Source organism: Ipomoea nil, unplaced genomic scaffold, assembly GCF_001879475.1.
Source record: "Ipomoea nil cultivar Tokyo-kokei standard unplaced genomic scaffold, Asagao_1.1 scaffold0803, whole genome shotgun sequence".
In the NCBI taxonomy this organism is placed as follows: Eukaryota; Viridiplantae; Streptophyta; class Magnoliopsida; order Solanales; family Convolvulaceae; genus Ipomoea; species Ipomoea nil.
Window position 1 is genome coordinate 239,392 of NW_017617231.1, and position 72,089 is coordinate 311,480.

Genomic DNA, 72,089 nt, shown 5'->3' on the forward strand with positions numbered 1-72,089 from the left:
TGTAACGTTAAAAAAAAAAGTGTGTAGTGACAAAAGTGTAAAATAAATTAAATACTTTAAAAAATGCTACACTTGTGTCTACAAGGTGTAGCGATTTCTTTAAATAACGGGATTACTTTTTGCAACACCCGCCATCTAGGGGTGTTGCAGTAAGTCCTCAAAATTTTTTAAAATAACTAAAATAATATACACACTCTTTGTGACACCCGCCACCTAGAGATGTCGCGGAAAGTGAAATAAATTTTTAAAAAATAAGCATACTTTCCGCGACACCCACCACCTAGAGGTGGCCAAAGTCCGGACCTAGGCCGATTCCGGGCCGATCCTGGGCCTAGACTAGCACGGACTGGGACCGGCCCTGAATTACTTGGGTCGGTCCCGTGTCGGGCTTACCCCGGGCCTGGGCTCGTGCCTCTCGTGGGCCGATCATGGGCTAGGCCCGGAATTTTTATTATTATTTTTTTTATATAAAATAATTAATTTTTTTAAAAAAAAAAAGGAGAAAGATTTGACTTATTAACATTATCGTTAAAAACCAATGTTATATCTAATTGATGGCACTTCATTCAATAATGCTAATATATATATATATATATATATATATATATATATATATATATATATATATATATGTATGTATGTATGTATGTATGTATGTATGTATGTATGTATGTATGTATGTATGTATGTATGTATGTATGTATATATATATATATATATATATATATATATATATATATATATTCAATTAAGATTCATACGTATCATTATCAATAATTTAGAGGAATCAAAACTCACATAGTTGTAATTATGCTAGCGTCACTTGTTTGATTATTATTATACAAAGAAGTTATTTCCTCATGATATAGAGCAATTTTCACATAAAAATTTACATATAAAATTTCAATGAGTGGGTGTATTTAAACCATGTACACACACTATTTTAAAATTAATTTTTTTCTATTATATCTAAGTCATTTAGTAAATTTTCTAATTAGTTCAACAAAATTACTCAAACTATGATCAATTTGATGTCCTTATCAAACACATAAATTTAGAACATGAGTATAATAATTGACCATTAACAAGTAAATGTAAGGTTTCAATTAATGCTCTATAGATCTTGTATTGAAAGAAGCATTATCTAAAAAAAAATTAAAAACACTTTATTTATCAATTCAAACTCATCCGTGCCAAAGTCCGGGCCAGCGTCCGGGCCTAATATGTGCCTGGACGCGATCCTGGACCGATTCGAGCTAAGCCCCGGGCTTTTTTTTAATAGGATCTGAACCGGCCTTTTACTAGTCGGTCCTGGTCCGGGCTAGGCCCAAATTAAGCTCGGTGAAACCCAGGTCCAACTTATTCCGAGCCGATTCAGGACTGGTTCGGTTATGAACCGGCTCGTGGCCACCTCTAGCGCCACCTGGAGGTGTCACGGAAAGAAAAATAATTTTTAAAAAAAAAATATATGAGTTTTCAAAGTGATTTTATTTTTAAAAAATCACCTAGATAGCCCGCCTCTTTTTTCTCTCTTCATTTCACATTCCTTTTTCTTTCTTCTTTCTCGCTTCTTTTTCATTTCTCCGGTGCTCTTCTGTTTCCGCCACTCCTCATAGCCCTAATCGGAGAGTTTTCAAGCATGAAGAAGCTAGAGAAGAAGTGGAGGCAGAACAGGCCAATCCCCTATTTGGATCCGCATGCGCACCGACAGTACTATTCGCTAAGCGTCACTATTGGCGCCGCACCAAGCTCAGAGGTTTCTGTCAATTTATTGTACACATAATTATTTATTTATTTTCACTAATAATTTAAATTTCAAAATTTAAACAACAAGTCAATAATGTATAATGTATAATATAAATATACATATACATACACACACACACACACACACACACACACACACCATGTCTTAACGTGTGGTCGGTGCAGACGCATCATTAGTTATGTAAAAACGCACCAATATGTTTTAAAAAAAATACATGCACAATAATAAAATGCACCAATACACCACAAAACGCATCACACACTCAAAAAATGCACCATACCTCCCCACACTTAATTGTGCGTTTTTGAATACGTGCATAATGATGCGTTTTATGGTGATGCGTACCTAATGGTGCGTTTTTTGGTGCATTTTTTATTGTGTAATTTTTAACACTATTGGTACATGTTTGCTAACTAATGGTGCGTCCGCACGGACCGTACGTTAATGCCTGACCACACGGGAAATATGCCCTATATATATATTATGGCTTTAAAAAGCATCAGCACTGCACTAACAAATACTATCCAACTTTGAAAAATTAAACTCAAAATATTCAAGTCTTCTACACAGACTCAGTTGCTACTAGGGGTGGAAATAGGCCGAGCCGAGCCGAGCTTTGGAAAATTAGGCCTGGGCCTGTTATGAAAATCTAAAGCCTAGGCCTGGGCCTGAGCCTGTATGTAGGCTTTTTGTTAGGCTCAAGCCTGAACCTGCAATTAGCCTGGCCTGGTCTGAAGCCTTTTTAAAAGCCTGTTTAATATTTAGGTCATTAAAAATGCTTAAAGTAAGTCCTACCTTGAGCCTATTAAAGCTTATTTGTTAAGACTTTTTAAAAACTTTAGTATATCTAAATAATATAAGAAATGTATCTAATACAAAACTAATACATAATTACATAAGTATATCATTACAATGCAAACATAATAGCAAATAAATATAAAATAAAATAAAACAAGTCACGACTTCAACATGCTCATTAACTTGTTTAGAAATAAATTCAATTGTATTATTGTTTGTTATCCTATATAATATCATAAATAATTAACAATCAACCCACATAATTAAGTTGCGACATTTCATTAAATATTATGATAGTAAGGACAGTTAATAAAAAAATTACACAATAAGAACACTTATAGCAGGATTAACAGCAATGTTTATAGTTGAATCATAATTTAGAATGAGATTTTGGAGGTAGAGGGTTAAGGTTTGGTAATTATATATACTTGGGGTTATATATGTAACTATACTTGGGGTAAATATATATATATATATATATATATATATATATATATATATATATATAGGCCAGGCCTATAGGCCTGAAGGCCGAGCCTGGTATATATAGGCCTGGCCTGTTTAGTTTAATAGGCTTTGAAATTGACTCAAGCCTGACATTTTTACTAAACGAGCTAGGCCTAACTAGGCTTTAATTAGGCCAGAACATAGGCCCCTACAAGGGGCCTGGCCTATTCCCACCCCTAGTTGCTACAGAGGGTCATTTCATCATAGAATTTTTATTGTCAAACGTGGAACCAGAAAAAATACCACTGCACTTACAAATACTCAATAAACCCAACATATTTGAATAACTCAATATTTGAATGTCTCCCTTCACAAAGCTATAAGCTTTATCCTCCCCTTCCCCAAACCCACATCTAGGCAACAACAGATCTAATATCTACACCCAAATCTTGATCTCTCCCTTTCTGGTAATAAAGGTTAGTCAACAGCTATAATTCTTACATCATACATTGCATGCTGTGATCTATATATGCCCCCAAAGGCCTGACCTTGAATTACAGCTTCTTAGCTTGCCAGAAATCCCTTGTTGAACTAGAAGTCTAGAATAGGGCATTCCAGAGAGTTTCTTCACCCTCGCCACACTTTTCATGCACAAACTTTATCTTCTCTACTGATTTGCAAATTCCACTGCAGCTCCAGTCGAAGGAAGCTACACATACATTGCCTGCCTGGGCCTTCCACTCACAGTCTGCAATGAACCAGCAAAAAGGGTATATAAATCCAGCCATAATAAAGGGAGGACATAAAGAAAGGTCAGAAGAAAAGAATGAGGCTGTGGAGGTGAGTTTGTGATTTCTGTAAGGGTGGTTGCTCCCTCTCTCTCTCTCTCTCTCTCTGCTAGCCAATGCTTTAAAAAAAAAAAAAAAAAAAAAAAAAAAAAACAAGAATTTTGTTCTGAGTAAATATAATCTGCCAAAAGAGTGCTGCTCATTGCCAATCAGCACCATGCGGAGTTTTCATAGTGGATATGATCCAAATGGTTTTTTTTTTTTTTTTTTTTGGATGTAGCCCAAGGTTTCCACCGTCGGACACAGTGGCTAATCCCCTCGCTGAATTGTAGGCACCTCTATTGGGTGGGATAGCTGGCCTGGAGATTTAAAGCTGCTCCATACCCAAAGCCAAGGATCGAACCCTTGACCTTTGGTTAAGGATGGATGGAGTCTCTTTCCACTCAACCACACCCCCCGGGTTATATGATCCAAATGGTGATCATTTGTTTGGTTGGTAAGAGAATAATACTAAAGGGTGAATTTTGCAGAAACTTCATTTGAAAAATTCCAATAAGATTCATCGGTATTGCAATTACACATTCTTGATTCTTCAGGTTTGGGTTTCATGCCTTCTAATTTGAAATCACTCTACATTCCACATTTGAGCAAAACAATTCAAGTCTTCAATTGAATGCAACTTTTACTAATGTTAAATGTCAGTATAAGAGAAATACCTGGTGGAGTTCCACAACACATGGTTCGTTCATCAATATGGTCAACTTCAAGACCAATGAACCAAGCACCCAGGGAAACATCTTCATTAGCATACTTGTGCAAGATTGGCCTACACTCGCAGTTATAAAAGCTTAAAATTTACAAGAATATTCAAGCAAACCACAGAAACAACTTATTCAAGAATTCTGGTATCATATTGTTTGGCAAGCTTTCAAGTTTTAAACATATATTTAAGACGTAATGACAATCAGATGAAAATTTTTGCTCCAATAGCCATTTTGAGAAATTTAATTATATGTTTAAAGAATCCAGCCATCAATTTGGATCTTTAAAAAAATTAATGAAATGAAAAGCTCACTGGTTGATTGAAATGTATGTAGCTAAATCCTTTGAAATGGCATAAATTTGCCCAGTAGCATGTCGAAAGTATTTGTTCCCTTCTTCTCCAAATTTCCAAGACTCTGGTTCATGGTATTTGACATTCCTGACGAAGATAATCAAAGTTAATATATATATCCTGAATGAATTACAGGAAAAGAAGTTAAAGAACATTACGAAGTGAAAGAAAAACGCCAAATTACTTTTGGGAAAGAACAGGTCCAGATTTCATACACCCAATGTAAACTCTGGGCTTCGACCGGTGGCGGCCAAGAGTTGCAGCGAGCATACCTGTAAGAATCACCCAATAAGATACAACCTATATTTCCATTATGCCAAATCATAGGACTGTACAGAATTAAAATATATAAGCAGTGTAATGTGTGTACCCAAATTGACATGGACATCATCATCAACCTTGACATAGAAATCGGCATCCCACTTTGCAACAGCAGTAGAAAAGAATATCTTGGTTTTTGCAGAAAGTTCGTGATATCCCTCAACGTGCTCCTGAAATATTTTGTGCATTGGCATGCAAATTTGTAATTATTCCAAAAATATAATCTTCCATAAGCAACATCCATTTGGTATGCAATTTACCAGCCTGAGAAAGTCTTTATGTTGAGCTTCTTCAGAATCAATAGCACGGTCCAGAATGCTATTAGATGTTGCACTGTGTTCATCAAAATAGATACTTTGTCAATTCCTTCACATCCATCTAAGACCCCATTGAGAATATAATTTAGAATGCAAATCAGAAATTCCCAATAAGTTGAATATTTAGTTGAATGAGTCATACCATTTTCATACAATAATAAAACTGACAAGGGGACAAGGGAGAGGCAGAGATAGAGAATGCAAAACCATATCTTTGCACAGATCATCAAGAATGTGAAGTGAATTCCCTTTGGTAAATTTTATGAAAAACAATGAGCATTTTACTGGCATTCCCTGCTTAAAACCATAGACTTGTAATTGATTACTGCAGTAATTTTCAAATACTTTATGCCTTTACTGAAACATGAAATCAATTTCAGAAACTGAAGCTGTTGAGTTACTCAATCAGAAAACTTCTGGAGGACAATAGCAAGATATCAAATTCATTTTTCCTCATGGCACATTAACACTTTACCAAGTATTTTTTGTGACAGGTAAAATCTCAGGCCTTGAAAGTGCTTGAATTGGCAAAGAGAAGTATTGACCAGTTGCTTCTTGATATGTGTACAAGATTGGAATATGACACTAGGGACACTAGGTACACTAGTGGTAAGCCAGAAAATGTTGGACTTGGCAAAGGTAGAACAACAATTTGAACAGACTTGAATATTCTACAGGGAGCACTGTTAACTGGTAGACTAACTAGGGGAAGATAGTTAGGAATCGAAGGAGCTTGTAGGTTGGGGCCATAAGGCTATGAGGCAGGAGGGTTTAAAGAGAGGACTAGTAGCCCTAATATTTTGAAGTAATGAACTGTAAGACAGATAAGGTAATTGTTTGGTGAAAAGTAGAAAGATTATTTCATGTTTGCAAGGTACCAAAGAAGGTTGACCTGGTAAGCCCTATAGTTTTCCCAAGAGATTTAATGGTTCAGGATTATAATGTAAGAAATTTTCTATCAAGTAGGGTGATGAACAGTTCAAGAGAAATGTTTGTAGTCCGACAAAGAACAAAAAGGTGCAAGAAAGTTGGGGATACTGATTATTTATCCCTTTTATTCCAGCTATTGTTTAATGCACAAGAACCAGATCTGTCATCTGACTCTTTGTCCAAGCCAAGGAAGCTTCAATAACAATTGTGAGGTGGTGCAGTAACGTTTAAATGTTTCAGTTTGGTTTCCCCTTGAAAATCATAGGAGTAATTATTTCAATTTAATATTTAATAATTGTAGATAAATGGAAATATATGTGATGAACTGATGATAAAACTCTACTGATTTGTACAGGGATGAATAACAATCAAAGTGGAACAGCTTTACTAACAGAGAATGCAAAGGTATAGGCTCAAAGCCTTTAAATTTTTTGCAATTTAGACATCAGCAACCTGCCTAAACAAATTAACTGCAAAAAATACAATATACTGCTGAAGAGACTGACCACATGCCATATGGTGAAAAATTTTAGAAAAGCAAAATACCTATGCCCAATCGTGAATCTGATAACAATCCCCTTCTCTTGCTCCAACTTGAGAAGCTTTTCCCCTAATCAGACCACCAGAAACAACACTTTTTCAAAACAAAGCAAGACCATATCCAAGATCTGTATTGAACATATTGAAATAAGTGAAATAACAAAACGTGGCCATCAAAAGCAATTAATACCTTGAGGCATCCACGTTTCTCTCACAGAATCCCGCCTCTTCCTACTACTGAAAGCAGTATTAATCCCAATAACAACAAATACTTTCTTCCTTGGAGGCCCATCTTCTGATTGAGGAGACTCATCAGACCCATCAGATTTCTTCATCTCCTGAGTACTCCTAGTAGCTGCTAACTCCATCTGAAGCATTGAAATTGACTTGTCCAGAGATCTAAACACCACTCACACCCACAATAAAATAAAAAGGAAAAAGAAACAGCCATTTAAATAAATAAATAAATAAATAAGAGCACAAGCATTTATTGCAGGTCAGAAAAGAGGAAGCATATACTGCTAGGAATTCAAGACTCACTGAATTGCTTCGTGGGTTTTGTACACCTCTTGCATCACATCCTTTTCTTGCCCAGGTTTCTAGTACACAGAATATTGAAAGATTCATATTAAGGCATGTACACAAAACTAAAATCTACTATCAACTTCAACTCCAAAAAGATAGTAATAAACAAAAAAAAACAAGAATCTAAAACTCAATTCAAAATTCAGAAAGTAAAATATTCAAAAAATAAGAACTAGATTCAAAACATACCTTCATAGTCGTGCAGTCCTCAGAAATCACTTGCAATTCTTGGTCACGTCTGTGCTGAGCAATGAGCTGATTGGTGGATTCCGGTGGGGCCCATATCCTGTTCGAAAAGCAGATCCATCAACAACACAATCAAAACGCAAAAGCTCGAAACAAATTCAAAATTCAAAAAGACAAAAATCAATCAGAGTTGTGCAGCCAAAACAAATCCGAAATTGAACCAAAAAACAGGTAAAAAATATTTTTTTTTAAAAAAAAGAAGAAGAAGAAGAAGAAGATAGAAGCCATTGAGCTATGGTCAGACCTGTTTGTGTAAAGCATACCAAGGAAGAAGAAAGCAATGGAGAAAAGGGGTATCCATTTCGCAGAAACTTTAGCGTTGTGCCTACTTCTCATCATTGCTTTCTTCTTCCTTCCGCGCCTATATACACACAAGACAAACGATATGTATATACGTATCTACGTGTACGTCTTGTGTGTATATAGGTCTTGACCCAGCAGAGAAACTACACAGAGAGATCAAGAGAGGAAGGTGAAGCCTGGTGGGGTGGGGAAGAGGAGGAGAAGGACGACAACGACGACGTGCAATAGGACGGTGATGGATTTGGAAATCTGGAAATTTGATTTATATACTAGTCTTTTCTCACTTTGTTTTCTTATATTTATTATTTTAATTTTAATAAACTAAAAATTTTAATATAAACAATATTTTAAATATATAGTTTTTTATATTTTATATAGTTGTTTTAAAAAAAAAACCATAACTCAAAATGTTAAAAGCAAGGCAAAAAATTGTATGAGAATGTTTTACGAATTCATATCCATGAGAAAATCAGATCAAAATAAAATACAATACTTATAAAATGTAATATTAATAATAAATAAAATATTTATTACTTATATGATAAAATGTAATATTTTTACATTTTGATTTAAAAACATTATATTTTTTCTTATAAATAACAAATACTTGCCAACATTACTTATAAAAAGAAAATAGAATATTTTTCCACATCTTCTGTCGGGTCGGAGTGTGGGGCCTCTTAGGGTTGAAAATTTAGCCTTTTGGGGTAAGAAAATAGAATAATTTTGATAAAAATACTTTTATATTAAAATGTAAAAATATTACGTTATCCTCAAAAGTAACAAACAGTTTCTTCTGAATTAGTATTAGGTTTTTATATTGAATGATCCATCACACGAATAAGGATTCGTGAGACGGTCATACACGAGCGTGACCATAATTTAAATTATAAAGAGTATTATATTTCTCTCAAAATAACTTATCATTAATTTTTTTTTTCTCTTTTTTTTTTGGCTACTAAATATAGATCATATGATACAAATATATATTCTGGATTGCTAAGAATAATTTTCGAATTTAAAAGAAAACCTCTTAAAACAAAAGAGCAGCAAATATTGGAATAAACAAAGAAAAGATACAGAGAATGCTAATGTGGTTTGGTTGTCTGATGGCACGGTGGAATTTTTTAATAAATTTCTCTCTTTTTATTTTTTTGTTAAAAGTATTATTTAGAAGTAATTTCACTAGACCCCAATAATATGAAAATATTCACATTGTACCCCTTATGCTTATATATTAGAACACTTGTTTTTTGTTTTTTTTTTTTTTTATAAGGAAAAGGATAAAATAAGACATTGAACTTTACTCAAAAAGTCACTTTCAAAAGTTGCAATTAAACCTATAAACATGTTATTTGGAAGTATTGAATTCCAGAAACCGGTTGGTAACCTATAATTATAGGTTACATAGGGTTCCGGCGACCTTTCCTACACTTTCCGGCAATAATCACTTGGTCGTCTTCTCAGGCAAAGGAGAAGGTAGACCAGTTGGTCGCCTTCTTGACGATTGGAGAAAGCAGACCAACTATTGTCGGAAAGTGTAGGAAAAGTCGTCGGAACCCTAGGTAACCTGTAATTACAGGTTACTAACTGTTTTTTGGGCTTCAATGCATCCAAATAACATATTATATTCATGGGTTTAATTGCAATTTTTGAAAACTTAAGGGTAGAATTGACTTTTTGAATAAAGTTCAAGGGTCTATTTGACACTTTTTCCTTTTTAATATAAATTTTAAGACTTTACATTCTTACCGAATTAAATAAAAAAAATATTGAGATTGGAGTTCAAACTTTATTTATGAATAGGGGTGTTAGCGAACAGAACTTTCAGTAAACTACTCGTGTTCGTGCTCGGTAAGCGTTCGTTTATTAAGGTAAACGAACATTAACAAACAAAATTTAGAGCTTGGTTTATAAACGAACAAAGTTTGAACAGTTGTAAGCTCGTTTGCTAAGAGATCGTGAACAAGCTCGTTTGTGTTCGTTTAATAATGTTCGCGAACAAGCTCGTTTGTGTTCGTTTAATATTTGTTTGTATTCTCTTTGTAGTTGTGTTACGTGTTTGGTTATTTTTCGTGAACATAAATTATTTATTGTTCACGAACGAATTGTGATCATGAACATGTTCATATGTTTGGTTATTAAGCATTCAAAAACGTGTTTATGAACGCAAACAATACATGTTCGTGAACGTGCTTGTTAACAAACATGTTTGTGAACATGTTCGCGAACGTTAACAAACACTAATGAACGCTTAACAAACGAACACAAACAGGATTTTCAAAAACCTTAACAAATGAACACGTACAACCTCCGTTCGTTTATGTTCGGTTCGTTAATAACCCTATTTATGAAGTTAGTAAAATATTTTAATGTTGTTATTTATGACTACTTTAATCTCTTATTTATTAAGAAGCTGTAATTATTTATTTAATAGGATATATTAATTGATAAATCAGTTAGTAGATTTTTACTTACTCTATCTAAAAATGTAATTAAATCCATGAATTGTGGAGTACTGACTCAAATTATAGGGGCAAAGTGATAATAATATAATTCTTTTTCCTTTTTTTTTTTTTTTTTTTTTTTTTTTTTTTTTTCCTTATAGCATTTGGTAGAGTATAAATGAGAAATGTCTAGATACAGGGATTTTATAGAAAACAATGTTAGGCAGGAATGTTTGGTAAAATGTAAAGTACGAAGCAAGTCAAGTGTTTCCATATAAGAGTCAAAATTGTAGGTTTGACGTCAACTACGAGGATTTTAGGACAATCCCCAGTTGAATTATGCCTGTGTTATGGGTACATAGGAATTTCCTGAAAAGCTATAGACCCGTTTATTAAGGGAAACTATTTTTTGGTTTTTATTTTTTAATTTTTTTCATTCTTTATTTTCTGTTTAGTAAAATTAACATTTTTTTTTAAATTAACGTAAATTAACACAAATTTAATTTTGAGTGTTTTTAGATTTTATATTAAAAATATTTTGAGATATATTTGATTTAAATAGAATAAATATAGTTTTTACTTTTATATCGAATATATGTATTTTTTTTTTATATTTAATATCGGAACCAAATATATATATATATATATATATATATATATATATATAACATAACTAAAAATATATCAGAACCAATAACCAATATTAAGTTCACCCAAAATTTAGTTTAGATAATATTAATATTTTTTAGTTAATATTTAAAATATTTTTGGATATATTTGATCATTTGAATAACATGTATATAAAATATATACTTTTTACTTTTGAATTATAATATAGTAATATACTAGTAATTGACCCGTGGGGTATTTACAATTTGTTGAAGAAGCACTATATTTGGTCTTTTGATATGATTTTTTTTTTTCTTTGGTCTTATATTCTTTCTCAAACCAATGGGGTATTTTTGTCAAATTGTGGCTACCCCTCCTGCTTCACCTTCTTTGTAAACTATCCTTGTGTGTCGAGACTCGCTTTAAGACCTAGTTGTTTCTTCAATTCCCATTTGGTCCATGTGTTTTTGTAATTAGAAATGTCTTCTAATGGCCATACAAACCTTTATCACTAGGCTGAGGCTTTGGTAGAAGGGTTTGGAGCCCATTTCTCTTAGGGTTCTTAAGGGTTTAACGGGAAATATGGTCTACTTCTATATTTAACATTTTGAATTATAATGTACATTTTTTCTCTCATAAAATTAAAGTTTAAAAGAGTAAAATATTATCATCTTAATGCCATAGACTCACAGTAGCAAGATAGTAAATCTATAGTTATATCCATTAATGTCAGACAAAATATACATGTTTTAATTAAGAAAGTAAAATTTTCATCACTGTTGCATATAAATGCTATTCATTTTTGTTTGCAAAACAAAAGGCTTATTCTGATTGAGGTGGATGTTGGGTATGAGCCAGAGGACCAAAACAAGCTGCGTTGTTGGGCCAGGAGTAGAGGGGTTCTCTAGGCCGGGTAAGGTGCCACGTCGCCAGGCCGGCCGGCCGACACTAGCCGCCGGCGACGTGGCCGACAGGACCGTCGACTGGGACGTTGGCCCCAGGCGGCGATGGCGCGGCCAGCGTGCGGCTGGGCGTGGTCCCAGCGCCCCCATCGCAGGGGCAGGGTGCCGCGGCTGGGCGTGGCCTCGGCGCCACCATCGCGGGGGCGGGGTGCCACGCCGCCGGACTGGCCGGCGAAGACATTGCCAGCGCGCGGCCCCGGCGCCCCATCGTGGGGGCGGGGTGCCACGCCGCTGGCCTGGCCGGCGCGCCCAGCATGCGGCCGTGCGCGGGCTCGGCGCCCCCATTGCGGGGGTGGTCGCCGCACGGTGTGGGGGGTGCACGTGTGTGCGGGGTGTGCGTAGGAGAGCGGGAGTTGAGGAGGTGTGGTGAACGTGCGGGGAGATATACTGGAAAAGGGGGAGTGGGATTTGAGTAACGTGGGGCACGTGGAAGTCTGAAGGGGGGGAGGGGGAGCAAGCTATAAACATGGGTCCTGGACTCCTGGCAAATGGCAACTCAGACACAACAGGAACTACGGTCTAGTGGTCTTGATCTCATATTCTCAATCCAGTCACTTGGGTTCGATTCCTATCCGTAGCGTAGTCAGCTATAGCCCATCCTCTGGGCCTTGTTCCTTGTATTTGGGCCGTCATTCTAGACCTGTACCTCGGGCTTTTGTACGCATTATTTGGGCCTAACGCCCTACCCCTGTTCTGTACCCGGTTTATGGGGGACCCTATCCCAATAAAACCATCTGAAATTGATATGACTAGCTACTTTCACGATGAGTAAGAACTAAACTCATAACTTTCAAATATAAGAATTATATTCCGATCCACTTACTCATAACTTTCAAATATAAGAATTATATTCAGAAAATTGTTCTCTGTTTTCTAATTTTTCAGTTTTCACTTAAAATTTAGTTTAGATAATATTAATATTTTTGAGCTAATATTTAAAATATTTTTTTTGGATATATTCATTTGAATGACATGTATATGAATATATAACTTTCACTTTGAATTCTAATATATGTGAGATTTCAATATCCGATATCTGGACCGAACTTGTATTATGATATAACATAATTAAAAATAGTTGAACTAATAATTTATTGAGTTCAATCAAAATCTAAAACATTATATAGAATTTAATTCTTAATTTTGATAATGTAAATAATGTCTAACTTTAAAGTATAAGCAAATACATTATGTTTAAATAAGTAAAGTAAGTAGAAAAGATAGAAGATGGTGATAAGTAAAATAAGATGATAATGAATGTAACCATAGTAATGTGGTTATAGTGACATATAACTAAATAGATAATAGATGATTCTGTTTTCCATTTCGAAAACAGTTTTTAAGTGTTTCAGTTTTTCAAAAATTTCCAGAAATTATTTTCAGTTTTCAAAATGGAAACTGTGTTAGTAAACATGTTTTCTGTTTTCAATTTTCTAGTTTCTGGAAATTTCCAGAAATTTCCAGTTAGTAAACGGTCCCCTAGTCTTTTCTATGCGTGATGCGCAAAATTAAGTGCCCAACATTAGTATTCAATGTTAAAATCATAGTTATATATAGTTTAGGCTTACAATAATATTCAAGTCTAATATCCAAAAACATAAATTATGAGTCCAATATAAATTAGCATTAAAAAATACATATCAGGCTTGATATAAACTATAAAGACTGATATTAGGTTTGCACTTAGTAGCCCATAACCTGAACCCATTAGCCCAAATATATATTAGGAAAACCAAACACTAAGACAATAACGCCAGACGATTCGTCTTCCTTGCTCTGTGATGCGCTCCTGCTTCTCTCTAAACCCCTTTCTCTCTGTGCTGCGATCCGGATTCATGAAATGAAATCGTAGATCGCGTATATAGATCTTAAGGCCTCGTTATCCAAGTAATCCATGGCTTTGTGAAATTCACGGTTCTATTAGTGTTTTATACTTTGCAATTTGTGAAATCATTTTTCCTAAATTAAAATAATTTTATACTTTTTTATTTTAGAGTCTCTGAACGTATTAAATTAAATCTTAATTATTTTACACAATTAGACAATAAATTTAACAATATTTATCTCGTGCATCGCGTGGGTACTATACTGATAATATCAATAAATACACAACATAATCTCATAATTAGTATTATTTTAACATACGAATCTTTATCTTTATCTTTATCTTTATATATAATAAAGCAGAATCCTATGGCCACAATTTTTTGGCTCCAATTCCCGCCAAGTAAATACGATGACGTTTTGGTTGTTAAGAATTTGGCTGCGTTTATGAGACTTATTGTATTAAAAATGTGGCAGACTTTTTGAGAATTGTTCAATCAGTTTAGGTTTCTAAATTCAATCGCTGGGAGTCTCTTTGTTATCTGAAATGATAACATTAAATAATAGCTATAAACACTACTTTCATTCGACCTATAAACACTACTTTTGTTCTACCTATAAACACTGCTTTCATTCTAACTATAAATACAGATTGAAGTATAAATCTCGGATAACAATTACAGATTTTAGAGATTGATTAGAATACAAATACATTTCTAAGACCTATCTTCAGCTGACTTGTGGTATAAAAGGCTTTGTCATATATCTAAAGAAAGGATATTTAGACTTATTAAGGTTGGAGTTTTGTCTCAATTAGATTTTACTGACGGGAATGATGCATGCGTCGATTGCATAAAGGTAAAAACAAGTCAGTCATGTATCAGTACACTCAGCCACAAGAAGCTCAAGATTACGTGATTTAACACATACAGATATCTGTGGTTCCTTTTTTGATGTTCCATCTTGGGACGGTGATAAATACTTTATTACCTTTATTGATGATCATTCTGGGTACTGTTACATCTATTTACTGCGTGAAAGATCTCAGTTTGTGGATGACCTAGAGACATTAATATTTGAAGTTGAGAGTCAGTTAAATAGAAAGGTAAAGACAATTAGATCATATAAAGGTGATGTGTATTATGGGAAAACATCAAAAGTTGGACAAATTCCTGGTCCATTTAAGAAATTCCTCGAATTTAAGGGCATTTGTGAGCAATACACAATGCCAAGCACACAATAACAAAATGGTGTGGCAGAAAGGCGAAATTGTACTCTAAGGTAAATGGTTAGGAGTATGGTCAATAAATGTACATTGTCTATTTCATTGTGGATATATGCATTAAGGACAACAACATACTTACTCAATAGGGTTCCTAGTAAGGCTGTTTCTAAAACACCTTATGAACTGTGGACAAGAAGGAAATCTAGTTTGAGGCATCTTCACAGTTGAGGCTATCAAGCTGAAGTGAGGATATATATCATCCAAATGAAAATAAATTGGATTCCAAAACCATTAACGGTTATTTCATTGGATATCTAGAAAGGTCTAAAGGGTACATGTTTATTGTCTTAATCATAAGTACGCGGATTGTTGAGTCTGGTGATGCTCGCTTCATTTAAAATGGCGAAGTCCGTGGGAGTGTGGGAGCTCGTAATGTTGAGATTAAGGAGTCATTGATGGATTCAGATGCATCAAGTGATCCTTTTTCCATGATGTAGTTCCTATTGCTGCAGTGCAGCCTTATGGAAAATACTTTGGAACAACAGCATCTAGACGCTCCCATTCCACATGAGGAAGCTATTATAAATGAAGATGAGGTTGAAGCTCAAGCTGATGATCAAGTGCAACTTCAACAGGAAGAGGCATTAAGGAGATCTACTAGACAGAAAAGATTAGACATTCCTGATAACTACATTGTTTGTGCACTTGAGCATGAAAGTGACTTGAGCATTGATAATTATCTAGCTCTTTTAACCAAGCCATACATGATAATAATTCTCCTTGAGAATTATTTTGGCTTTGGTGGCTCATTCTGTTCTTGAGCTCTGCCAAATGGTTGTTAAAATTGCATTTCTGAATGATAAATTAAAAGAGGAAGTATACATGGATTAGCCGCGAGGCTTCATGGCCACAGGAAAGGAAAATCTGGTATGTAGATTGAAGAAGTCGATCTATGGATTAAAACATGCTTCTAGACAATGGTACTTGAAATTGTCATTTGGTTTTGTAGAGATCACTGTTGATCAGTGTATCTACATAAAGGTTTAATGGAAGCAAGTTTGTAATCCTAGTATTACATGTTGACGACATTCTTCTTGCTGCTAATAATAAAGGGATGTTGCGTGATGTTAAGGAATATCTTTCTAAGAACTTTGAAATGAAGGATATGAGTGAGACTTCATATGTGATTGGAATAAGAAATATTCCGTGATAGATCACATGGGATTTTAGGTTCATCCTAAAAGACTCACATTAACAAAGTTTTAGAAATATATAAACTGGAAAACTGCAAAGAGGGTCATGTGATACTTACAAGGCACTAAGGACCACATACTCACCTATAAAAGGAACGAATAAACATGGAGGTTATAGGTTATTCGGATTCAGACTATGCCGGATGTTTGGATACCTGAAAATTCACATTCGGATATATTTTTCCACTTGCTCATGGAGCAATATCTTGGATGAGTGTGAAGGAGCCTGTCATTGCGACTTCCACTATAAAGGCAGAATTTGTAGCATGCTTTGAGGCTACAATTCAATGATCATGGCTAGGCATGACCACGGTTCGAACCGAACCGTGTACTGTTGAACCGGAACCAGAACCGAGTCGTCCGTACGGTTCCGGTTAAGGTTCGAGAAGAAAAGGAACAGGAACCGGCGGTTCTAGTTCCAAACTGGAAAAAAATATAAATTATAGGCTTTTTTTTAAATATTTTTTTGAAATAAATCTGGTTAGAACCGGAACCGGAACCTTACTATAAGGTTCCGGTTCCAGTTTGTCTATTTGCGGAACCGGAACCAGAACTGCGGTCACCCCTACATGGCTGCGTAATTTCATTTATGGTTTGAGCATTGTTGACACTATAGCCAAACCATTGAGGATTCATTGTGATAATATGACAACTATGTTCTTTTCAAAGAACGACAGTATACTAGAGGTGCCAAGCACATGGATTTGAAATTTCTGTCTGTTAAGAAGAAGGTACAAAATCAAAGAGTATCAATCGTGCATATTGGCACTGATCTTATGATCATGGATCCGTTGATTAAGGAATTGGACGCTCATGACCTTCATTGAGCATGTTGGAAAGATGGGCATACTGGTAAAGTCCTTGTATAACGGTTAACTCTGCCATACATGTATGGATTTATGTTTGATTGGCACATCAAGTTGATGATACTCTAAGATATATATTCAGATTTTGATTTTGTTATGGTTGATGTTGATCACTTATTTATGCATAATTCAGAAGTGATAACAATGGTCATGTTTAAGACATAAGGAATAAGGTACTTTTGGATTTTACCTTATTATTGTGGTTCAAATTTTTATTAACTGTGATACATGGAAGGGAGCGAGACGTTATGTCAGGCCTGTAACCGCCATGATTCGGTTAATAAAGTTCGATAAGGTTGTGGCTTTTATATTTTCATATTAAGTGAGCTCAAATTAAGGATTGAAAATTGTAAAGTCACGCTTATATGAATCAAGTGGGAGATTGTCAGAAATAATTTATTCCTAACGTTGATTCATATAATAAAGGTGTTATGCTTATATGAATCAAGTGGGAGACGGTTAGAAATAATTATTTCCTAACACTGTTTTATATAATAAATGTTGTAATTCCATAAGGTACTAACGTTGATGATTAGTGATGTGTAAAGGCGGAATTACAGGTGAAATTCCCTCCCTCTCATTCTGTTAAAATTTAAGTTTATAAGGATTACTAGTTTTTTTACGCGCTTTGCGCGAATGGGATAATGCCCAATTATTATTTTTAATAAGTATTTCAAAGTATATCAACGCAATATTATATCGGAGATGTTCATGCATATGTAAATCAATATTGAATTTGTTTATTTAAATCGGTAATTCAAAATATATAAATGCAAGATAATATTTATTGAATTTTCTAATCAATATTTGGTAGTGGTAGTTTTCCCCTACATGTTTCATGCATTGTGAGATGTGTGTCGTAGGTTATCATGTGAAAGTATTGAACAAAATATTAATATTTATTATATTTGTATAAAATACTTGGTAAATAAATATATATAATGTATTTTGTATTATAACTTTGATATTTTTTTTTTTTTTTGAAGGATAACTTTGATATTTAATTACAAGATAATGTAAAAAGAAGACAATGGACAATGCCGTGAATATAATAAATTAATAAATTTGAAGGTAATGAATCTTTGAATTGTAGAAAATAAAGATAATATAACTAATGAAATTATATCTATTTTTAATTTTTTTATAATGAAGATTTTTTTTTTTTAAATAAAGGCATTATAGACATCTAATTCTAAATTAATTAAATGCATATGTATTATTTTTTGTTGTAGCTACTACTTTATTTTAGTTTAATAAGAGTAATAAAGTGACATACATACTTTTCATCAACAATAACGCAATTGTTGATTTTTTTTTTTTTAGTTTACATTCGTTGTTGAGACAAATTGTTTTGAGAGTGTGTCAATGACAATTGTTACAATTCCTGTCAATATAGGATATAATAAATAATTTAAAATATATAGTTACAATTGATATTGTTATAATAATATAGTAAAAATTAACTTACAAATTTCTTTAGAAGTTTTCATGCATTGATAAAATTCTGATGTCTAAACTTGTTCAATTAGAGCCAGCGGGATGTCAGCATTGTCATTCGTTAGAAAATGATCCTACCATTTTAGAGTCCAGGTGTAATTGTATTTATGATCAACAATTTTGTAGTTAGGTCGTGCAGGCCTAACAATGATGTAAGAACAATTTTGTTCGATAAAAAAATAATAGTATAATATTTGTAAAGTAATATACAATAATTGTACCATTATAAAAATACATACTAAAAATATGAATACCATAACGACCTAAATCATACCAATAATGCAAAAATATAATTCAAATATTAAATTTTTTTCTAATCTAAATAATCAAAAGAAGATTAATTAAATCAAAAAAAAAAAAAAAAAAAAAAAACTTAACCTAAATATGTTTTTCTTTTAAATGCATAAAAATCAAATGATTTTTAAAATTCTTGATTTATAATCTTTAATTTGATGCTTAACTTTGAATGCTATGTATTTAGTCAGACTAATTATTTGAACAAAGTTTATGTTAAATTTTATATTATATATATTTTAAATATATTTTAACATATTCGTAGTATATGTTTAACAATTATGCCAACTCTAATTGGGATGTGGTTCGAAACTAAGACTTTTCTTATAGAAATTAATGTGTAAGTTAAAATAATAAATAGTTAACGGAATATTCCGTTACTAAAGTTTATGCTAACGGAATTTAAGTTATTTAAGGGAAGAAAATAATATAATAGAGGGTAAATAAGGAAAATCAATAAAAAAATACTAAAATAAAAATAATATGAACCATTCATTTTAAGAAACAATAGTATAATATGAACCATTCATTTTAATCATTTTAAGAAACAATAGGACCGACATTTTTTTGTTCCAGTTAAGGGCCTAACAATATTCGCTCTTATTAAAATTGTAGAACCATTCATTTTAAGAAACAATAGTATAATATGAACCATTCATTTTAATCATTTTAAGAAACAATAGGACCGACATTTTTTTGTTCCAGTTAAGGGCCTAACAATATTCGCTCTTATTAAAATTGTAGATGTAGATGTAGATGTAGATGTAGATGTAGATTGTAGATGTAGAAGATTGTAGATAAAAGATGTATAATGGAAAAAGGTTATGGGTTTCCTAAAAGGAGGTTTTACATTCCTACAAGGATTTCTATTCCTACAAGGAAGTTACCCATTCCTCTTCAAGGAGGGTTTCTCATCACATCTATAAATACCCAGAAAACTCTAAGTTTTCAAGTCTCTAAGTTTTTAGTCTCCATATCGTGATTAAGGTATACGGATCAGAGAGGTGAATCATTATATTCTTGATTCAATCAATTTAAAGATTACATTTCCAATGGAACCAAGTATGTTCTATCTTTTCTATTTAATTAAAAATCCATAATCATGAACATTGTTTAGTTGATTGATTTGATTTACATGCGATTCATTGTTAATTGTGCTTCCGCATTCAAGTTATAGTGCATAAAGGTTTATTTAACAAATGTATCTCAGTATTCAATACCCACGAAAGATTTAATTTTTCCAAGATATATGAAGCCCTACAAACTCAAGACTTTTAAGGTTAGACATATTTGTGATATTGGATAAAATATTATGAAATATATAAAGAAAGTTTACCTATAAATAGTTGAATCCGAGATTTTGTACTGATAACGTGTTGTGAATAATGATGATGATTATGATGATAATAATAATAATAACAGTAGAATGGAACTGGAAGAGAAGAATTCTTATTTCTATTGCATTATTCAGATGAATTGTACAAAGAGGATGAAGGGTATTTATAGTGTTAGCATGAGAATAAACAAATACGGAGTATTATTTATGCAAAAGATGAATAATTGTTGGGGTTAGCCTAGTTGGTTAATTAGATGTGTTTATAGCTTAGCCCCTTGCCCATCAATACATACTGCTTATAATAAATATGATCTATTCTTCTCTCAAATATTACCTATTATTGAGCTAAGCTTATGCGGACAAATATTAGTTACATTATTCCTCGTTTTGTCTATTCCTCCAAATCACCCATATATATAAATTTCCCTTTTTCCGGCTCAACCTGTCAAACAACTGATCTCAATCTCTCCGACCTCTCTGTTACTCTTCTTCCTGAAGGTACATCCCAACCTTTTCTTTTCTCCGATTACGCATATACAATCAGCCTGTTTATTTTATTTATTAGATCATAAATAATTTTGGGTACTTTTAGATCTTCTCTGTTTATCGTTGGATTGATTCTGGTGATCAGTTTTATTGCTATTCTGTGCAGTTGTGGTTGGGTATTTCCTTTGCCTCTTTTCCTAGGAGAAAACCATTGCGATCTATTGCTGTGATATAAAAACTCAATGGTGTTCCGCTTCTATGTTGCAGATCTAGATTTTGCAGAGAAACGTTGTGGGGCACGTTGCCAAACTTGTTTATTCATATTATTTTTAGGCAAAAACTTGTTTGAGACCGTCTCGCAGATCTTTGTTTGTGCTGTGAAACGGGTCGGTCAAGTTGAAAATGTAATACTTATACTAAAAATATAATACTAATCAAGAGTAAAGTGTTTTTTACTTATAAGAGAAAGTGTAATATTTTTGAAGGAAAATGTAATACTTTTACATTTTGATTTAAAAGTATTACATTTTCTTTTTATAAGTAATAAACACTTCATTCTTGATCAGTATTACATTTTTATTCTAGATAAAGATGTGTGAGAAGGTCTCACAGGAGCGTCACTCATATTTTTAATGTCAGACATAGTACTTGTTTGGTCATTGTTGTTTTAAATGTGTGACATAGTACTTTCTAAGTAGTATTGCATTGTGTTTCTATATATGTGTATCAGTGTATGTGAATATATGATGAGTATTTAAATTAATTGGATATATGTTTAGTTTTAGCTGTGTTTGCCAATCCTCGATCTTCTTGTTGGCTTAGATATTCCAAGTGAACTGTACAGACTAGAGCCCTTATGTTTTGGGTGTTCTTTGGCCAAAAATTTAGTGCCCATACATCTGGTCTTTATTTGTTCTTGGGAATTCTTCAAGAGGATCACGAATGATTGAGAAATTAGTTATAGTTGTCATATAACTATAGAGAACTATATGGGTGTCAATTTTGATTTCTTTATTTTAAATGCTTCTTGTTTGGGTCCTTTTAACTTGTTGTTGTTGCTATACTTCAGCATTCTGGCAGTTGGGCTGCATATTATTAGCAATTAGCAAAAGTGGAGGGTGTAAATTTTGAAACGCCTTTTATGTCTGAACGGACCTCTCTATTTCTCTCGTCTATTGGGCTATTTGGAGAGTATTGTCCTACGTCGAGAATAAAGGATAGAAATCTCTTGCAAAAGGTTGGCTGCATGCATCTTGAGCTCTTGCAGGGACATAGTTCTGACTGTGAGTATTGCCAGTTTATACTGCCTGCCCCGTCTTTAAATCCTTTTTGATATTTTGATCAATCTGACAAGATCGATCTGAGCTTATCTTCTTGAGAACGAAATGGATTTGCAAAACATTGGTGCTGGGAACAAAGATGATGCCTTCTATAGGTATAAGATGCCCAGAATGATTACGAAGATTGAAGGGCGTGGGAATGGCATCAAGACCAATGTGGTGAACATGGTAGACATTGCAAAGGCCTTGAGCAGACCAGCGTCTTATACTACCAAATTTTTCGGTTGTGAGCTTGGCGCCCAATCCAAATTCGACGAGAAGACGGGGACGTCTCATGTCAATGGGGCCCACGACACTGCAAAACTCGCCTCGCTCCTCGAAATCTTCATCAAGAAGTATGTGCAGTGTTATGGTTGTGGAAATCCCGAAACTGAGATTTTATTCACCAAGTCGCAAATGATCCAACTCAAGTGCGCCGCCTGTGGGTTTATCTCGGATGTTGACATGAGGGACAAGCTCACGACTTTTATTCTTAAGAACCCTCCCGAACAAAAGAAGGGATCCAAGGACAAGAAGGCGATGAGGAGGGCCGAGAAAGAAAGGCTTAAGGAAGGAGAAATGGCAGATGAGGAACGGAAGAAACATAAGAAAGAGGCCACTGCAAAGAAGAAGGGCTCCTCTAACAATTTAAAGAACGGTGCTTCGAAGATATCAAAGAAGAAAGCCAATGTCTCCGATGAAGAGCGCTCGCCATCTGGTAGCCAAGCAGATGAAAATGAACCCGAAGCTGAGAATGGCAGTGATGACGATGTACAGTGGCAGACCGATACTTCCATGGCGGCTGCTCAACAAAGGATCGAGGAGCAGCTTAATTCCGTTACTGCTGGCATGGTAATGCTTTCGACTAGTGAAGAGAAACCCAAGTCTGAAATCAAAGAGAGGCCCGAGTCGAATGGGTACGAATCTAACAACTCTCGTGATACTCTGGTCAATGAAATCAAAGAAGGCTTGAAGAGGAGCTCATCATCTGGTCAGGTTAAATCTTTATTGGGCTCTCTTTCTGGGTCTAACGACGAGATTTTTGATGCTTTCTTCGAAGCTCTCTTTGATGGAGTCGGAAAAGGTTTCTCCAAGGAGGTGATTAAGAAGAAGAATTACCTCGCTGCTCTCACACACGAAGAAGAGGGTACACAGCCATCTTTGCTTCACGCCATCGAGTCATTCTGTGGTAGAGCCAGCCCCGAAGCTGTTAAGGAGGTGGCTTTGGTTCTCAAAGCTCTTTACGACAATGATATACTGGAAGAAGAGTTTATTCTCGAGTGGTACAAGAAGGGATCGAACAGTCACAATACAGGCTCCCAAATTTGGAAAAACGTCAAGCCATTTGTGGAATGGCTGCAGAGTGCTGAATCTGAAACCGAGTAACGGGTTTCACTTTCCCTTCCCTATTAGCTATCTATATACTTCAATGCTGGTTTGCTTATGCATTTACTTGTCTGCGTGTTGTCAATATGAATAATGCTGTCCGGATATATTTCAGTTTGTTCTACAAACCGGAAAGCCATCGTTTGTGTTTCATGGTTAAACTTAACAGTGTTGTAAGCTTGTGTTATTGGAGTCTGGAAGTTTGTTTCTCCTGATCTGGATGATGGTTTTGTTCATATCAAGTCTTTGATTGGTTTGTGTTTGCATTTGATTATATATTTCCAATTTCTGTTAGTTATAACTTATAATGTATAGTTGGCAACCTAACAAATTGATAATTAGTAATCAGATATTGAAAAATCCAAATTGGGGAAACTAGGAAGGGCAGGATTTTGATTTGAACCTTGATTTAAAAGAAGAAAGAATGAAAGAAATATGTTGGTGGTGTAGTAAAATCAATTTTACCTTTTCAGTACCAGTTTTAGCTCTAACTATATCGAATATGCAACTCAAGTCAGATATCTCATAAAAGAATTTTCAGTTTATCTCATAAAAGCTTTTCAAAAGTGGCACAGAAATCAAGTCATAATAGAATGAGGTATCATTCCAATATGTTTTAAACACCTTTTGATACTGAATGACAGTGTTTAGCATAATGTATGTGTTGTTCTATCTTGTTGGAACATCAAGATATAATGCAAATTTGATTTCAAAACAAATCAAATCAGGAAGGTCTCTAATTTTTTCCAGCCTTACTGATGAGTTCCTAACCCACCTAACTACATCCCTAACTCTCTTAACAACACTATCAAGAAACTTAAAACCATCATGCGCCACTAAATTCAGAATATTGGCTATGCAGCACATGCATAGGCGGACACACAATGGCTATACATACTTCATCGTATCCAAATTAATTTAGAATAATTTATAATTGATCTAATTAAAAGAAAATTAAAATAAGTATTTATGAATATAATGTCTTTTCTATTCAAACTATTTTATCTAATCGATTATGTTTTATATTTTGTCATAAATATTTTTATAACATTTCAAAGTGTTTAAAATTTCACCCTACCCTAGTATAGTTTTGGCTCCGCCCTTAACTATCTTATAGTCTAGCTATCATAAATATTATATTATAATTTATAATGTATTTGAACCATATTATAGATGTTTGATATTTTTATTGACAATTCTAAAGTCGTGGCGAATTCTTCATACAAAATTGTGGAAGATACATTTTTTTCTTAGAAGCTAAGTGAGATATCGAGTTAAGTACGCCCCCACTCACATTATTTCCTAGATCCGTCACTGCACATGTGTATGTATTGACACCTAACATAACTTGTACCCCAAGTCCCCAAGACAACAACTCTTGCTTTTAAAAAACCTCAAAGCAATATCATTAGATGAGGCATTATCAACAATAACAGTAAAGACATTTTTAATACCACATTCAAGCAAACGACTCTCTAAGGTCTTTGCTACATGCTCTCCCTTATGAGAATAAACATGGACAAAGAAAATTATATTCTTATTTAGTTTCTATTGATCATCAATGAAGTGTGCAATAATGCACATGTAATTTATCCTCTGAATAGAGGTTCAAGTATTAGTGATTAAGTTTATCATAAATAGCTTCTTAAGACTCATCATTAGTGTAGACTTAGAGTCGTCTGATGGGTAAATACGTACAGAAGATTGATCCGTACAGCCGGTCCGTCAAGAAGTCATCCTGACAGGACTAAATCACTTGTGGTCAACCGTACCGTTCGTACCGATATGCCTCGTGACAAGAGAAGATACTCTCGGATCACCCTTGGAATCGCCCCGACGGAAAGTCACCCGATCGGTCTACGGTAGGGTGACCGGTCGACCTGCAAGATGACGTAGTTTGCAGAGCCAAAAACGTAACTTGCACGACAAGTCTTGGGATACAACTTGCACTTGCAGGGCGGCGATGGATAGCTTGCAAGTAGGACGGCTCCGCCTCATCGATCAGTCAACCTACGCATAGCTGCAGAGCGACCGCCTGACTGAGCCAACGAGAAGACGCCACGTCGATCCACTTGCAGCAGGCGCATTAAATGCGTAGACCGATTCGGACAGTATAAATAGGAGGACCTCCTCCTCATATCTCATCTTCATCTCATCATAACAACTACTACTTACTACTTGTACCCTTCACCCTGTAATAGCAACCCGCTTGTAACCTATTACTTACTAGTTGCAATACTACTTAGCCTCGGACCGCTCAGTCGTCGCCCGGTAGTCCGACCGACCGACCGGCTGACCGTCGAGCGCTTCATTCTACTCGTTCACAAACATACGTATTCGTAGTGTAACCGTAACCCCCGGTTCAATTTACGCTATCATTGGCGCCGTCTGTGGGGAATGAAACGAGTCACTCTCTGTCCCGTTACCATTTTTCCACATCTACCTCGCTTGATCGAAATGGAAAACAGCAGGAGGAGCCAGAGCCAGAGTCACATGCAGAGGGAAGGATCAACCCGCCAGGTTGGACGTCACCCCGACAATACGGCTGAAACACTCCCCGAAGATGATCTACGAAGACAGTTGGACCGATCACGAGGACTGATGAACGAGCTCACCTCCAACCACGGAGGACATGATACACAACCCACCCATCCGGTCGGACAGAATACCGACCAGCAGCCTGGAAGCACGACCGTCCACCCGACCATCCCAGTACCTTGGAATGGCGTAGTCAATCCCAATCTCACGATGCCAATAACGTACACCATGTTACCTCCGACAGGTCAGATGTTGCCACCAACGCCGGGTGCACTTGGAGAAAACCCCATACAAGGGACACCGCAACAGGGATTCACTCAGGTTTACCAACCGTGGTCTGGAACGCCGGGGTACTACGTTATGGCGCCAACCCCGCAAATGATGATGACCCCCCCAAATTCCAGTCGTGGAGCAGCATCAACCAGTTGCTCAACCACCCCAAGAACGCCAGCACTCGCAACCCCAAGATCGTGAGCCTGAAGAAATCCAGTCAGCAGATCGGTCACGAAGATCTAACCAAGAAGAGCGCCAAGATAATCATCAGCCCGACGCCCCTCAGCGTGGGAGTGCCCTCGATCGTATTCGGAAAAGTGTAAGGTCTCGGTTGGGACCCCAAGGCGACCAGGATCGACCAAGATAAAAATCCCGAGGGACCACGGAGACAGAAGGAAGCAGCACCGGAAGCGCGTCACGATTCAAAGAAGGAGGCAGGACTAGCCGGCTAGCCGGACGGGTCGGCGACCGACCGGTCAGAAGAGAGAGACACCCGAGCAGAGAAGATAGTCCTCGCCGTCAGCTGGCCAGGATGCAAGAGAGGATAGACCGTCTACAACAAGAGCTCCGTGAAAAAAACGACGCAAGTAAAGAGCCACCCACTCCGCTATTCTCAACTCCTTTCACCGACGACGTCATGAACACGCATTACTCGCAAGATCTCAGGATCCCGATGATGCGAACATATATCGGGCGTTCTGACCCTCAAGAACACATCGATATGTATTACGGCAACATGTTGATGTTAGGGGTGAGCGACGCAGTCATATGCAGAGCCTTTTTCGCCAGATTGGCTGGAAAAGCGGCCGAGTGGTTTAGAAAGTTGGAGCCATGGTCGGTTGGAAATTTCAGCCAGCTAGCTGACAAATTTGTGAGACGATTTGCAGTCAACAGATTGAAGAAGAAGCCATACACCTATCTTAATCTAGTCAAGCAGGGTGTGGGAGAAGCCTTGTCCGTTTTCTTACAAAGGTGGGATCGTGAGGTCGAACAGGTAGAGCCAATGGAAGATCAGGCGGCAATCCAAGCCTTCCTGACGTCACTTCGCTCCGGGGCACTCTATTACGACCTCATCGTCAATCCCCCCAAGACCTACGAGGAAGCAATCACCCGGGCCAGACACCATGCCGACGCGACAGAGGCTAATTTGGCCAAGAGACGGGATGAGCATCCAGTCAGTCGGGATAGAAATCATGACCCAAGGAGGGACCGACAACGTTTCAAGCAACGTGGTCGACCGGAAGACGGACCGCGATTCACTTCGTTAACCAGACCCCTAGTGGAAGTTTTGCAGTATGCCGAACAGTGCAACCTGGTCCACCCGCCCGAACCAATACCTGAAGGAACAGACAAGAACAAGTATTGTGCTTTCCACAAGACCAAAGGCCATGATACGGCGAAATGCATAGCCCTACGCCTGGTGATTGAACAACTCATTCAGAATGGAGAGTTGGATCAGTTCGTGAAAAAGCACGAACGAGACGAGGAGAAGTTCAAGAAAAACGTGTGGAAAAGGAACCCCAAAGAGCAATCTAAGGCGCCCGGTCCGCATGGGTCATCTGATGATAAGGCGACCGGAAAGAAACCTGTAATCAACGTCATCTATGGAGGCCCAGAAGGCGGAGACTCTTCACGTCAAAGGAAGCAATGGGCAAGAAATTTGTATGTCGGGTCGGTCCACTCGGAACCCCGAGAGAAAAAGAAGCGTGTAGAGCCAATTTTCTTCACAGATGAAGATCTTCCTTTGCATGGGGAAGCCCATAGTGACTCACTTGTCATCACGATGGACATCAATGGGACGGATGTCCAGCGAGTGCTAGTTGACACAGGAAGTTCGGTGAACATCTTGTACTTCGACGTTTTCACCCGGTTGGGTCTGACGACCGACCAGCTGACTCCTATTTGGACCCCGCTATCAGGTTTCACCGGGGACTCCATAAAGGCAGAGGGAGTCATCAGTTTGAATGTGGAATTAGGCATCCAACCAAATATCTTGAGGACTATCATGGAATTTGTGGTGGTCAAATTAAAATGTGTTCACAACGCAATACTCGGTTGACCGGGTATCTCCCAAGCGGCCGCCATCATATCAATGAACCACCTATGCATGAAATTCCACACGCCAAACGGGATCGGAGTGGTTCGTGGAGACCAGCGAGCTTCCCGTCAGTGCTACGTACAAGCAGTCAAGCAGTCCGACCGCGAAGATGCTAGGATCCATACCATATCCCAGCAAGTTGATGGAGGTGAAGAAAGGGAAAGGCCACAACCAGCTTCAGAGATAGAAGAGATCACGCTTGACCCCAGCCGGCCGGAGCGAGTAGTCAGGATTGGTCGGAACCTACCGGTCGGTCTACGGGAAGACATCATTGGAGTATTGCAGAAATTCAAAAATGTCTTTGCTTGGGGACCGGAGGACATGCCTGGTGTCGACCGGTCAGTCATATGTCATCGGTTATCCATCCAACCAGGCTTCAAGCCAGTCAAGCAGAAGAAGAGACATCTATCAAGTGAAAGAAGAGAATTCGTGAAGAAGGAAACCGCCACTCTCCTGTCGGTAGGACACATCCGAGAAGTGCTCTACCCGGAATGGCTAGCAAATGTAGTACTCGCGCCCAAACCCCCTACGTGGAGGATGTGCGTAGACTACACTGATCTAAACAAAGCTTGCCCGAAAGATCCATACCCACTACCGAATCCCGACCAGATGGTTGACGAAACGGCCGGGTGTGAGCTGCTAAGTTTTATGGACGCCTTCAAAGGGTACCATCAAATTTTCATGTGCAAGGAAGATGAAGAGAAGACTGCGTTCATAACCCCTGACGGAGTGTACTGCTACGTGGTAATGGCGTTCGGTCTACGAAACTCTTGGGCCACCTACCAACGAATGGTAAACAAGTTGTTCAAGGGGTTGCTCGGGTCGACCATGGAGGCATACGTTTGACGATATGCTCGTCAAAAGCCGATCGAAGGAGAGCCACCCAGCCGACCTGACTCATGCATTCAAAGTGATGGAGACTTTCAACTTACGCCTGAACCCAAATAAGTGTGCTTTCGCCGTCCAGACGGGAAAATTTTTGGGGTTCATGATGACAGGACGAGGGATCGAGCCGAAACCCGAGAAGGTCAGAGCCATAATAGAGATGCAACCCCCCCGGTTGGTTAAAGACGTTCAACGACTGACCGATCGACTAGCAGCACTCAGTCGTTTCTTGTCTAAATCAGCTGAGAAATCTCTACCTTTCTTCCAAATATTGAAGAAATCCAATGGATTCGAATGGACACCAGCATGTCAGTCGGCCTTTGAAGACCTGAAGACCTACTTGAGCTCCTCACCAGTCCTTTCCAAGCCGGAGAAAGAAGAAACTTTGTTCATCTACTTGGCGGTGTCCGATCGGGCGGTCAGCTCAGTGCTCGTTCGAGAAGAAACCAAAGGAGTCCAAAAACCAATCTATTACGTCAGCAAAGCCCTCCAGGGAGCAGAATTGAGATACACCAAGTTTAAGAAGACCGCATTTGCGCTCTGGGTGACCGCCAGGAAACTTGCAGCTTACTTCCAAGCTCACCCGGTGGTAGTTTTGACCGACCAGCAGCTCGGAACGATTCTCAGGAACCCAACATCGTCGGGGCGATTGATCAAGTGGGCTATGATACTTACCCAGTTTGCGATCGAGTACAAGCCGCGCCCCGCAATCAAAGCACAAGCATTGGCCGATTTCATCGTAGAGTGCACTGCGCGAGACCCGGAGCCAGACCGACCGACTGCTCTGAAGGAACCATGGTGGGAAGCCTCTACTGATGGGTCGTCCAACAAGAAAGGATGCGGAGGAGGAATAGTACTCACTTCCCCTGAAGGTTTCAAAGTCTACCAGGCCTTGATTTTCAAATTCCGACCCACCAACAACGAAACCGAATATGAAGCACTCATAGGCGGACTACGGTTGGCCAGACAGATGAAGGCCGACCGACTGAGGATACGATCAGATTCCCGGTTGATAATCGGTCAGCTTTCCAACACGATCGAAGCGAAGGAGGATCAGATGATACAGTACAAGGACATTGCGCTGGAGTTGTTACAGCAGTTTGACAGGTACGAGTTGATCCAAGTGCCCAGAACAGAGAATATGGACGCCGACATGCTGTCCAAATTAACTCAGGAAGCCCCAGAGTACGTGTCCAAAATCGCACAGATTGAAGAAATCAGGTCGCCAAGCATTGACATCATTGAGGTCCGACCAGTCGAAATAAGCGAGCCAGATTGGATGTACGACCTGAAGAACTACATAGCCAATGGCGCCCTACCGGATGACGCCACCAGGGCAAAAAAGGTCAAACTGAGAGCACCGCGTTTCCAGTTGGTCGACGGGAAGCTCTACAAGCGGTCGTACGGCGGACCACTCTTAAGGTGTCTGACCAATGACGAAGCTAAAATTGTGATTGAAGAAGTTCATGATGGAATTTGTTCCGCCCACCAGGGACCAAGGACGTTGGCACAAAAAATCATCTTGCTAGGGTACTATTGGCCTTCAATCAACTTGGATTGCGAGCAGTACGTTCGTCGATGCGCTACTTGTCAAGAATTCCACAAATTGCCTGGCCGACCGGCCACTTATTACCAACCGGTCAGCGAGGTAATACCCTTTGCGAGATGGGGAGTGGACCTGATCGGAGCGTTCCCAATGGCGGCCGGCTGGAAGAAGTATGTGATCGTAGCCATCGACTACTTCACCAAGTGGGTGGAGGCGAAAGCACTTGCAACCATCACCTCACAGCAATGCCAAAGGTTTCTTTGGGAAAAGGTGATCACCCGGTTTGGAGTTCCAGTCTACTTGATCACTGACAATGGGACGCAATTTGATAGCCAGCCATTCAAAAACTTTATGGCTCGGCTAGGCATCAGACACACTCGAGCAGCTGTAGCATACCCGCAAGCCAACGGACAGGTGGAAAACACCAATCGGACGATCCTTGATGGACTAAAGAAGAAGTTGCAAAGCGCGGGTCGAGGCTGGGTGGAGGAACTCCCGTATGTTCTCTGGACCTACAGAACCACTCCTCGACGGGGGACCAATGAAACACCTTTTTCGTTGGCCTACGGATTTGAAGCGAGAGTGCCAATTGAAGCATGGCTCCCTACTGCTCGGGAAAAGAACTACCAGCCAGAAGAAAATGATGAGTTGCAAGGTGCAGAGCTAAATTTTATTGATGAGAAGAGAGATATGGCGGCACGGAGGATGGTTGAGTACCAGAAGGCCGCCAAAACCTACCACGACGGTCGGGTGAAACCACGCTATTTCCAAGTCGGTGACTTGATACTCCGGCGAAGGGAAGCAAGTAGACCTACCGACCATGGAAAGTTTGCTAAGAAATGGGAAGGGCCCTACAAAGTCTCGGCAGTTGTCCGACCTGGCACTTACAAATTAGAGACCCTGTCCGGTCGACTGATCGACCGAGTATGGAACTCCGAGCACCTCATGAAATTTTACAAGTAGTGTAGGTTGACTACTATATTACATGTACTCGGATGATTAAATAGAAATTTTCCCTCTTAATGTCGTTGTATCATTTCCGACCTCGCTCGGAATATTTCAAGTGGCTCCTTAAAAAAAAAAAAAAAAAAAAAAAAAAAACGGCCAGTCGGCCAGCTTGTTTTCCTGACCCTATCGTTTGAGGTTTTGCCCGGTCGAGTTATCCCGGCCCTACCTCCACGATTTTGTCCGGTTGAGTTTGTGATTAAGTTCACTCGTTTTCCTAACCCTGTCGTTTGACGTTTTGCCTGGTCGAGTTATCCCGGCCCTACCTGCACGATTTTGTCCGGTTGAATTTGTGATTAAGTTCACTTGTTCTCCCGGCCCTATCGTTTGAGGTTTTGCCCGGTCGAGTTATCCCGGCCTTACCTGCACGATTTTGTCCGGTTGAGTTTGTGATTAAGTTCACTCGTTCTCTCGGCCCTATCGTTTGAGGTTTTGCCCGGTCGAGTTATCCCGGCCCTACCTGCACGATTTTGTCCGGTTGAGTTTGTGATTAAGTTCATTTGTTCTCCCGGCCCTGTCGTTTGAGGTTTTGCCCGGTCACATCATCCCGGCCCTACCTGCACGACTTTGTCCGTTTGAGTTTGTGATTAAGTTCACTTGTTTCCCCGACTCTTTCGTTTGAGGTTTGGCTCGGTGGAATTACCCTGGCCTTACCTGCACGATTTTATCCGGTTGATTTCTTCAGACCGACCAGTACGGTCACACTCGACCGATCGGTCTGACATGTCTAATTGTCACCCGCTTTTAGTTTACGAGAAGAAGCCTTACCCATCGGGTATCCTGTATGGCTTAAGCTTGACTACTACACTTAATCATTCAAAGTGTTCTCTTTGCGGTTTAGCTACTATGTATTTACAGGGTGAAAGGAAGACGATCGGTCGGATCAGCACATGAAGAATAAAAAAATTACAAGTAACCAGCGTGGAGCAAAGGAAAGGAAGAACACTTAAATAAAATATGCATAAGTCTGACCGACACAAGAACAGGGTCGGCCTCCCGAAAACAAGAAGTCAAAAGTCTTAGAAAAAAAAAAAGACAGCTACAGATCACATCGCATCACAATCAAGAACCTTGATTCCGAGAAGCAGCAGTAGAGGGGTCGGACGGTGGATCGATAAACGGCTCAGGATTCGCTGGTGGCCCTACTTCTCTTGGTAGCCCGATACGGACCTGTTCCCAATCCTCTGGGAGAAGTGTTTCTTCAAGAGCTTGGTGCAAAGACACCTGCATGGCATGCTTCCCCCTTTGGTAACCCCAGGCGGTCGCCCTACGCACTACCTGCAGACCGACGGGATCACGACACAATGCTTGAAGGAAGGAGACAACAGCGTCTTCGGATGAACAGAGTGACTTGGCCAGGCCAGGTAGCTCGGCCGGTCGGGAAGGATAAAGCTCGGCAGCCTTCTGGAAAAACGGGGCGGAACCGGGATACTGATTCCAGGACTCCACTTGAGCCTCTAAACTCCTCACCTTCTCCTTAAGGTCCCTCAACTCTATTACACGCTCCATGGATTCAGATCGAGCCCGGACGAACAACTCAGCAGTTCCACTAGCAATCTGACATGTGCACAAATCAATAAGGAGGGTAACGTTGACAGACGAAGAAAAGCGAAAGAAAGGGAAGAACATGTAGCAATCGGTAGTTGGGACAAGTACCTGGGCCAAGTGATGGGCAACTTGCCCTCCCAAGAAGTCGGTCGACCCAGTAGTCAGGAGCTCGGATGGAGGACTCAGCTGGAATAACAGATTAAACATCTCTGGTAGATTAATAGTGCCTTGGGTAAGTGCTTGAGCAAGTGGAGGCGCGTCCTCGCCCGCCCGGGCTTTTTTAGGGTCAGCAGCTTGAACTTCCAAGAATGGCTCAACTTCCGCCACACCCAGAGGACGTTTCCCAGCTGATTTAGTCTGCGTCGGGGCAGCAGAAGAGTCAGATGGATGGGATCCGACAGGTGGTCGACCGGCAGTATGGTGATCCGTGGAAGAGGCGGTTGACGTCCTCTTCAGAACAACCTTCAAACTCCGCTTGTTCTTGCTACCTGGCGAAGCTTTCCCTGCTGCATCTAACATCTTTTCTAGATTATCGTCGAAAGCCATTGCTGATTGACCTGCGCAACAAGAGATGAAACAAACACAAGAATTAGAAGTGGAAAGAAGACATGTCGCGATATTTCGACCGACCGACCGACCGACCCACCACTTGTGACGGAACGACCAAAGGGCTCGTAAGTCGGGCGAGGAAGCTGAGCCGCTTTCAAGGCACCCGGAGAGTGATAAACCTCCCAAAGATAAGACTTGGATCCGATCTTCTCGACAGCATCACAGATCTCTGGAGTCTCGGGCGGGCACACACACTTACGCATCCGCGACGACCACTTGTTCGTGAAGGGCGGCTCATCATCCAGCTTAACTCGTAGAAACTTCCCTTTCCAATTGCGGTTACTATCCGGAAGATCGTTGATTTTACCGACTGCCCCGCGACACTGGATCATAACGAAGCCGCTGCCTTGAGTCTTCGTTAAAGGTTTCACGAGATGGAGAAAATTGAAGAGGTCAATTGTGCAAGGGACCTGGTGCCGTTGGCAAATTTGAGGGAAGCATGCGAGTATGCGGTGACCATTCGGCGCTATTTGACTCGGCACTATGCCATAGTAATTCACAAATGCAACTAGAAATGGATCAAGTGGAATCTGCATGCCGGCCTTCAAGGAGTCAAGATGAACGCCTATCCACCTCTTGTAATGACAACTCATGACGTGGGGAAGGTTCCAGTCAACCTTGTATGTGACCTCCGCTCCAAAATGTTCTTTAACATAGTCCACATCCTTGGTGGATAAGTTCAGAGGGGTATCGCGAGCACCTGCAGGGTCCAGAGTGACATACTTGGCACCCGACATGTTGGGCTTGCTGACTGACGACCCTTGAAGTTTGGATGAGGTACCTTCCCCTTCGTGCATTTTCTTCTTCTTCATTTGAGTTGCCTTCGACGAAACGGACCGTACGGGGACGGCCGGACATGCCCTGGCCGATTGCTCGCCAACCGGGCGAGCGGGGATAGCGAACTCATCACCTTCCGGACCCGATGACGACCCCTTAGAATCACTAATCTCCTCGACTTCCTCGTCATCATAGTCGCTGGCGGAGAGATTCTGACTATCATCCGATGACATGCTGTGCGACCAAAAAAGAGTAAAAGTTGGTAAGCAGAAATCAGCAATTGATCAAATTAATCTCTCAAAGTTATGCTACAATCAAAGGAGATCGATACACTTTAACTGAGCAAAAACTGATGGGAGCCAAGACGGGTGAAGCAACCGACAAGTCAACCGTCCGGACGCTCAACCGGATGGCGGGGTGACCGGTCGGTCGGTTGACCGGATGATGACTGGTGGTCGATTGGTTAACTAGGTAGCATCAACAAATGACAATAGCAAGGAAACAACTACGACAGTTGGCGCAAGGACGGTCGGTCTACAAAAAGTGCAATTGGACGATCGGTCTACCAAAAATTGCAATTGGACGATCGGTCTACAAAAAATTACAATTGGACGGTCGGTCTAAAAAAATTGCAATTGGACGGTCGGTCTACAAAAATTGCCATTGGACGGATGATCTACAAAAAAATGCAATTGGATGATCGGTCTACAAAAAATTGCGATTGGACGGATGATATACAAAAAAATGCAATTGGACGATCGGTCTACAAAAAAATTGCGATTGGACGGATGGTCTACAAAAAATTGCAATTGAACGGTCGGTCTACAAAAAGTGCAATTGGACGATCGGTCTACAAAAAATGCAATTGGACGATCGGTCTACAAAAAGTGCAATTGGACGATCGGTCTACAAAAAAAAAAATGCAATTGGACGGTCGGTCTACAAAATGGTAGATTGCAATTGGCAACAGATCAACAACAACAAATAATGCTGAAATGGGTTGGCCGTTCGGACGGTAGAAAATCAAAAAATAAGTGACAAGCAACAAATAAAGATCATGGCGTTTGGCGGTCGAATGGTCGACATCAACATCAACGATTGAACAATCAACAAGGTCCGAACGGTGGAGCTACAGTCGTGAAACAGAGGTGCAACGGCAACGCAAAAAAAAAAAAAAAAAAAAAAAAAAAAAAAAAAAAAAAAAGAGAGACTAGCATGACCGATCGACCGAAAGCTTAACCAATCGGCCGGTCGAGAACGAAGATCAAACAACAACATGGCGTTGGGCCATAAATGATGATAAGTCACGAAGCAACAAGGCAGGCAGCAACAACAATATAATTCTTATGCATGCATACATTGTCTTTGAAAAATGAAGAAAAATGAAACATACTTAGGTGGCATTAGCAGTGAAACGTGGCAGCCACAAGTAGCAAAGCAACAAACAGAACACATACACTCACATATGATTAACAAAAGAGAGAAAAAGAAGTGTGCATGGTGGTGGCAAGTGAATTAGGACACATATACATTTTTTTTGTTTTGATTTTAGCAAAGTAAGAGAAAAGAAACATGCATGTAAATATGTAAAGGAAAGAAGAAGAGAAGATTTGGAAGCTAAACGTACTTGATGGCGCTCGGTCGGTCGACAAATGAAGCAGGCGGACGGTCGTGCGACAGCAGAAAAGAAAGAAGAAAAATATTTTCCTCCCAATGCTAGGGTTCGGCCGGTCAAAAGGAAAATATTCAAGGCAAGAAAGCTAAAACGGAAAGAAGAATAAAAGGAGAGAGAAGAATTTTTACCTTGCAAAAATTGAAGAAAATCTCAGAGAATTTCAGTTTGTAAAAAAGGTGAAAAGTAAAAATGAAAAATTAAGGGGATTATTTATAGGTGGATGATGGGCTTGGAAGATGAAGGGTCGACCCAATCACGTGGAGAGCTCAGATTGCGACACGTGTCACAACATTGCGCATGCACCGTCCGATCAAGACTTATGGAATTTTTGAAAATTATCAAAAATTGTCTAGTAGACTGGTCACCCTACGGTAGGACGACCGAACGACACTTTGTTCGTGACAAGCATACGGGAAGAGTTACGGAGGAAATAGTTCTCACTTCTCAAACCCGACGATTCTCGCGGATTCAAGAAGTGGGGGACTCGTGATGGGTAAATACGTACAGAAGATTGATCCGTACAGCCGGTCCGTCAAGAAGTCATCCGACCGGTCCGTTGCGGTCGTCATCCTGACAGGACTAAATCACTTGTGGTCAACCGTACCGTTCGTACGGATATGCCTCGTGACAAGAGAAGATACTCTCGGATCACCCTTGGAATCACCCCGACGGAAAGTCACCCGACCGGTCTACGGTAGGGTGACCGGTCGACCTGCAAGATGACGTAGTTTGCAGAGCCGAAAACGTAACTTGCACGACAAGTCGTGGGATACAACTTGCACTTGCAGGGCGGCGATGGACAGCTTGCAAGTAAGACGGCTCCGCCTCATCGATCAGTCAACCTACGCATAGCTGCAGAGCGACCGCCTGACTGAGCCAACGAGAAGACGCCACGTCGATCCACTTGCAGCAGGCGCATTAAATGCGTAGACCGACTCGGACAATATAAATAGGAGGACCTCCTCCTCATATCTCATCTTCATCTCATCATAACAACTACTACTTACTACTTGTACCCTTCACCCTATAATAGCAACCCGCTTGTAACCTATTACTTACTAGTTGCAATACTACTTAGCCTCGGACCGCTCAGTCGTCGCCCGGTAGTCCGACCGACCGATCGGCTGACCGTCGAGCGCTTCATTCTACTCGTTCACAAACATACGTATTCGTAGTGTAACCGTAACCCCCGGTTCAATTTACGCTATCATCGTCAAAATGAACTTTGCCCATTGGCCCGCCCCTACTTAGATATGCAAATTATGTCGTGCAACCGTGTGCACCATGTATGGTGCACACGGTTGCTGCAAAACGGTGTCGTTTTGATTAAAAATCACGCGTCCAACTTAAAAAAAAAATTATTTTTGGTTGCCGTTAACGGCGTTATGACGTGCATAATTTGAATTATATATCCAGAATTAATGAACTATATATTAAGAATTAATGAACTATATATCCTGAATTAATGAACTATATATCCAGAATTAGTGAACTATATATCCAGAATGAATGAACTATATATCCAGAATGAATTAAGAGTAAAAGACATTTTTGGTCCTAGACTTATAGTGTCACAGACAATTTTGGTCATTTATAAAAAAATCAGACAATTTGTGGACACTAGGACAATTTTGGTCCTCCGTCATTCTTCCCGTTAAATGCCCCGTTTAAGAGGGGGTATGTACGTCTTTTCATGCACCATCACCTTCATCTTTGTCCCCTTGGCCGGAAAAGAGCTTCCCTTATTTTGACGCGGAGTTTCCCAAAATCCAAATCCCTCAAATGTCTTCAATTCTCATCATCTTCGTTCTCTACTACTCTCTTCTCTTTCTCTCTCATCTCCAAACAAGCCTTAAACTTGCTTGATCTGGTTGAAATTAGCTTCGGATTCTTCTCTTTTTCTTGATCGGTCGGAATACCCAGCTAGGGATTTCGTTTTCTTGACTATTTTTAGCTTGGTTGAATAGTTTCTGGGAGTTTTCTAATGTTTCAGGACGAGGGATCGTCGTTGTCTATTACGTCATCGTCGCCGCTGCAAGCTTTGCCGGTGGGGGAGTGAATTTCGTCTGGATTGCCATACCCGTGGTTGAAGGAGGTGAAATCGAAAGTACTTGATCCATCTCTTGCTCACCTGCGCCGGCGGCAACCTGGAGAACTCCAACGTAGCCCTCGACCAGATTTTCCACCTGGCCGCGCCCGACGATGCCACCATGCAGCGCATCGCCTGCTACTTCGCTCAAGCTATCGCTGACAAGGTTGCCCGAACTCTGCCCGGCGTTTACCGGGCTCTCTGTTCCACCAAGCTAGCGTCGCCAGCCGATGATTTCCTTGCACGCAATTGTTCGTCGAATTGTTCCCGTTCTCGAAAGTGGCTTTCCTGGTGGCCAACCAGGCCATAATCGATGCCATGGAGAGCGAGAAAATGGTGCACATAATCGATTCAACGGCGCCGACCCAACCCAGTGTTGTGCACTGCTTCAAGACATCAGTGCCCTGCCGGAAGACCCTCCGCACTTTTGCATAATTGGCGTGCACCCCGTGAAAGAGGTGATGGAGCAAATGGGTCGGGTTTTATCCGAGGAGGCAAAGAAATAGGATATCCCTTTCCAGTTCAACGCCATTGTCAGCAAATTCGAAAGCTTGGATTTTGAGAAACTCCGGGTCAAAATAGGAATGCTCTGGCAATTTCATCTCCAATGTTGCTCCACACTCTTCTAGCTTACTACGATGACAAGAAACCATCACCATTCGCATCCAAGATCCCAAAGAGTATAGGAGATGAAGAAGTCGATGCCCATGCGGTTGAGAAAGGAGATGCCACGCTCGAGTCCGGTGACTTTTCTGGCCAAGGGGACAAAGATGAAGGTGATGGTGCATGAAAAGACGTAAATACCCCCTCTCAAACGGGGCATTTAACGGGAAGAGTGACGGAGGACCAAAATTGTCCTTGTCACAATAAGAGTGTCCACAAATTGTCTGATTTTTTTTATAAAGGACCAAAATTGTTTGTGCCACTATAAGTCTAGGACCAAAAATGTCTTTTACTCATGAATTAACTATATATCCAGAATGAATGAACTATATATCCAGAATGAATTAACTATATATCCAGAATGAATGAACTATATATTCAAAATCGATAAGGTCAATTATGAATGTGTAATTATTAATTTCTGAATGTACTGTTGTCAAATTATGCATATATAATTATGAATATATAGTTATGTAATTCTGGATATATAGTTATGTAATTCTAGATATATAGTTATGAAGTTAAGGATATATCCTACTGTTTGAATACGCAAGAAAACCGCCTAACGCCGTTAATGGCAATCCGAACGGAATTTTTTTTAAATGGAACGGCGTCGTTTTGCAACCGTGTGCACCACGCATGGTGCACACAGTTGCATAGCATAACGATTGTACTTAGATAGGGGTGAGTTTGAAAAATAAAGGCCCGCCAAAGAGTGCGTTTCTTTGGCCCGCATGCTATATATATATATATATATATATATATATATATATATAGAATTACATTTAGGTAAAAACACATCTTAAAATACAAACCTGTGGATTAATTTGGGCCATTGGATTTTGCATTTGGATGGCTGTGATTTGGGCGTGAGATTTAGTGGTAGTTTAATGTGTTTTTATGTTAAGGGGGGTAGTTATGGTATTTTACTTGTGTTGAAACCTAGTTATATTAGTTTTAATTTCACGCGCACGTCTGGAATTTCTCTAGTCTTTCGTATGTTCGCTGTTCGTGCGTAGGGAGTGTGTGGACGAGCTCCGCGAATCTCGTCGGCTTGCCTCCTTTGTTCGTTCGTTCTTCAATCCCACGTAGAGATGGTTGTCGGGGGGACCGCGGCACAGTGAAGAGGCAGGGATCACCGGGCGTCGGTCGAGGTTAGTTCGATTTGTTTAATCCGTATTTTTTTGTCGCGGGGGGGAGGGGGGGGGGGGGGGGTTGTTTTTTTCTGTGTTTTTTGCGTTCAGCGTTGGGGGTTTTGTTGTTTGTTTGCCGTTAACGGTGGTTTTGGTGTCGGGGGTGTGGGTATTGCCGATTTTGTGACCGGATTTCGTAGCTAGGTTTTTTTTTTTTTTTTTTTTTTTTTTTTTGGGTTTACTGAGTTGTGGAGGTCTGGTCCATTGGGTGGCGGCATGGGGTTGGTGGCCTTCTCGGCCGCGCATGACGGTGGGGTTTTGTTCGTTAAGTTTCTATTTTTCACCCGTTGTTTGCTGTCGCGGTGCCGAGTTCGTGGACTTCCCGCTGTGCCGCGAGCTCCGTTGCTCGCTCTGACACCAATCGCAGACATGTATCGAAAGACCAAAACCTCGTTGATTTAGAGTTTTCTTTCAGTTTCAAGCCACACCCAAAGGATTTAGAGTTTTCTTAAATAATAGGTTTGGTCTTAATATCTATGGATGCTGGTTCAGATCTGGGTTAATTATTAGTTTCAGAGCATTGCATTTCTTCCACAAGTGCTAACTAAATAGTTGAAGATTAAGTAATTGTTCTTTATTTTTCTGTGTGGTCTTAGATAACTACAATTAGTTTTTATTAAATCTGCCCATAATTTTTGCTTCTGAATTATCTCCACAAAAACTCAATTCTACCTTTTTCTATTTTACATAATTTTTTTACTCACTTTTACTCTTTTAAGCATAGAATTTGTCTCAACAGTAAGTTTACACATTCTACATGTAGAAACTTGTGTAGCTTTGTCATGGTCTAGAAAGAAACAAACAGATCATCTTAAAGAACATCAAATATATTTTGCCTTCAACATTATATTAGCATAGGAGGGAATATAATGAGTTCTATAAAAATAAAAAGATAAAAACATAGAGTGACAATGGAGCTCATATTTACTCCTACATCATCCTATGCTGTTGCTCGAATAATTACAGTTATAAACATATATGTATCAAGAAAAGTTAAATAAAAGTTGTAGTTCTGACATAAATTGTGTCTATTGAGACTCTTTTATGGTTCTATGTTGAGCTGGAGAAAATAATGAGTAATGGCTTACAATTTATACAGGTATTATTCAAGTTACCTTGTCAGATTTCTGGGTGAAATAAAGTGAATAATATGAACCTGGTCAGATTTCTGGGCTGGATGAGTTAAAGAGAATAAACAAGCAGTGATGATCAAAAAGGTCTGGGAGGACCGTGAATTTATCTCTAACATCTCGATAAATTTTCAACCTATTTTCTAGATGGTTAGATCTCTCCTTTTTCTGCAGCTCTATGTTAGGGATTTCTGATTTCTTATGCCGTGTATGAGGCGATGACAAATTAAAAACATCATTAAATTATTTAATGTGAATTAAAAAGGGTTAGGCAAATGTATGGTAACCATTTTTGTTATAAAAAAAAAGTTATGGAGGATATTTGGCGAGTAATGACCCATCTCTGTACTACGTAGCTAATTATATGCTTGCATTATTGAACATTTTTACCTCTGTTTGCATTATTGAACATTGTTACCTCTGTTTTAGATGTGTGCGTTCGTATCTTTTGTTTGTATGCTTGTTTGGTAGTCAACTACATGTGTGTTAGATTGCTAGATTGTTTGGATGTTAAGAGTTCAATTTATGTTGGTTTTGATTATCAATTTGCAAAATCAAAAAATGGAATGGTTTCTGTGTTCATTTTTGCTCCCAATTGTGCAGTTTTTTTTTTTTTTTTTTTTTACCTGCGTTCTACCACGTTGCTGGGGTGTGGGGTTGCTTCTACCGTGTGGCTGGTGGGGGTGGGGGTTGTTTGGGGCGTATTTATTTATGGATTTATACATGCGTATATGTAAAATTACGGTTGATCATCTTAAGAATTGTAGTTCGAAAAAAATAATATGGAATTATAATTGATTGCTTTTCACGTTAGTATTATGGGTTTGTTTGTTTGTTGTGGTGTGCATTCTATATTTTTCTTTTATGCTGACAATTTGGTGGTTCGTTTGTGTTAGGGGTAAAACTATATTCTGTGTTGGTGAACAGACTGTGTCATGGGAGGGTTTGTTATCTCCGACACCAGGCTCTCAAGTTGATCGGCGTAATAGATGTGTGGGCAGCTGTTCTTAATCGTCGGGAGGCTTCTAAGGGTGACACCACGAGTATTCACAAGTTTAGGCTGCGTTACATGAATGAGCTTGTGACTTTGGACTATAATGTGCACAGTCCAGGCAACCTTTCTTGGGCGTTTCGGTCGATATCTGCTCATTTTCCTTCCGTGTACACATGTGTGCTATTTAGTAAGGTCTGATTAGGATTTTGGTGTGATATTCACACGGGTGCTGCACACTGTGTTGATAATCGTTTTTGGTGTTACTACTCAAGTGCACCTTGTTACGTTTCATTGTGCGAGCATCATCTTGTGCACATATTAGTTTCTGGGACTACTGTAACGGCACACAGGCTGTCTTTAATTTATGCTTACACTTTTATTTGGCTTCGCTATGTTTAATGTTGGTGGTTTGGTAGTTTATATTGGTGTAAAAAGTTTTTCTTAATTTCATGCATTTTGGAGGGTGCTTAGCTTGGGTTATATCCTACACCATGTTTGCCCATTCGTATGGTATTGTGTGCATACACCATGTAATCAATTTTTCCGTATACTCATTGGTAATAAATTTAGTTCGATACATGTAACGTGTCTACTACCATCCAACATGTGAGCTTGTATATATTTCACTGTGTGCGCAGCGAATTGGTGTTTCTTATTTCCATGATTTACGGCGAGACATCACCGTTCCTCGATGTGGTTTTAATTTTTGTTCATCTGTGCACCGCAATATACAACTGTGTGCTCACCTGGGCAACATGGGGTTTATCATCCTATAAAAGTGCGCACAAATATGTTCATGTGTGCGTATGTGTCACTTCTTTTTCTTACTTAATTTCATGCATTCTGGATGTGGTGTTTAGCTTCATGTGTGCCCATTCGTATGGTACTGTGTGCATACGCCCTTTAATCATTTTTTCCGTATTACTCAATGGTAATAAATTTAGTTTTGTGCGCATAACGTTCTACTACCCTCCAACATGTGTGCTCGTGTATATTTACTTGTGTGCGCAGCGATTTGGTATTTCTTATTTTTATGATTTTCAGCTAGGCGTCCACGTTCCTCGATGTGGATATATGGTCCATCATGTGTGATCCGCAATATACTAGCTACTTTGTGCTCACTTTGGCAACATGGTTTTTTCCCTCCACCATGTGCGCTCACATATATCTTCATGTGTGCGTATATTATTCCACGCCTTTATTTTTTTTTTAAATCAAGTGCTAGTAATAATAAGTCTGATAAATGTAAATATTCAAGTACGGGTCATAAATCCAAACAAATGGCATTTTTTTAAAAATGGTTTGTGCCCAATATCAAGCTTCCTAATACATTTTTAAAATAAATATTAAATTTGTGTTACATTTTAAATGATATGCATTGGCATTCCAAAAGTAGTATTCTAAATAACATAAAATATTGTGTTCAATTTCGTCGTTCATTCACTAAACTAATCTGTATGTCAATTATTTTCAGTTTGATTGGGGTATGGGATGTGTGCATCACGGTTGATAACTGTGTGCGCGGTAGCGTGTTCGCATCCATGAGGTCTTGCCGCGTAACTCGTTTGTGTACTCTCTTTGCCGTAGGAGTAGAATACCGTCGGGGGGGGGGGGGGGGGGGGGGGGGGAGGGGGAGGATTGCGTCTGTATTCATTATCTTTAATCCTACTTTAATTACTCTCCTTTTATTTAGGTATAATAAATCAAAATCACAATTTTACCATAATTAGGTTACCATGCAATTCTCTAAACTACCCTTATTATCCCTATTTACATTCTAGCCATATGTTTTAACCATTCAATCTAATCCATTGATCTAATCTAATCTTATGGCTCATATTAGTCCACAAGTTTGTATTTTAAGAGGGTTTGCATGTGAATGCAACCCTATATATATATATATATATATATATATATATATATATATATATAAAATGCGATTGTGCGGTGAGAGGAGAGCCATTGATCTTGTTAAAATCAATGTTCAAGATTAACAAAATTAAAAAATGCACGGCGACAATTTGGTAATTTTTGCATTTAGATCAAATTTAAGGTGCGTGGTTTTTGTGCTTTAAGGTGCGTGGTTTGTGTGCTTAATGTAAGTAGTAACTTAAGTTGCATGGTTTTTGTGCTTAATATTGTGCTTAATGTTCGTTATTTTTGTGTTTAAGGTGCGTGGTTTTTGTGTTTAAGGCACGTGATTTGTGTACTTAATGTGAGTAGTTGTTGAAACTTAAGTGCGTGGTTTTTGTGCTTAAGATGCGTGGTTTGTGTGCTTAATGTGAGTAGTTGTTGAAATTTAAGGTGCGTCAGTCTGAAGCTTAAGGTGCGTTGTTTTACTTCTTAAGGTACGTGGTTTGTGTTCTTAAGGTGCGGGGATTGCGTTCAATGAGAATGGGAGCTTATTCTCATTAGAGCGTGCCCATATATATATATATATATATATATATATATATATATATATATATATATATATATATATATATATATATATATATATATATATATATATATATATATATATATATATATATATATATATATATATATATATATATATATATATATATATATATATATATATATATAGAAGGGATCAGTTGCATTTGTCGCTTCCCGTGCGGTTGTGCGGTTGATTAATGTGCGTGAGCTTTGTACTTAATGTGCGTGAGTCTTGTACTTAATGTGTCTGAGCTTTGTACTTAATGTGCGTGAGTGTGTAATGTTAATGTGCGTGAATTTTGTACTTAATGTGTCTGAGTCTTGTGTTTAATGTGCCCGAGATTTGTACTTAAAGTGCGTGAGTAGTTCAGTATTACGAGCTCAGAAGGAAGCAGAACAGGAAATTTTCACAGTCTCCTTCTTTTTCACAATCTTTGAAGCTGTCATTAACAGCTTCGCTCTCATTAGCAGCTACTCAGTATGCAAACCAAAACAAGACAAATTTCATTGTTGCACCACTTCGAAAAAAAACAAGAAGAAAATGCAGCAGTGGATGCACATAATTTTCACAGCAGTGAATGAAGAACACACTCACGCACATTAAGCACACAACTCACGTACCTTAGGCACAAGACTCGCACACCTTAAGTACAAAACTCACGCACATTAACATTACACATTCACGCATATTAAGTACAAATCTCAGGCACATTAAACACGATACTCACACACATTGAGTACAAATCTCACGCACATTAATCAACCGCACAAGAACCTTTCACTATATAGGGTGTGGTTCCTATGAGAACCAACCTCCCCATGAGTTCATGGGAACCAATCTCATCCATTAAAAAAAATCTTTAGATCGCGTGTGCATAATAAGTATTATGATGTGTGCATATCAAGCATGTGTTTTGTGCAACATAGACATGCTTAATATGCACCTATCATAATGCTAATATGCACACACGTTTTTAATGCCCAATTAATATCATCATTATAGAGGTGATATCTCCGTCAGTCTCTGTCGTTGCTCTGTTACCGAGCAAGGCGATGTAAATGCATACCCTCTTCAACAAAATTTAAGCTAGTAAATATGCATTATAGGAATGAATTTTGGATATAAATGAATACACAAGTGTTGGACATGTCCCTAGACAAGGTGATTGGAGTTGATCGGTGATTTCATATTTCCAGTCAGTTCACCATTTTTTACGATGACCAAAGAAACGCACTTTTTACGATTGGAGCTAGTAAATATGCATTCTTTGGCCCGCGTGCTAGCTATATTTTTTACGATTGGAGTTGTATAATCCGCTAACATTAACCGCTAACTGCTGATTGCAAACACGGACATTGCGAGGTAGTTCTCACTTCAATTTGTTGTGTGATTTGAATACTCTCGTTGTCACAAAATCTCTCAAGTAGTTAATATGGTTGGCTGTATTAATTATATTTTTTTAATTTTTTCATGGTATTAATAAAATACTTGGTAAATAAATATATAGCATTATTTTATGTTATAACTTTGATATTTAATTAGAAAAATAGTGCACAAAAAAGATAATAGATAATGTAGTGAATATAATCAATTGATGAATTTGAATGTAAAAATTTTTACATTTGAGAAAAATAAAGACAATATAACTAATGAAAATATTTCTTTTAATTAATTTATTGATAATTAATAATTTGTTTTTCACTGAATAAAGACATTGTAAGGACAATGTAGCGAATATAATCAATTAATAAATTTGAATATAAAGAATTTTTATATTGAGGAAAAATAAAGACAATATAACTAATAAAATTATTTATCTTATTTAATTTATTGATAATGAATAATATTTTTTTTTTTTGAATAAAGACATTGTGAACACATAATTCTAAATTAAAGAAAAGCATATGTATTATTTTTTGTTGTAACTACTAAATTATTATTTATATAATTTAATAAGAGTAAAATAGAGTACTAATTATGCCAACTTTGATTGGGATGAGGTTCGAACCTAAGACCTCTTTTTTTATTGAAATCAATGAGTAAGTTAACGGTGAACTAACGGCAATTCTTAAAATTTTAACGGAATTAGTAACGGTGTGTGGGTATTTTAGGAAATTTTAGTGTAAAATTTAAATCTGATCAATCTTTTAATCAATCTGAGCCATTCATTTGATTAAAATCTGTGACCGCCATTTTTTCTACCCATTATAGGCCTAACTCTCTTGGGCTCTTATTAGTATAGTATATATATATATATATATATATATATATATATATATATATATATATATATATATATATATATATATGGAAGGGATCAGTTGCATTTGTCGCTTCCCGTGCGGTTGTGCGGTTGATTAATGTGCGTGAGCTTTGTACTTAATGTGCGTGAGTCTTGTACTTAATGTGTCTGAGCTTTGTACTTAATGTGCGTGAGTGTGTAATGTTAATGTGCGTGAATTTTGTACTTAATGTGTCTGAGTCTTGTGTTTAATGTGCCCGAGATTTGTACTTAAAGTGCGTGAGTAGTTCAGAATTACGAGCTCAGAAGGAAGCAGAACAGGAAATTTTCACAGTCTCCTTCTTTTTCACAATCTTTGAGGCTCTCATTAACAGCTTCGCTCTCATTAGCAGCTCCTCAGTATGCAAACAAAAACAAGACAAAATTCATTGTTGCTCCACTTCGAAACAAAAACAAGAAGAAAATGCAGCAGTGGATCCACATAATTTTCACAGCAGTGAATGAAAAACACACTCACGCACATTAAGCACACAACTCACGCACCTTAGGCACAAGACTCGCACACCTTAAGTACAAAACTCACGCACATTAACATTACACATTCACGCATATTAAGTACAAATCTCAGGCACATTAAACACGATACTCACGCACATTGAGTACAAATCTCACGCACATTAATCAACCGGACGGGAAGCATTCGACCGCACAAAACCTTTCCCTATATAGGGTGAGGTTCCTATGAGAACCAACCTCCCCATAAGTTTATGGGAACTAATCTCATCCATTAAAAAAAATCTTTGGATCGCGTGTGCATATTAAGTATTATGATGTGTGCATATCAAGCATGTGTTTTGTGCAACATAGACATGCTTAATATGCACATATCATAATGCTAATATTCACACACGTTTTTAATGCCCAATGAATATCATCGTTATAGAGGTGATATCTCCGTCAGTCTCTGTCGTTGCTTTGTTACCGAGCAAGGCGATGTAAATGCATACCCTCTTCAACAAAATTTAAGCTAGTAAATATGCATTATAGGAATGAATTTTGGATATAAATGAATACACAAGTGTTGGTCATGTCCCTAGACAAGGTGATTGGAGTTGATCGGTGATTTCATATTTCCAGTCGGTTCACCATTTTTTACGATGACCTCTTGGTTGGTAGTGTTCTCATTTTTCTTTGTGCGATAAGAAAAGAAGAAATAGAGTTGATCGTTAGTTACTATATCGTTGCCAATATGATCAACGTCTGAAGCCTTTTCTCTTTCCCCTTTTTTCGGGAGGAGTTTTCCAGTCCACGGTCATTTTTGCATAGGCCTGTCAAGATCAGTAACGTGGTTTCACATCACCTTGCTCGGCAACAAAACAATGACCAACATCTTCTCTGCCACTGCCGAAGCTGAGTTTCAGCCATGGGCGGACTTACAGTGGGGGCAGCTGCCCCCATTCACACCACCCCCACGCCCACCCCCACCCCTTATATATGTCAAAAGTTGGTGAGAAGGAGGGTGCGATATTAGCGAATAGTGGTGTGGAATGAAACATTGGGAGAGGGAGAGTTCGAGGAAAATGGAATTCAGTAATGATGGATTACGGACTAGAAGACCATCGGTGGTTCAAACAATTGTATGAGGCAAGATCATATTGGATAGAAGCATACTTCAAAGATGTTTTTATGGGGCTTACTCCGCACAACGTCCAGATCCGAGGTAGAAAACAGAGTATTTGGAAACTGCACTAACCACCACGGAAGCTTGCTAGAGTTTTTCACCTAGTTTGAAAGCGCTATCAATTTGCAGCGTCACAAACATGCACGACTAGTGGCAGATTGCGAAGGGTCTTTGCCAAGTGTAGAGACACCTCCTCGCATTGAGAAGCAGACATCAATAATTTACACAATAACAATATTCTACGAGGTCCAGACAGAGATATATGACAGAAGGTAATCAGCCTACCTTCTTTACAGAAGAAAAAAGAAAAAAAAAATTGCCATGCGTTCATATGAGAGAGAAGAAAGTCCTCTCTCATCTGGCAATTGTCCACGGTTCATCTCATCTGTCAATTGTCCACGGTTCACCTCATCTGTCATATGTAATTTTGTACACATTTTTTTTTTGAGAATCATCTCTACGCATTTATGGTTATGGTTTATTCTATATTAATAAGTGTGTTCATGGTTTATTCTATATTTTTTTAGAATATTAAATAATATTAATATTATTATTATTATTATTATTAATATATTAAACACAAAATTTGGTATTATTATGATAATTATTAGTACGAAATTATTGGTATTATTATTATTAATATTACAATCTAGTGATATTATTTTTAGTTGTAATATTATTTGTTCCGGGACTAATAATTGCACTGTAATTGTAGAGGGGCTTGAGAAGTTATTTTCTCCAACTTCTCGAATGGAAAGGCAGCTATGAAGGTATTCCAATTGATGAACATATACCTTAACGAGAATAAGTTGAACTGATTGGCATAAAGTATTCAGATCTCATTGAAAATCTCACGAATCCCCCTCAAATTGGTGTTGGTGTCCCCTTCAAACTGCTGCAAACTTGCAACTGGTGTCCCCTCTCAAACAGGTGTTCCCCTTCTGGGATAATCTTTACATGCGGGCCGTTCTTATTTAATTAAGTCTGGATTCTATTTAAATTGAATTTATTATGGCTTATACAATCATTAGTATCGCTTATACCAAAACACTCTCTGCAGGGATTTGAAATATCAAGTAGCCTAAAAGAGTTAGAATAGGGACGGGGTTTTACTTGTTGAACTTGGCCTATTGCACTTCAGAGTAGGATATCAGTCTCGAACTTGGCCTATTTCACTTCAGAGAAGGATATTAGGGCAAGATATCAGGGCATGATATCAGAACAAGATATCAGAGCATGATATCAGAGCAAGATATCATAGTGTAAAGTTCATTGATATTATGGGCGAACCTACAGTTGGTGAAGCTGCCCCCACTCACCCCACGCCCACTCCCTATATAGCCCTTGTGTATATATGTATATATATAGTGTTCATGTTTTAGATATATGTATATGAAAACAAATAAATATAAACAATAGGTTATGTAGACTAGTTGGCAAAGTTGTGTTTCAGTCTTGAAATGGTGAAGGGGTCGAATCCTTGCTTTATATATATATATATATATATATATATATATATATATATATATATATATATATATATATATATATATATATATGATCCCATGACCGGTATTTCTATAATTAAAATCTTAATGTATGAGTGATTCGTTTTCCCAAAATCATATGAAACAAAAATTCAACAACCGAATTGAGTACAAAATTCCTTCACATTTTCCTCAATTGATCCATTTGAAAGTCATTGGGGACAAGGAACTCGAGATTGAAATTTGAGTATCTAGGTGATGCAAGTAACAAAAATTTTTAACGAAAAAAGAGAGAAAAGTAGCTAAAATCACGAAAGCAAAGAGAACCATGAGTTAAAAAGCTTAGAAGCATATAGGAAAATTTGAGTGAAAATGGTTATGTAGACACTATAAATAGTAGTAAATTAAAAAATAAATAAATAATGAACCATATCTATACTATTTGCCGACGGAACCTCAAATTGCATTTAGCAAGAAATGCAGTATTCCAGCTAGCAGCTAGCAGAAGATACATTTGCATGTAAGCCATGTGCCTTTTGAATAGTAGAGTTCTATTGCTAATGGAAATCTCAATAAACCATAATCTTCCACCGTATACCAATTGGAGTCTTTATCTACATCTTCACCATAGCCTCTCTATTTAAAACACAATAGCCTCATTGCTAAACACAGTTCTAGCTACCTAGTAATCTCTCTCTAAGATCATTGTCTTCATTCCCTAAGTTCTCTCTCTTGTCTCTAATCTACGTTCATTATTGAATTAGTAACTCAAACTTGTGAGAATGAGAGGAGGAATAGTTTTCAAAGAGCAGGGGAATGAAATTTATTCTACTCCAATTGAAAGTCTAAAACATACTTGGGATAGCATACGAGTTCCAATTCTTTTGCCTATTCTGAGAATTGCAATGTTTGTATGCATAGTGATGTCCGTTATGCTCTTTCTTGAAAGGGTTTACATGGCTATTGTAATTGTTGGTGTTAAGTGCTTTGGGAAGAAACGATACACCAAGTATAAGTTGAATGCTAAAGAAGATCGGGAGCAAAATCAAAACTATCCAAAGGTGTTGGTTCAAATTCCCATGTTTAATGAAAAGGAGGTACACGCCATTAAAATTTTCTTTACATTAATTGCATATATTTTATACCTAAGTGAATGCATAATGAAGTTATATGCATAAACATTGTGGCAAGCTAATAATAGGAACTTCAACCTTAAAATGCCCAATTTAGTAATTAAATGTTAAAACTTATAAAGTATAAGTTGAATGCTAAAGAAGATCTGGAGCAAAATCAAAACTACCCAAAGGTGTTGATCCAAATTCCCATGTTTAATGAAAAGGAGGTACACGCTATTAAAATTTTCTTTACATTAGTTGCATATATTTTATACCTAAGTGAATGCATAATGAAGTTATATGCATAAACATTGTGGCAAGCTAATAATAGGAACTTCAACCTTAAAATGCCCAATTTAGTAATTAAATGTTAAAACTTATAAAGAAAACTACTATATAGGTAACCCAACTAAACAAAAGTTACCTCAAGGGTTTTTTGAGTAACTAAGCAAAAAACTCTTGATAAGTAATTACTAACAATATCAGGGACATTCCAAAAAAAACAGTTACCATAATTTTTTTTTTCTAAATAAGGACAAGCACACTATCACTAGTAAGAAATAACTCATAATTTCCTTCTTTATTCTTCATCAGGTTTACAAGCTCTCTATCGGAGCTGTATGTGGCTTTATATGGCCATCAGATCGATTTATTGTGCAAGTTCTTGATGACTCCACCAATGATAGTCTAAGGGTATTCTCTCAACCAAATATTAACTAAAACAAAGATCTATCCAAATCTTATGAATTAACAATAATTCTTTGAGACCTCATACACAGAAACTGGTGGAGGATGAATGTAAAATGTGGATGCAGAGAGGAGTTAATGTGAAGTACGAGACAAGGAACAACAGGAATGGTTACAAGGCTGGTGCTTTACGTGAAGGTCTAAAAAAGCAATACGTTGATGATTGTGAATTTGTTGCTATCTTTGATGCTGATTTTCAGCCTGATAATGATTTTCTTTGGAGGACCATCCCTTATCTCCTAGAAAATTCAGAATTGGCATTGGTGCAAGCAAGATGGAAATTTGGTAAGGCCAATATTAGCATTAGCATCATCCCACTCTTGAACTCCAATTCATGTGATTAAAGTGGGTGAAACTTCAACAGTGAATGCAGATGAATGTATAATGACTCGACTTCAGGAAATGTCACTAAACTACCACTTTAGTGTTGAGCAAGAAGTGGGCTCATCAACATGCTCATTTTTTGGGTTCAACGGTAAGCAATGAAAAGTATCACTCTAGAATATTTAATACATGCAAATAATAATTTCAAATATTATTTTAGGGACTGCTGGTGTTTGGAGAATCCAAGCACTACATGATGCAGGTGGATGGAAAGATCGAACAACAGTGGAAGACATGGACCTTGCAGTCAGAGCTAGCCTTAGGGGATGGAAATTTCTTTATATTGGTGACTTAGAAGTGAGTCTTTTAAGTATTTACAAATTTATTTATAGTAATACTTAGAAGATCAAATCTCTATATATCAAGAAACTAAAATAGTTAATTTAGGTAAAAAATGAACTTCCAAGCACCTTCAAGGCTTATAGGTATCAACAACATCGGTGGTCATGTGGTCCAGCAAACCTCTTCAGGAAAATGTTCAAAGAAATCATCCAAAGCGAGGTAATTAAACTCAATAGGGGTTTCTTTGTATTAATAATAATTCAAAAAAACTCAAAATGGATCTCTCATATACAATGCAGCGTGTGTCCCTATACAAGAAACTTCACTTGGTCTATGATTTCTTCTTAGTGAGGAAGATTATAGCACATTGGGTTACCTTTTTCTTCTATTGTATTGTCATCCCATTTGCTATTGTAATCCCTGAGTTGCATCTTACAAAGCCAATAGCTATATATCTTCCAGCAACTATAACCATTCTAAATGCAGCTTGCACAAAGAGGTATGCAATTCAACAAAAGCAATAAAAATTATAAGAGTTGATTGCAATAACTTTTATTTAATTATCGCTATTCTCTATGCTTGGAAAAGGTCCTTCCATCTTCTTGTGGTTTGGATATTATTTGAAAACGTCATGTCTCTGCATCGAACTAAGGCTGCAATAATCGGACTACTAGAAGCCAACAGAGCCAATGAATGGGTTGTAACAGAAAAATTAGGGAATGCAGCTAAGCAAAGGCAAAATGTGAGAGTGCCAAAAAGAAAAACGTGCAAGATTAGAGAAAGGTAATGCATTTAACTCTAGATGTGGAAATTTTCTATTGGATAATATATCTATTCTAAAAGGTTGCTAGGAAATCATTAATATTGCTTTTGCATAACTTTCTTGGAATAATCATTAAACTATAACCATTCAAACAGGATCCATTTGCTCGAGATTATGATGGGAGTTTTTATGCTGCAATGTGCATTGTATGATGTGATTTTTGGGAATGACTTGTTTTATGTATATCTAGTGCTGCAAGCATTGGCCTTCTTTGTAGTTGGATTTGGCTGTGTTGGAACACAAGTCCCCGACTAGAGCTTTGCAGGAAGGTATATATACCATAAACACAAAGACAAGTAAACTTTGTTAGTGGACGTTGTTGGTTTTTTTAAGTATTGGCCATTTAATTGGCAAAACATTTAATGTATATTTTGATTTGGTTTTTTTTTTTTTTTTTTTTTTTTTTTTTTTTGGAATCCTAAGTATTATGATTATATTAGAGTTGGCATTTTGTAATTAGAATAAGAAGTCTTGTATCATTGGATTGATCAACCAGGGACCTTCTATAGCGATGACAGATGTGTATTGTTCTCGTATCTATTGGTAAAAGTTATCATTATATACAGATGTGTACTGTTCTCGTATCTATTGGTATAAGTTATCATTATATTTTGAACATGAAGTGATGAACATAGATAGTTGTCATATTTTACTTGACAAAAAAGAAGATTATAAATTCCCTAGCTTCTTGTTGTGAATCTCTGAAGCAAAAGCCATGTGCCATCACTCTTTCTAGCAACAGAAAAGAGCCCACAGTAGTTGATTCACTTTGGTGACCCTAGTCCACTAAGAGTCAAAAAAATGTGGAGGTTTTAGGGTGTGTTTGGAAATCCGGAAAATGATTTCTGGAAATCATTTTTCGAGTTTTTGGTGTTTGGCTAGGCGAGGAAAAGAGAAGTCAAAGGAAAATAACTTATGGTCAATGGAAAATGACTCCTCTTTTCCGGAAAATGACTTCCCCTATGACTTCCCCTTTTTTTGGGGGGAAGTCATTTTCCATTCTTTGGTTTTGCTCATCGCCATTGCATCAACACGACAACACCAAAGACCATCGCCGGATACATCGCCACTGCTGGAGGTTCATCCCCTCGCCACCGTTGATCTGCTCGTCACCGTCATTGATCTACCCGTCGCCGTCGTCGATCTGCCCGTCACTATTGAGGAAGATTGAGGAAGAAACCCAGGTCCGTCCGGTCACCGCCTACCACCATCGCTACTAGTCGAGAAAATAATAAAGAGGGCGACGGAGGTTCAAAGGACTGTTGCTTCGCCGAATCGCCGCCGAATTTGCTATCCACCACCGCCTGGGAGAATAAACCGAATTTGCTATCCACCACCGCCTGGGAGAATAAAGAAAGAAAGACGTCCACCATAACTATCGAATCCACCGTCGCCGAATTTGTTGTTCACCACCATTTCTAATTTCAATTTCAATTTCACAATTCTGCTGTCCACCACCACCAGAAATCAATTTCACCATTTCTAATTTCAATTTCAACTTCACAATTTCTAATTTCAATTTCAACTTCACTATTTCTCATTTTGTGCCTTGTTTATGCATACTGATATGTTAAATAATAATAATTTATGATAATTTTGTTTTGAGTTTGTCATTTTTCTACTCATTTTCTAGAAAATGAACCAAACACACAAAGACAGTTTTCTGTTGGATAGCCAAACACCGGAAAGGAAAATATTTTCTGAAAAATTACTCATTTTCTGAAAAACATTTTCCAAAAGTCATTTTCCTGCTTTCCAAACGGACCCTTAGTAGAAAATGTTACTACAGTATATACAAGGAGGGGAAAAAGATCAGAAAGAGTCTTCCAAGACCAAATATAAGAGTCTTCCAAGGCAAGTATAAGGCTCTTACTAATAAAAAGAGGCATAAATTGACTTTCTACGTGGGTGACCAGTTGATGTTTTTTATCCATAAAAAGAGAATTTCAATAAGAAATTTTTAGAAGCTGAGTCCAAAGAAGTTTATCTTCTTCAAGATTATCAATAATATATTAATATCAATGATAACACGTATGTAATTTACCTATCGAGCAACTGGAGAATTTCAAAGACCTTTAATGTCGCAGATGTCATCAAATATTTTTTTGAGGATGACCCATTGTGTTTTGACGACTCAAGAGCGAGTCTTTTGTATGCAAAAGAAAACGGAGTACATGAAAAATCCATAAAAGCAGGAATAATAATCAACATGCTTACATGCATGAAGTGGAAGAGTTTTCTAAGTTTGGCAGCTAGTCAGTCCAGAATCTTTATTATTTTCAATATTTACAATCTCTTTTAGTTTTATGTATTTCTTGTTGTTTGCATTAAATGTTTCTCGTAATTCCTTTTCCCTTAGACTCCTATTTAAATCATACTACTATGGAAGAAACAGAGTCAGTTAATATATTTGAAAACTTTTTGGAGTGATTTGTGATCATATTTTTATTAGGTCTTTCTATATTTTCTATTGTTATTGCCATGTATTAGTGGCTTAGATGGTGAGTCTTCTTCCTAGTCAACATCATGTTCATAATTAGAAATTTGTTTACTTTCCTTTCTGGACTCGCTCCTTTTTCAATGAGGCTCAATATTCTAAGCATCTCTTCTAGGCTGGGAGTAATCTAGGAAATCACTTGGTTTCTTGCCCCCTAGGATAACCTTCTGAGATTTTACACTACTAACCAGTTAAGTGTTTTAAACTATCCATATCTTCTCCATCATCTGTGGCTCTATTGTTGGATTTTTATTTTTTATTTTTTTTTGTTGCAACATAGCTAGGTCATTAGAGTTGTTGACCATCTCATTTTCTTGGGACCTTCCTTTTTCTTTCACTTGGATAATGTTTTCTATTTCCACAGTAATATTAAAATCACTAGAATCAGACAACCAATTACTAGAATCATTATGTTTCCTTTTTTTTTTTTTTTTTTTGCCAAATGGAAATACCCACAGAAATATCATCTACCCTTCTCCCTTGTGAATCTATATCAAAACCTTCATTGTCCACATGATCATTTAAATGTTAGCAAAGCCTCAAGTCCAACCCAAAAATCTTCATCAAAATCATTACCAAGACCAAAAGCAAACATATGCATACGCAGGGGAGTGGGTTCTACAACATATGAAATAATAGTCTAATCTAAAGGGTTACCTTCCGAGTGATGTTGATTTTGACCCAAGGAGTTCCAAGAATACAATTGGGAAGGTGTTTACTTCGGGTTGCCTTTGCTTGACCAGATTCCTCCATGCCGCGAGGTTCTCGCCCGATCAAGATGGATTAGAAATGGCTGAGTTCCTCGTGTTCAAAATTGCAAAGAGCTCTGATTAGGGTTGGTGCTTCTTCCTATTTGTTTTGGTGATTTGGAGTGTCATCCTCTTGATTTCACCATGATCAAGGAGGCTTTTCGTTGCCAAGGAGTAAGATGAGCAGTGAGGGAGAGACGAGGGTTTCTACTACCGTGAGTGGAACGACTGAGATGAGATAAGGGGATATTTCTTTTCCTCTCCTTTTTGAATTTTGATTATTAATTGAGTTAATACCTAAAATGTTCATAGACCTTATAATGATTTTTTTCAATTTTGTCTTAAACGATTTCAGTGACCTAATGTAGTATCAGACTTTTATATTTTTATTCAATTTAGTCTTTCATTTGTTGTTCTGTCCGTTTGATGTTAAATAGAAGGACAATTCAATAATTTCAATATTAACATTTCTTTACTCATAGACCTGCGAAGTGTGAAATCCCTCATTCTTTTACGAATTACTCCCAAACTTGCGAATATAAAATTTGATTCGCAGGTCTGGGAGTAATTCGTAAATGAAAGAGGGATTTCGCACTTGGCAAGGCTAAGAGTAAATACTTGCCAATATTGAGATTATTGAATTATCCTTTTATTTAACTCTAATTTGACGGAATAACAATCGGATGATTAAATTGAGAAAAAATACAAAAGTTTAGGACTACATTCGGTCATCAAAGTCGTTTAGAACGAAATTGAGAAAAAGCATTATAGTCGATGACCATTTTTTGTATTAACTTATTACTTGTATTAATTCAAGGGGTCTTGGTCAATTATCATTTCTTCCGCTAGAGCCATTATAATGGTCCAACCCGTCGGATTGAGCTCATTTAACCCATTTTTAAATGGACTAGGTTGGAGGTTTTTCCAAATCGGCCCATTTAGGCCCACACGTACAACCCGTGAGAGGGTATGAGTTATACGGGTTGGCCCGTATAACGGTATAACCGTATAACTGGTATCCCCACTTTCAAATTTGTTGTGTAATTGAGATTTGAATATTAATATTTTAAAATATTGTTAATAACAAGATTTTTGTTTGTACTATCGACTCTATTACAATGTAGTATCTGTTTAATATATTTTCTCTATTTGTTGTAGTTCAAAGAGTCAATACCCCGCCACTGATGTTCGATCATGTGACCTTCCCTAAAGGAGAGTCACATAGGTGTCAACTGAGCATAAGGTGCATGACTAATAACAAGAATTTAACCCTTATATATAAAACTAGTTTTACATGTGCATTGCGTGAATGAGTTAATGTCCAATGTTTATCATTAAATAAATATTTGAAAGTATATCAATGCAGAATTATATATGAGATGTTCATGCGTAAGTAATTTAATGTTGAATTTGTTTATTTAAATATGTAACTCATGGTATATGAATACAATATAATATATGAGATTCACTATAATTGTTACTAAACTTTTTTTAAATAGTAATCAAGTATTTTTGTTGCAAAGGGTTTTAATATGTTTAATGAATGCACATATATACAAGATCAATGAATGAATCAACGGTACCAGTCCTTTAGGTGTTTTGCACAGTATTCATTTAGTTCAACCAATATTGTTGAATAAATTATTATGGATAAAGAAATTCCTAATTTAAGGAATTTAGATGAAGTAGTAAAAATTTAAAATTTTTAATTATAATGTAACCCAAAGATATTGGACGATTGGTAAATATGATGTAACCCAAAGATGAAAATGTTAAAGAAAGTATTTGGTTATTCAACAGTTTGAAGCCACAATTTGTTCCAAGCCACTGAAAATACAAACATTACCATTTACAATATTTTCACTTAGCATTTTTTAGAATGATTTCTCTAAAACACCTCTATATTAAAAAAATAAAAATAAAATTACTGTAGAGCCATTTTGACTCCTTGAATAACAAGAGCCAGTTTCGCTGACTCACTGCTTGCCCATCAAACGGATGGGCAAGCTTAATTTTAAATTGGAGCCTTGAGGCTCCACTCCCATGCCACTTTTCTCACCGATGTGGGAAAAGTGTCAAAACTAAGAGGAGCCGAATGTTCAGCTCCTCATATGTTTTATTTTTTTTATTTTTTATTTAATTTTATTTATTTTATTAAATTATTATTATTATTATTATTATTATTATTATTATTATTATTATTATTATTATTATTATTATTATTATTATTATTATTATTATTTATACCCTTAGGTCATTTTACATGTTAATCTAAATAGCTAATTTTTCAAATATCTTTTTACCTATCATTGATATAATTCGCTGGTCAAATCCGTTAATATAATTCGCTAACTGCTGAATGCCAAACAAGGACATTGCGAAATAGTTTTCCACTTCAATATGATTGGCTTAATTATATATTTTTAATTTTTTTCATGGTATTAATAAAATACTTGGTAAATAAATACATAGTATTATTTTGTATTATAACTTTGGTATTTAATTAAAAAACAGCGCACAAAAAAAAAATAGACAATGTAGTGAATATAATCAATGGATGAATTTGAATGTAAAGAATTTTTACATTGGAGAAAAATAAAGACAATATAACTAATGAAATTATTTTTCTTAATTAATTTATTGATAATGAATAATTTTTTTTGAATAAAGACATTGTAGGGACAATGTAGCGAATATAATCAATTGATGAATTTGAATGTAAAGAATTTTTATATTGGAGAAAAATAAAGACAATATAACTAATGAAATTATTTCTCTTATTTAATTTATTGATAATAAGTATTTTTTTTGAATGAAAGCATTATAGACACATAATTCTAAATTAAAGAAATGCATATTTATTATTTTTGGTTGTAGCTACTAAATTATTATTTAATTTAATAAGAGTAAAATAAAGTTCTAATTATGCCAATTTTGATTGAGGTGTGGTTCGAACCTAAGACTTTTCTTATTGAAATCAATGAGTAAGTTAATGGTGAACTAACAAAAATTAACGAGAAAGATAATATTTAACGGAAAAGTTAACAGATATTCATATAATTAAGGATAAATTAGGAAATCCTAAGGAAAAATTAAAATCTGATCAATTTGAGCCATTCATTTGATTAAAAAATGTGATCATCATTTTTTCTACCCATTATAGGCCTAACTCTCTTGGGCTCTTATTAGAATAGTAGATAGTTCATTTTTTCAGGGTTCCCCCAATATTTTTCAAACTTATTTTTCATTTGGGTCCCCCTGTACAGAATATTTTAAAAACAAATTGACCATTGTTTAAAAATTAAAACAAACACAGATTTTAAAAAACTACACAAATTTGTATTTACCTTTTCACAACCAGATTCAGCTCCAATCATGTCATCTAACATGCAATTAAGATCAGAGATCTCACTGAAGAAAGTGTTAGATGTGACATAAAGAGAACTAGAAATTCTCATAGTCATGTTATAGAAACTTTTTAGAAAAGTTACCAAACTTTGTACATTACACCAATCTAGAAAAGTGCACACAAAATCACCAAGGTCAACAGAAAATGAGGAATCATTCCCCTCATATGCATCAAGCACTCTCTGGTACTGGATAGCAGTGTTGAGCATTATGTAAGTGTTATTCCATCTGGTAGGAACATCCAACTGCAAAGCTTATCTAGCTTCCACCCCAGATCAGCAAGATCTCTAAACTTCTTTAGCCTTGCAGGGGAGTTCTTAACCCATCTCACTGCACCCCTAACCCTCTGAACTGAATTGTCATCAAACTTCAACCCATCTTGCACCACCAAATTCAGAATATGGGTTATACACCTCATGTGCATGTATTGACACCTTATAGAAGTGCTACCCCAAGGCAGCAACTTACTTTTGAAAAACCCCATGGCAGTATCATTGGAAGAGGCATTGTCAATTGTGACAGTAAAGACATTCTTAATACCCCACTCAACTAGACAACTCTCCAAGGCCTTGGCTACATTCTCTCCCTTATGAGATGAAATAGGGACAAAGACTATGAATTTTTTGTTGAGCTTCCACTTATCATCAATGAAATTTGCAGTAATGCACATGTAATTTATCTTCTGTACAGAGGTCCATGTGTCAGTGGTCAAGCTAACTATTTGGGAGCTACCCTTAAAAATTTGTTTAAGGACTAATCTGTCATCTAGGTATCTTTGGAAAATATCTCTTGAAACTGTCCACCTAGAAGGGATTTGGAACCTAGGACAGGCAACTAGAATGAATCTTCTAAAAAACCTTTGCCCTTCAACAAACCTAAAGGGTAACTCATCTATTATAATCATTATCTCACATAAAGCCCTCCTAATGGCTTCTTGATTAAACACTCAAGTACCTAATTCCCCCATTACCTCCTTAGAACCCTCTGGCGCATAGAATGATACATCATTGAAGGTGATCAGTGACTGCCTTGTATCCTTAGAATGAGGATGTTTAAGACAGCTAATCATATGATTTCTTAAGGAGGAAGTGCCATTTTTTTTTGGCTCACATGCAAAGAGCCTTGCACAATATAGGCACTTCCCCTTAATCAACTTTTCATCTTTATCAAGGATCTTTTTCAAAGTGATCTCACCTTTGATATAGACTCAACCTACTTCATCCTTTTTGTAGGAATAGCAGGAGTCACTTGAGGTTGCTGAGCAGGTGTCTCAGTGCCTTGGGCTTGTCCTCCATGTCCCTCCTGAGTTGAGGGTTGAGGTCCAGAACTAGGTTTAATGATGCTCTCCATCTAAAAGGATGGGCATCAATTCATTATCCAACAATGGCAAGTATGCAACAATCACAATAAACATACAAATAATTGAAAGGAATCCAAATTAAGACACTTGTTTGTGTCATCATTTATCAAAATTTCATAATTACATATTTACATTACAAACAGTTAAGGACATTTAAGGGCCATACATCCATAAACATATTACATATTTACATTACAAAAAAAATCCAGATTCAGGAACTGTATTCAGTTCATCATTATCTGAATTTCAATTAAGGGCTTCCACCAATAAATGAAAATTTCAAGTTTCAACCTTGATAATTTTACATTTAAGCCTTTAACTCTTTAAGGGGCATCACAATAGATCACAATCATCGCATAATATCACAATATCTCACAGTTTCACACTGCTTCCACCATAATATATCAGAAAATATTCATATTTCAAATATATCACAATATATTCCAAATATAAAACTAAGATTTGCAATTAAAACTACTTCCAGAATAATATATCATGATATATCAGAACTGATAGAACATATTCATAATATATCACAATATATCACAATACACAAAATAAATCACAAATATAAAACTAAGGTTTGCGATTAAAATTGCTTCCACAATAATATATCACAATATATTAGAAAATATCCCTAATATATCAAAATATTTCACAATACATTTAATAAATCAGAAATATAAACCAGAGTTTGCGATTTAATTGGTTTTCCCCAAATATTTTCCGGAGAACAAGGGCATCTAATCAGTAATCACCACGAGAAGGGCTTCCACCACTCTAAGTCACCAATGGCCACCAGAGAATCGGAGACGACTATCTTAGACACAAGTCTCACCGTCTCAGAGAGTGAGACAAGAACAAAGAAGTCAGAGAACAAAGAACAGAGAGAATCGGAGAATCGGACTATCGGAGAAAAAGAAAGAACAGAGGATTTGAGAACAGACTCAGAGAGAATCGGAGTAGAGAGAAGACTGAGGAGTAGAGAGAAGTCAGAGAATTGAGAGAATGGAAGATGCTAGAGTCTAGACAACTGAACGAGAACGACTTCGCAAATGATGGAGAGTTGCGTTCAACATACATATATACTAGGCTTAAACGACATCGTACCTTAACATGTCTAACCCTAACCCTAATATATTTCGGATATTCGGGCAGGTCGGATATGAAAATATCATACCCTACTCGACATCCCTTATCCGGCGTCGATTTGCTCCACAGTTCGGATATGCAATCTCGGATCGGGCAGTTTCTTCGGATATGGTCGGGTTTGCACCACCCTAGAAATAACAGTGATATTCCTTTCCTGTGTCATTTTAATCTTCACCCAACAAATTCAACAAATGAACTGTATCAGATAACACTTCACCCAAAAGAGAAAAAGTTTTATTGCCCGTACCTCTTTCACTAGAAGGATCAACCAGATCAAAAAGTTTCAACACATCCTATCTTTCTAGACTTAGCATGACAAGGCGACATTGCAGATATAAAAACCGATCGGCGGCATTGTCGGAAACAACCTCACGCGCCGATGCGTGGCTTCTCCGACAGTGATCGGACTCCTCATAGCGGCGCAGCTACTTCCCAAACCCAGCCTAGGAAACCACTCTCACTTCATAGGCTCTAATACAATGTTAAATGTCGAAGGATATAAACATTGTGTATATTTTGTAGGTTGCTGTACAGAATGAACCCTATTTATACATAAGGTAACAAGCTACTAGCCATAGAATTTGAAATAAACATAAGGCATAAAGAGGAACTCTAACTACAATTTAACTACCCCCTATTCATCTAACATTATGAACGCCTATATGTAGGGTTGTACTATTGAGGAAAAAGGGATTCGTTGAATATCTTGACCTCACCTTTGTGTTCCTAAGAAGCTCGGTGGTTTTGGATTCAGAAGCTTTAGGACCTTCAATTTGGCTATGCTTGGAAAACAAGCTTGAAAGCTTGTTCATTCTCCAAACTCATTGGTGGCTAGTGTTTACAAAGCTAAATACTACCCAAATTCATCTTTCATTGATTCTCAACTTGGATAAAATGCATCTTTCATTTGGAGAAACATCCGAGAAACTCGCCGACTCATAAAAGAGGGTTTTAGATAGTGCGTAGGCAATAGAAAGTCGATTCATGTCTGGTCTAATCCATCGCTGCCTGGTGTACACAATACCCAAGTCCAATTTGTAAAACCTCCCCATCTTGAGGGCGTCACTATTAACTCCCTCATATGTATTGATTCTAATTCCTAGGATCCAGATATTCCTATGAACATTTTTGAACAAAGGGACATAAAACTCATCCTCTTAGCATTCCCTTCCCTTCTTGGTCTCTAAATGACCAAAGTGTTGGAAATTCATTTAGAACAAAAGGCTTCTCATTTGTTCTTTCATAATTTTGTGGATCATTGTAGACTTTTCTTGTCCACAATTTGTTGTAATGTTGATATGTGTCAACTCCATAAACCCACGCTCTTTCTTCTTTATTAGTTAATGAGTGGTCAAGTTGATGAAGTTTGTTAACTATTACATTATAAATACAGTGCTTCAAGTCAATGGAGAGGACAAGCAAACCATTCCTTTACATTCCATTTCATATTCCCTTTTTTCCTCAATCGTGCCTGAGCTTAGTCAGGTTCACATGCGCTATAACTACGGTGAGCTAGGCGCAATTGGTATGTGTTACCTATCGAAAGTTTTCCAGAGAATATTGACTACACCAATCACCAGAAATTCGCTTTTAAAGTAGTGTTAATGTAACACAACACAAATTTTCTAGGTTTCATTTTTGTTAATTCTGTGTAGTCTGCGTTCATATTCTACATACTGCGTTCGTTTCATGTGTTCTTCGACATTATTCTATATTTACAACGGTTAAAAGTGAAATCCTCAACAATGTCACACTATGGTATCAAATCCCTCGCTAATCTCTCCAAGGTCGAACCCTTGAGCAACGGATTAAACTATCGCAGATGGTCTTTGGAAGATGATAATGCATCTTGAAGCACTAGACTTGGATTATGTTCTCATAGAAGATCCTGCAAAATTCCAAACTCCTGTTGCACCTCCTGCTACACAACCAACACGTCCAGATTCCCATGTAGCCATTCTGGATACAACAACTTATCCAAAGTCATCTGCAACGGAAGTATCGGGTATGTCCAAGGAATCTCGTATTAAATACGAGAAGGATAATAAAACTGTTTGAGCCACTATTATATTGCAAATGAACGATGCTCTTTTTGACTTATTCTCTGGACACAAGTCAACCAAGATGATGGGATTCACTATAGAAGAAGTATGGTGTTGACGATGCTGGGAGAAGAAAATATGTTGTTAGGCGCTGGTTAAACTTCAAGATGACATAAACCAATAGTAGAACATGTTCATGAATATGAAAACCTGGTATCGTACATAGTGGCCAAAGGCACACAGGTAAATGAAGTCTTCTTATCTGATGCACTAATAGAGAAACTGCCTGAATCTTGGTCAGAATTCCATAATAAGTTGAAACACGAAATGAAAGATTACACCATGGAACAACTTGTGAATTCTATCAACATTGAAGAAGCAATTCGCCAAAGAAACATGTCTGCTATTTTCCCTCCAAATTTAAAAGTTAATGTTGTTGAAACTAGTGATAGGGAAAAAGTTGGTGGTCAAAATAAGAACAAAAAGAACTTCAAATCCAACAACAATAACAATCGGTTCAAGAATGACAAAATTCAGAAGAAAGGAAAGGATGGGGGATGCTTTGTCTTTGGGAAACAAGGACATCGTGCAGCCCATTGCTATTACCACAAAGGAGTTCCAAATCAGAACTCTCAGAAGACAAGTCAGGATGAACCCAGAAATCAAGCCAATATGTTGGAGAATGCAAAAGTAATAGTTGTTGTAATAATAGAAGCCAACGTTGTTGGAGACCCAAAAGAGTGGGTGGTAGACACTGGAGCCTTTCGCCACTTCTATGCGAGCAAAGACATGTTCAAGAACTTCGAGCCAACATCAGATCTTGGGAAGGGATATCTGTGTGGTGGATTATTTGTGCTAGATGCAGTTGTCATTAAAGCTCCACCCGCTGTTAGTGGTCCCCCATTGATTATTTATTATTTTATTCCTAACGGGCATGACCCTAATAAAAATAATAATGGTTTTTCTGCTTACATTGCTATCTTTGTTAATGTTTGGCTTGGTAGACTAGGACATGTTGGCTTGAATTGTTTAAACAGATTCAAAAATATGAGTTTATTGCCAAATTTGACAAATGACTCGTATTCTCAGTGTGAAATATGTGTTGAATCTAAATTTGCGAGAAAATTATTTTCTATTGTAAACAATCGCACTACATATGTCCTAGATCTTATTCACACTGATTTAGCTTATTTCAAAAGCATTGAAAGCAAAAGTGAAAAACGTTATTACGTTACATTCATTGATGATTTTTTCCCGTTTTACAAAAGTTTATTTATTGAGAACAAAAGACGAAGCTGAACAAAAATTCTTGATCTTTAAGTCAGATGTGGAAATCAATTAGATAAAAAGATCAAAAGGCTTCGTTCTGATTGGGGATGAGAATATGAAACAAATATTCTCAAAAGCCTGTGTGAAAGTTCTGGTAGTATTCGTGAGTCAACGAATCGCTATACTCCCTAACAAAATGACATAGCTGAGAGGAAAAATAGAGCTCTCGAAGAGATGATTAATGTCATGTTTATTAGTTCAGGTGCTCCAAACTCATTGTGGGGGGGGGGGGGGGGGGGGGGGGGAGCTGTCTGAATAGCAAATCACATATTGAATAGAGTATCCCATAAAAGGTTTGATAAAGCCCCCTATGAATTGTGGAAAGGGCATGCCCCTAACCTTAAATACTTTAAAGTGTGGGGGTGCTTGGCCAAAGTGGGACTTCCGTTCTTCAAAAGGCCCAATTTGGGACCAAAAACCTTAGATGCCATATTTGTTGGATATACTGAAAATAGTGCTGCATATAGATTCATGTGCTTAGAAAATCGTTCAATATGTGAATCTAGAGATGTTATTTTCTTTGAACATATATTTCCCTTAAAAATGCTCATTTCTTATCTGTTGGTAATTCTCAAAGGAATGAACATGCCTTGTTTCCTTCGGCTAGTGTTACAAATGATTCTGATGAACCTAGAAGAAGTAAAAGGCCTAGAATTGAGAAAAACTTTGGTTATGATTTTATAACGTTTGTATCTAAATTGAAAGATATAAATGAAATATGTGATCAATTTGTATGTCAATTAGTGTTAGAATAAGAACCAAAAACCTTTGAGGATGCTATGCACTTTGTTGATTGTACCCTGTGGAAAGAAGCCATTAAAAGTGAGTTGGACTCTATTAAGTCAAACCACACTTTGGGAATTGGTAAGTCTTCCTAATTGATGTAAACCAATTGGTTATAAATAGATTTTCAAAAGAAAATTAAGGCCAAGATCGATCTATCGAAAGATTCAAGGCTAGCTTGTAGCTAAAGGCTATACACAGAGATTTGGTGAAGATTACTTCTATACATATTCACCAGTAACCTAAATTGCAACCATCCGTGTTCTATTTGCTTTAACATTCTTACACAGGTTGATAGTCCACAAAATTGACATGAAAACACTCCTCAATGGTGATTTGGAAGAAGAAATCTACATTGAACAACCTCCTAGATGTGTTGAGCCTGGCCAGGAAGGTAAGGTATGTAAACTCAAAAAATCTCTATATGGTCTTAAACAGACTCTTAAGTAGTGGTATTTCAGGCTCTTAAGTAGTGGTATGAAAAGTTTCGTAACACTATTTTAGACCTTGGTTACACTGCCAACCGGTATGTAAAGATCAAAGCTGGGATCATATTCAATTTGAAATTGATGCCCTCACGATCATCCAAGAGATCAAAGCTATATATTGATCCTCACCATTCTAGTTTTATTGTCAATGATATCAAAGAAACTCTAATGCTTCTAATCATTTGAGTTTTCTTTTTTGTTCAACGATCTGCGAATCGTGTTGCCCATGCTTTAACTAGGGAAACCGTTTCTTTGTTTGGTCGGGTTTTGTGATTTTCTTCTCCCCCCCCCCCCCCCCCTCCTTTGTAAAAACCTCTTAAGGTCTGATTTAATTAGTTCAGTAATGATATTTTCCTTTTCTTTCAAAAGAGAGAGAGAAAACATTTATCCGTGATCCACATTATAATGTCAACTATGATCCATAGTATAATTTGACAGAAAAAGAAACATAATAAAAATATGGGATCAATATATAACCAAATTAGAAAACTAAAAAAAAAAAAAAAAAAAAAAAAAAACTCTTGAATTCTTCTCCTTGGACTTTTCTTTTCACTTGACTCCTCAATGCTTCACAATAATAGAAGAAATATAAGCTAATCAAACTCACCCCATGATATTTTAAATATTTTATGTTGGACTTGAATATTATCAAATAAAAAATAAGTATTATAGTGGACATTTATTTTATAGTTTTTGAACTTGAACCGGCCACATCACATTAGTCTTACCATTTCCTCTGAGAATTAATATAATTTTACTTCTCTAGTAGAAGAAGAATATTGATATTCTCGAAGACAAGGTCCAAGCGGACCAAACATAAGAGGACTAGCCAGCATTCAAAATGTGTGAGCTGGAACTGGTCCATATCGTACAAATGTCTCTTTGGATGGCTTCTTGTCAAAATTTAAGTAAACTTTACATCTTTGGTCTATTCCATGGTGGACCAACCCTAATAACTAAGTCTTCTCTACTACTACCACTACTACTGCTTTTATATATCAGTTTTTTTTTTTTTAAATAAATATTTTGCTTAATTTTATTTCCTCTATTTAATATACAAGAAGAGCTAATTAGGTACTTCAACTTAAAATAGTACTATTAGGTCGGATTTTAAAATTTTAATTTGGTGCAATTAAGAATATTTTTTTTGAATGTGTGCAATTAAGAATATGAATTCCTATTTTCATACAATTAGGCTTGACAGAATGATAATGGTTTGTTTAGACATACTAAATTGACATTTACATTTTTTTTTTATTTTGACAAAAGAATATTTAGTTGCAAGCATATTTAAATAGATTATTATCATTTTAAAACTCAATTAATTATTGCTTGAAATTAGAAGCTCAAAAACTTAATTGCATTTTCTTTTAGTTAAGATACTCAATTGCACTACTAAGAAAAGTAAACAAATATATTTGAACCTTGTATCCTAAACTTTATGTGGTAATATTTTGACATTTTTTTGACTAATAAGAAAAAAAAACTAGCAGCCACTAGAGGGTGTGGACGCGTGGTATGTAATACATTGACATTTTATTTGTCCTTATGGTATAATTGTGTTTAGGTTAAGGAATTTCAAACCGTCCTACGAATATATATCAATTGTTATGCTGTGGAACTGTATCTACCTTGTTAGGTGGACACAGTTCTATGTTCATAATTACTGAACTTTATATTCATAATTATAAAATTCTATGTTCAAAATTTTTGAACTTTATATTCACAATTATTGAACTCTATATTCACAATTACAGAACTTTATGTTCATAATTACTGAAATCTATATTCATAATTATAAAACTCTATGTTCATAATTTTTTAACTTCATATTCACAACTATTGAACTCTATATTCACAATTATGATAGTTTTGAAACCGTGTCCACCTTGCAAGGTGGACACAGTTTCATAGCATAAGTTGCCCACGGATATCCACCCAAATCTACCTTGCATGGATTGAGTGTTTTTTAGATGATAGTGGGTGATGAGTCTTAAAAAAAATTAAGGGATAAAGTACAAATAAACCATTGAACTGTTTGGAAAATAGAAATTAAGTCATCGAACTCAAATAACCCTCAAATAAATCATTGAACCCGGAAAAAATGAGCAAATTAAATAAGCCATTGAACCCGGAAAAAAAGAGCAAATAAGTCATTGAACCCGGAAAAAAAGAGCAAATAAGCCATTGAACCTGGAAAAAAAGAGCAATTAACATTTTCAATATGTTAACTCCAAGTTTTTGCTTATTGAATTGCCAAATGTTTATTTTATTTACATTTTTTATTATAATCCTACATAGTAATATATTTTAAAGTAATTATAATCAAAATAATTTTGTCTTGTTGAGATTTGATTTATTTATTTATTTATTATTTTTTTTATTGGATCTTCTGTTTTTAAAATAATAATAAATAAATAAATTAGATTTAGACAAGACAAAACTATTTTTACTATAATTATTTTAAAATATATTACTATGTAGGTGGATTATAGTAAAAAAAAAAACGTAAATAAAATAAACGTTTGTCAATTCTATAAGCAAAAACTTGGAGTTAACCTGTTAAAAATATTAATTGTTCTTTTTTGCCGGGTTCAATAGTTTATTTGGTTTGTGGTTATTTGAGTTCGGTGACTTAATTGCTGTTTCTCAAATAGTTTAGTAGCTTATTTGTACTTTATCCCAAAAATTAAACTCGCAATGAGTCGGGTTGGATATGTGTTTTATGTATAAAACTTGCCTATAACACACACACACATACACACACGCACACGCGCACACACACATAAATTAATTTTAAAAAATTAATAATTTAATTAGTTATTATATATTAATATTTTTATATTTTATGTTTTAATATAACTAGTGAATTTTTTTTTATTATGTGTAAATTATTTAAATATTATTTTTAAACTTTTTAATAAGATAATAAGTGGTGGGTATCCCGTATTGGGCACTTGCACTTGGTGAGGGTGAAGGTGGGTTTTGAAAAAGTTCACCGGATACAATTTGAGAGTGGGTGGAAAAAATATAAGATAGGTCGGGTGATAGATGTAACTAGCACACGTGTACTCACTGTACACCCATTGTCATCCCTAATTTATGTGGTAATACATCTAAATATATATAGTTTTTCTTTTTCAGATGAAAATTACTCCATATTGTATTATTACGTACTATTTATACAATAATTACTATATAACCTATACTAGCAATAATTTAATTAGACATTTATGTTGATATGGTGCACGGTTGCTACTCAAGTAGGTGTGTATACAAACAAGTGAAGTCACACCATATATAAAATCTATATATATAAAACCATCACAGACAAATTAAACACAGTACAGTTTCCTCTCTCTCACTATACATTTTATTCTTTTCTTTTCTCTATCTGTTTTTACACTGCTCCAACATGAATGAGTCATGCTGTTATTTGCATCCCAAAGAGGTTGTGGTTGGGGTTTGTGCTTTGTGCTTGAATGAGAGGCTCACAGTCTTAGCTTCAAAGCAAGAAAAGGCGGCGCCGGCGGCTAAGTTCTACCACACAATCACAAACAACAACAATAATAAGAAGAATCCCCACCGGAAAACATCATCGTCAGCAACATATTACGGTTTCTCGACGACCACAAAACCCCATCAGCCTTCCAGAATCCATCTCCCAAAGATATTTACTCTCAGCTCTTTGCTCCGCCGCCGGAGATCAGACCCTGATTGCCATCACGACGGCGGCGCGTCCACCAGCAGCCGTGAAGGTTAGATTTTTTTTTCTTTTTTTTTTTAAAAAAAAAAAAATTTAAAGTTTTAAAGTAAAGACATGGGTATCCTAATCTGCTTAATTAAATTAATATTTCTTTAATTTAAGCAGGTTCTTTCTTCTCCATATTATTATTATTTTTTTTTTTCACAAAATAATTTGGGGAATTAATGGCTTTCACACACAAGTATTATTTGATAGTTTAAAATGAGATTGAATTTCCCCTCTCTCTCTAGCTTGTTTGTATGTTGGATATGATTAAAGTAGGAATATATTTTATTTTACCATTATTTACTAATTAATTAAAGTTGAAGTTTGTTGAAAATGGTGTATTTTATCTATAATAATGTCTTGAATTAGGATGGCTTAGCTTGTTACTGAAGATCGAGAGTGTCCAAAAAGACAAATTATATCGTGAATCAAGATCCACATGACATCATTATCAACCTTAGATTTATTAAAATAATAGCTTAAATAAAAATGCAAATAGTAGTTAGATATGAGTGTGTGTTCATCATAATAACATGTAGTTATGTTTATCAAAATGACACAAAGTGACTAATCATTATTTAAACATATGATTCTCTATTTATTTTTGTATAAATAAAATCAATGTATAAAAATGTATCCTTA

The 72,089-nt window shown here is 37.0% G+C and overlaps 5 protein-coding genes, 2 long non-coding RNA genes and 1 pseudogene across 8 annotated transcripts in view; 6 read left to right on the forward strand and 2 right to left on the reverse strand.

Moving 5' to 3' along the window:
* Positions 1-3,300: 3,300 nt before the first annotated feature.
* Positions 3,301-8,397, reverse strand: LOC109177201 (beta-1,3-galactosyltransferase 7-like). The gene is made up of 11 exons (XM_019326511.1): positions 8,099-8,397; positions 7,798-7,894; positions 7,564-7,622; positions 7,214-7,422; positions 7,030-7,093; positions 5,497-5,569; positions 5,286-5,406; positions 5,100-5,187; positions 4,877-5,002; positions 4,518-4,627; positions 3,301-3,761 (listed from the first exon to the last, which is right to left on the reverse strand). The coding sequence occupies exons 1-11, from the start codon at positions 8,191-8,193 to the stop codon at positions 3,613-3,615; spliced, it is 1,191 nt and encodes a 396-aa protein (XP_019182056.1). The 5' UTR covers positions 8,194-8,397; the 3' UTR covers positions 3,301-3,612.
* Positions 8,398-20,862: 12,465 nt separating this feature from the next.
* LOC109177203 (probable eukaryotic translation initiation factor 5-1) lies at positions 20,863-23,876 on the forward strand. Its single transcript, XM_019326514.1, has 2 exons — positions 20,863-20,968; positions 22,026-23,876. The coding sequence occupies exon 2, from the start codon at positions 22,342-22,344 to the stop codon at positions 23,659-23,661; it is 1,320 nt and encodes a 439-aa protein (XP_019182059.1). The 5' UTR covers positions 20,863-20,968; positions 22,026-22,341; the 3' UTR covers positions 23,662-23,876.
* A 3,128-nt stretch (positions 23,877-27,004) lies between these two features.
* Positions 27,005-28,531, forward strand: LOC109177190. Its single transcript, XM_019326500.1, has one exon. It carries the CDS (start codon positions 27,005-27,007, stop codon positions 28,529-28,531), a length of 1,527 nt encoding a protein of 508 aa, XP_019182045.1.
* A 9,762-nt stretch (positions 28,532-38,293) lies between these two features.
* Positions 38,294-63,996, forward strand: LOC109177191 (annotated as a pseudogene).
* On the forward strand, positions 40,349-43,171 carry LOC109177199. The gene is made up of 3 exons (XR_002053540.1): positions 40,349-40,521; positions 41,660-41,840; positions 42,587-43,171. It is a non-coding gene; the product is annotated as an uncharacterized LOC109177199 (long non-coding RNA).
* LOC109177198 (mannan synthase 1-like) lies at positions 52,991-54,253 on the forward strand. The gene is made up of 3 exons (XM_019326510.1): positions 52,991-53,564; positions 53,654-53,848; positions 53,984-54,253. The coding sequence occupies exons 1-3, from the start codon at positions 53,341-53,343 to the stop codon at positions 54,141-54,143; spliced, it is 579 nt and encodes a 192-aa protein (XP_019182055.1). The 5' UTR covers positions 52,991-53,340; the 3' UTR covers positions 54,144-54,253.
* LOC109177200 lies at positions 55,785-57,384 on the reverse strand. The gene is made up of 2 exons (XR_002053541.1): positions 57,043-57,384; positions 55,785-56,034 (listed from the first exon to the last, which is right to left on the reverse strand). It is a non-coding gene; the product is annotated as an uncharacterized LOC109177200 (long non-coding RNA).
* Positions 63,997-71,031: 7,035 nt separating the features above from the next.
* LOC109177184 overlaps positions 71,032-72,089 on the forward strand; it is a 3,670-nt gene continuing 2,612 nt past the window's right edge. For both annotated transcript variants that reach the window (XM_019326493.1, XM_019326494.1), the window contains exon 1: positions 71,032-71,454. In XM_019326493.1, the coding sequence (XP_019182038.1) occupies positions 71,112-71,454 (343 nt within the window). In that variant the 5' untranslated portion in view covers positions 71,032-71,111. The remainder of the gene's footprint in view (positions 71,455-72,089) is intronic.

Coding starts and splice junctions, on each gene's coding strand:
- LOC109177201 (XM_019326511.1), bottom strand. CDS start 8,193: ATGATGAGAAGTAGGCACAACGCTAAAGTTTCTGCGAAATGGATACCC. Junction 7,623..7,797: donor AGGACTGCACGACTATGAAG/GTATGTTTTGAA, acceptor TCTGTGTACTAG/AAACCTGGGCAAGAAAAGGA. Junction 7,094..7,213: donor AGAAACGTGGATGCCTCAAG/GTATTAATTGCT, acceptor TGGTCTGATTAG/GGGAAAAGCTTCTCAAGTTG.
- LOC109177198 (XM_019326510.1), top strand. CDS start 53,341: ATGGATCTCTCATATACAATGCAGCGTGTGTCCCTATACAAGAAACTT. Junction 53,565..53,653: donor AATGCAGCTTGCACAAAGAG/GTATGCAATTCA, acceptor TGCTTGGAAAAG/GTCCTTCCATCTTCTTGTGG. Junction 53,849..53,983: donor ACGTGCAAGATTAGAGAAAG/GTAATGCATTTA, acceptor CCATTCAAACAG/GATCCATTTGCTCGAGATTA.
- LOC109177190 (XM_019326500.1), top strand. CDS start 27,005: ATGCAAGAGAGGATAGACCGTCTACAACAAGAGCTCCGTGAAAAAAAC.
- LOC109177203 (XM_019326514.1), top strand. CDS start 22,342: ATGGATTTGCAAAACATTGGTGCTGGGAACAAAGATGATGCCTTCTAT.